This window comes from Eucalyptus grandis, chromosome 2, assembly GCF_016545825.1.
Source record: "Eucalyptus grandis isolate ANBG69807.140 chromosome 2, ASM1654582v1, whole genome shotgun sequence".
Lineage (NCBI taxonomy): Eukaryota > Viridiplantae > Streptophyta > Magnoliopsida > Myrtales > Myrtaceae > Eucalyptus > Eucalyptus grandis.
In genome coordinates, this window is record NC_052613.1 from 27,975,563 (window position 1) to 28,047,651 (window position 72,089).

Below are 72,089 nucleotides of genomic sequence, written 5' to 3' on the forward strand. Positions count from 1 at the left end.
CTGTACATTCGGCCTCATCCTCCACCACAACCACTTACTCACTTATCATTATCCACATTTATCATTATTTTGATCTCATTTAACATGGCATATGATTCTCACATGCATCACAATTCATTGTCATACATACACCAATGTCTTATCATACATGCAACAATGCATAATTATTTACTAATAAATTCAATGGAATTTATGGCCAATAAAATAATCCCTTTTATTTTATTACTATTATTTTATTATTATTTTTATTTATTTTTATTATCGTATTTATTTATTTCCATAAATAAATATTAAATTCAATATCTATGATTTTCCCAAAATCATAAAATTCAAGTAATCATTAATCAAACCAATAGAATGACAATTGCATGCAAAATTCATGGCCAACTTGAATTTCACACAATTTCACAATTTCCACTAAATAGCACATAATATTCGGATAATGACCAGAATGCACAGTTTCTGAATAAATTCGATTAAAATATCCATACGGCCTTCAAAAATTATGAAATTTTACAGAGTGATATCCAAGACATTTTCGTGCAACTTTCATGAAGAACTTCAAGCCAGATTCTTTCTATATTATTTTATACAACCTCACGAAGCTTCTGGATCCATTACCGCATCGTCCAATGAACACATCTCCGAAATATTGAGATTTCACCTAGCTATTCTCTTTATTTTCCTCTGAAATTTAGATATGTTATACATAAAGGTGTCCTTTACAAGTTTCATGAAGAGATCTAGGTCAAATAACCAGATTATAGTCATCATTCAAGTCCTTGAATTCTCGGGTATCTCGGAATACATCACCAAAAATCATCATCTTCAAGATCTAGTCGATTCACTAGGCTATACTTGTTCATTTCACTTCAAATTTGAGTATGTTTTAGTTTAAGATGTCTCCTACAACGTTCATGAAGACATCGAAGTGAGATTCTCATCAAAATCGAACATGCAACCACGAATCCAGCAAGTGGTCAGTAAAAACTCTCCAGATCTGAGGTCTCCGTATAACAAGACTTTAGCCCCTCAAATCTCCATAATTTTTCACGAAATTTCAGTATGTTATATTAAAAGATGTTAGCTACAACTTTCATGAAGACATCGAAGCCAAAATCGGACTCCAAACACACATGCAAGCTCAAACAAGTTACTGACTCACACAATCCGAGCAAGAACAGTCACACGACTTAAGAACAAACCAACCTTACCTCGGTTTTCTCACTTAAAACACCCAAAATCTAACAAGCAAACAATACACAAGCATGCAAGAGAAGCTAGAGGACTCCACTTGCCTCTAGGATGAACAAACGACGGCATACGGCGGACGGACACGGCGGACGAACGGCGGCTCCTCCTCGGCTCCGTCTCCTTCCTCTCTCGGCCTCTCCCTCTCTCTCGCACACCTCTCTCTCTCTTCCTCTCCTTTGGGCGAGCAAATGGCCGGCCACTCTCTCTCTCCTCCTTATTTCCCCAACTTCTCATGATTAGCAATCATGAGATTGCCTCACCAATGGCCAATGCATGCCATTCCTTCATGCCACTTGTCATTACACATGCAAGATGGGCCTTGGAGTTGGGCTTGGCCTCCCCTCCTTGGGCCGGCGACTACTCCTCTCTTGGGCCACTATTGGGCCGGCGACTTGGCCCATTAAAGGCTTAGGCCAAATGGGCTTAAGGCCCATTCGAATTTTAACCCCTTTTCCCCCTCTTTTTTTTTTTTTTTTTTTGAATTCCTTTCTATAATTATTTCCAAATTCAAATTTTATCTTGGCCAAAGTCTTGGGATATCTTGGTTATTGAAATTTAATTTATTAAGCACATGGCCAAGCATAAATTATTAATCTATCGAATTTAAATTTTCACAATCATAAGCACAAATCATCTAATTAAAAGACTAATGGCTAAAACATAAGCCATGGAAATTCTATCACCTAATTAAAGACTTTAACACACCTTATGGCTTGGTTTTGAATATTGGGATGCCACAAATTACCATGTATGCCTTATTCTTTGGAAATGGACTCAAGAGAACACTCTGGAACCTCTTGGATTATTTAATGATAGGGTGACTCATCACTTTAGGTAGCCTAGAGAAGATTTGGTAATCATTACCAAAGATTTGCCCTGGGGACTAAGTAAGGGACTCTTGGATAAATGTACTAATAAAAAAGAGATATAATGGACAATTATTACTATCCAAAAGTTTAGGTATGCCAAACCACCCCCTTAGGGTGCCACCTCTTTAAGAAGCCTTAATGGCCGATGATGATGCATGAGCTTAAGTGATCCAATGGGAGGGAAACAAGTAAGCCTTCAATTATTCCCATAGGCCATAAGATTGCCACACAACCAAGTTAGGCATGCCACCTCAACTATATAGCCGTGCCATTCCAAGAAAGATTATTGGGCCATTTGGACAAGTAATGATGAGATTTGAGCATATAAATAGAAGAACCACCAAATTCATTCTCACCCTTAGCTCACTTCCTCTTCTTCCTCTCTTCCCTCTGAGCCTTGCTCTCCTACTGCCTCACCGGATGGTCCTCTCTTTGTAAAACAACTTCTATTCATTGAAGATATGTAGAATCTCTACTTCTTGGTTAGGGTGATAGTTTATGTCATCAAGTTTAGTTGTTTACACACCCATGCTAAGTTTTATGCATGTTGATGATTGATTGCTCACGTGTTTATGTTTCTAAGTGGAATCGCACCTCGGGTCACAGACAAGTCTCGCTCAGTCTTAGATCGAATTGAGGTGTGTCGGTTTAAGCCACGAGTCACGTTGCTCAGACTTGGTTGCAATCTTATTTGGGCTTATATTATGTATATGTTGACGATCAGTTTCCTCATGCCTTTATATTTAAGTGAAATCTCTAACTCTTAACTAGGGCTAGCCTCAGTCATTAAGTTTAGTTATGTACACACTTATGCTTAGTTTTATGCATATTGATGATTGATTGCTCATGTGGATACATTCCTCAACTGAATCACACTCCAAGTTACGGATGAGTCTCGCTCGGCCTTAGACTTGCATTGAGGTGCGTCAGTTCAAGCTGTGAGTCATATTGCTCGAACTTGAATGCACTCTCGTTTGGGCTTATTTTGTGTACATGTTGACAATTAGTTTCCTCATGCATTTGTATGTAAGTAGAATCTCTAACTCTTGGCTAAGATAATAGCCTACATCATCGAGTTTAGTTGTGTACGCACCCATGCTTAATTTTTTGCATGTTGATGATTAATTGTTCATGTGTTTATACCGAATCATACTCTAAGTCACAAACGGGTCTTGCTTAGCCTTAGACGGGCATTGTGGTGTGTTAGTTCAAGCTGTCAGCCACATTGCTTGGACTTGGTTGCACTCTCATTTGGGCTTAGTTTCTATAAATGTTGACGATCAGTTTCCTCATGCCTTTGTATGTAAGTAGAATTTCTAACTCTTAATTAGGGTGATATGTTACGTCGTTGAGTTTAGTTATGTGCTTGCCTGTGTAGATCGCATATATGTTGTAATATTCCTTAATATGGTTTGCTCATGTTTGCACATTTCAGTGCGTTCACACACTAGGACGATGTTAAGATTCGCTTGACTTGGAATTGACATCAAGTCATGACAACCTAAGCCCATGAGGTCATGGATCGGCATTGAGGCATTCTGGTTCCAAGTCTTGTTTGGTATAGGGATAACTTAAGCCCATGAGTTCTTAGATCGGCATTGAGGCATACCGATTCCAAGTCATGCTTGGTATAGGGACCGGCCTAAGTATGCGATTTGAGCCATAAGCCAAGAATCATACCCGACATATTGTATAGTATGGTAATGAGGGCCAATGTCACACACACTTGAATAAGCACGCCCTTAGGGCTTGTTGTATACATTGGCTAAGAGGAAATAAAAAATCGACTTGTGTGATATATGACGTGTGTCACATAGAGAAAAGATAAATGCTGTAAACACATCTAGGTCATATCAAGGGCAAATCCTTAATGAGGATGGTCTAGGAGCACACCTCGAAGAGGATAATATCGGGTTGGAATGATGAATGGTCTAGGAGCATGAGCCTACCCTAAACGACGCATTATGTTACCTCATTCACGAGAATGAGATGCCTTAACTAAGCTAGGATGCTTGGGTTTTAGCTTAGAAGCCTTGGAAAGCTAGTCTCGAGAAGCCTTGGTTAAGTTGATATGCCCTGATCAAGCTAGGAAGCCTAACATAAAGCTGAAAATCTCGATCAAGCCGAAAGGGCCTGGTCAAATCAAGACAAAGTTAAATGAATCTTTTATATGTGTTGGCATACGCATAAGTATGATATGTTGATGTGTTTATTAATAAGCCGAAGTTAAGCATGTATTGAAGTATGCTATAATGGACACTACAGTCGAAGTGGAGTAGTAAGTTTGTTATTGATTTACAATCAACATTGTATTGTGAATGCTATACCAGCTAGATTTTGATGATATGATGTCCTTCTATAAGAGAATTATGGGTTTTACTTACCAAGTCCTCCAACTTACTCCCTTATCTTTCAAACTTGTAGGCATGGAAATCTCACGTTAGTTTTGGGAGCTATGTACATGCTAGAGAAGATAGGAATTCCCCTGATCAATGTGGATACTTGTAATGTGATGTAAAAAAGATAGATGGCTCGTAGAGAAATGGCTTGTAAATGTATTATTATAATACAAAGCAGTGTGTTCTGTGTTATGTATGTCTCGGTCTTTTAGTTACTATTTGTCTGTGGAGTTTGTTTGTTCAAGTTTCCGCATATACTTATTAACAAGATAATAAGAATCGAGATGGGAAACGAGTTTGGGATGTTTTGAAAATAACCCTTACTACTCGTGACCTTAAAAATGGTGTGGGGTTGTTACAATTGGCATAATTTTTCATGTAGCAACTACAAATAGATCATAAATCTTCTATATATAGTTTGTGGGCAAAGGAAGAATAAAAAACAATCTAATCTACAAAAAAAAAAAAATATTAACTATGATAAGACAAAATGGGAAGTCGATCTTTGATTGATGGTTAAAAACAAAAATCATACTCATAAGGTAACTATAACTCAAATTTTGAAAATCATAATTCTCTCTCTCTCTCTAATCCACCGAAACTTTAGCTAAGTGTAGCTTCAATTAGATTCGACCATGGGCCTAATTGTCCATGAACTTACCTAGGCCCAGTCTCTTAAGTTCTAAAGGCACTTTTAGGTTGGCAAAGGATCATATGGTTATTAAGTCCTAGCCAGGTCTACATAGTCTTCATAATATATATTCTTGATGGGCCAATGTAGGCAATATTTTGAAGCCTATTTGTGATCTAGTCGAACTCGTCCATTAATCACCTATAAATTGAGAAAGCATTCTTGAAGTGGTTTCGATGACTAATAAAATTTAGAGACTTTGTTTTTGATAAAAAGTATTTTCAAGTGGACAGTTAGATGTGATGTGATCAGACATTATTAGTCAGAACTAGAGTCGTGGCTTAATTACTTTTTTCCTTATACATTTTATCAAACGGCTTGGAATGAGTCACATATCCTCATGCAATGGCTAGTGGTGATTGGTTGGATTTTATGCCATACTTATAAAGAGTTTCAAAAGGAAATTCTTGTTAATATCTTTAGGAGATTCAACTTTCTTGGAATTTCTTTTGAAAGGCAAAACATTCTTTTTATTCGTAAACACTCGACTTTTTGGATACTTGAACTGTTGCGTGGGTGGTAGAAATTATGGGAAGCATCAACCTTGGCGATCCTGAAGCCATCAAATCTTCTCAATTAGATTCAGGTCAACAAGTAGATTGGCTAGATAAGTCCTCCTAGAGACATGTGCAATAGTCAACTTTGACTAAGAAGAGTATAATAAGAGATTTCAAAGCTGAAGGAATATAATTCACATTTATGAGATTTGAAATTTTTAATTCCGAGATCTAAAGAGTGTTTTTAGTGATTTAATATATTCTTTTTTGCTAAGCGATACTATGTAATCCTTTAGAGTTTAAGAGTGTGAGGAGTTGCTCACACACACTTGAGCACTTACAGTTTAGGACTTATAACCTCCGATCGATTCTTACTAGTGAATTTAAGCTAATAGGTTATAGCGTGAGAGAGTAGACGTAGGCTTAGAAAAGTCGAACCACTATAATTTTAAGTGTGCAATTCTCTATCCTTTATTCTTTTTATTAATTGTGATAGAATTATACACCGGTAATATCTGACCACTTCATTAGAAGTTGTTTTGCTACAATATTTATTTAAATTTCTTCATTTCCGCACAATCATCTATTTCCCCCTCTAGGTGATAGTTATAGTCATAACAATTGGTATCAGAGCCTAATTACTCTTTATTGAAGTGTTTTACTACTTTTAAGTTAAAGATCTATCTATGATTAGCAATATTGCACTAGCATTTATGGAAGGACAGAGTGACACAAGGGCTTCGTACTTCGATGGAAAAGACTACAATATCTGAAAAAATAAGATGAAAACATTCATTAGATATGAGGATCCCTTGGAGTGGGACGTTGTTCTAAAAGGCATAAGACCAGAGGCTTCTTCGATCAAGAAGAAGGCAAAAAGCCCAGAAACCTCCACTCTTTCTAATGTAGACATCACTAGAAGAGAAGCACTAGATGCTAAAGTTGTTTATTTTTATATTGAGCTTTATCTCCATATGAATATACTCGAATCTTTTCACGTGAATCAACAAAATAAATTTACGATAGATTACTAAGTAACTTATAAAGGAATTGATCAAATCAAGGAAACGAAGATAAACATTCTTCTCCAGCAATATGAAGCCTTTAAAATGAAACCTGAAGAATCCATAATCGACATATTTAGTAGATTTACTAACATTATCAATGGATTGGCATATCAAGTGTAACATGTATCAGATCCAATGAAAGTGAACAAGATTCTTCGAGGTTTGTCAAAGGAGTGGAACAACATCAAGACATCCATTTGAGAGACTCAAAGGATCTCACCTCTTTCTGTGGATGAACTCATGGGAACACTCAAATCCCATAAAGAAGAATGTTTGAGTGAGGAAGATACTGGAGGTAAGAAAGCAATAGAGCTAAAATCAAATCTTGACTATGATGGATGATTCGGATTTAGACAAAGATGACGAGGACGAGGAGGAGATAGCCCTTGTGGTGAAAAAGCTTAAAAAAAATGGCTAGAAAGGAAGGAAGTTCAAAGGAAAGAAATCCTTCAAATCATCTCAGCAAAAGAGAAACTTCTACAACAAAGAGGAAAATAAAGATGTTATCTACTTTGAATACAAGAAGCGAGGACACATCAAACCAAATTGTCCTCTTTTGAAGAAAAGAAAGAACAAGAATGAGAAGACAAAGAAAGCACTGAAGACCAAAACGTGAAATGACACCGAGTGCGAAGAAAGCGATGAAGAATATGTCAATATCTGTCTTATGGCAAAATTAGATCCTAAAGAAGAATTTGAGGTAAGAGATTTTGATATTTCTTTTGAAGTATCTAACTATATAGAAGAATTACTCATTAATTACAAGGTTGCGCTTAGAACATTTTCAGAATTGAAGAAGGAAAACTCAAGATTGAGACAACGGGATTCTTTCCAAAAAGAAAAGATTGAGTATTTTGAAAAGGATCTTCTTCAAACAAAAGAAAATCATGATTTTGGTTTAAAAGAAAACGATTCTTTGAAAAAGGAAATTTTAGAAGTTGTAAAAGATTTTCAATTGGCTCGAAGACTTTGGAACATATTTTGTCCATCCAAATCCCATATTACAACAAATCAGGACTTGGATGCAAAAACAAAACAAAAAAAACAAAAAATTAGAAAATGATTTTCCGACTATTAACTCAAACCGTAGTCACTATTATCTCACGGCATTGGTTGGTCTCGGGGATACGGAAGAAGGTAGACTCTACCTCCATATCCCACGGAATCCCGAATCGGACTGGACGGATCTCCATATTAAGGACCTAAAAAAGGTTAACCATGACGAGGTGAGATAAATCTCAGCGAGTCAACAACCTAAGCCCCGATTAGGACGTGAATTTGCCTCGAAGGCGGCCTAAGCACGCACCATACAAAACTCACCTCACCTCGGCACGTCCCTGTATATTAGCACATCACATATGACATTATAAGTACAACAAGCAAAATTAATAACCAAAACACATAATTCTTACCCCTCAAACATTCACATGGGTCCCGATTATAAGATAAAACGATTTTGGCACGTCCCATACCATGTCAAATAATTTTGCCCCATAATCAAGTGCAATAGCACAATCATACATACGTGTTCCGATTATTATGACCAATTAACCACGTCCAACTCAAAAGTCGGCGATCATCTGGCATAACCGGGCATCATCCCACCCCCATCGAATATGGCAACATCTAGCACATCTCGCCTAGACGGCATTCTATAAAGGAGCATCGGTTCGGTCTCAACCACGACTGGACATCTTGTTGACATGGGGGCATCCGAACTTAATCAGGTATTGTCCCACATAAACACATTAGGACGGGTTCCATTAAGTGACCAAGCATATATTTAGCCAAGAATACCATGATTTGCGTTCAAATGCCTTGTTTTCAAAGAATGTACTTGGCCAATTTTTCTTCTTATTAAAAATTACGGTAAAATAATTGTGCATGGTCACGTATTCAAAATCGAACTGTCAAACTTGGTACATTCCCATTTTAAAACTCCACAATTTTATATAGTACATAAAAGTTGGTGTCCAAACCCGACACCTAGCATTTTTCCATTTAATTTCCCATAAAACCAAGTTTTGTACTAAAAATCAATAACTACCATCAAGCAATCAATTGCACAACACAGCACATATAAACCATCAAAAGCATGCATAAATCCATCCAAGAAAACGAGCATAAAATTCTACGTAACGCCTAATCCGTCACTAATTACGCTAATTACGATTAATTAAATAAATTGTGATTAATTAAGCTAAACCCACTTAATTAACCTAACATAATTAATTATGCTAACCATGATTACTTAATCTAAACATGGTTAATTAACCTAACTAATGTTAACTAACCTAACCAAGTTTAGTTAACACTAATCAAGGATTAACTAAAACTAACCCTCATTAAGACTAATCTAACCAACTCTAAGCGTAATTAATGGCTTAATCAACGATTAGAGAGTTAACTCACGGGTTTTGATGGCGGTGGGCTCACGGTGACGAGAACACGAAACAACCACCGCTTACACGAAGGCTTGATAGTGGCTGTTGTGGACCTACGAACTCTTGGCTAAGGAAAATGGGACTTTGGCTTGGTGGGTGGCCATGGGGATGGTTGGATGGTGGGGGCTACAACTGTGTGGCGATGGTGACAAGGCTATTGAGGTGGCGTTCTTGGTGGCAGCAATGGTCACTAGGTGGCCGGGATGGTGGTTGGACGTGAGGAGACGTTGGACGGTTGAATGGTGGGCTACTGGCGTGAATAGTGCTGCTAGGGTGGATGTTGGATGGGGTGAAGATGAGATGCTGGAGCGGTGATGCTAGTGGTGGCAGGATGAAATCGCTGGTGTGAGGAGATGGATGGTGGGGGCGGATGATGGTAGTTGTGGAGTGGGATGAAGAAGTGAAGAAGAAACGTGAGGGAGAAAAAGGAAGGGAATGGCAGAAGAAGAAAGTTGGCTGGGAGGGGGTGGGAATGTGCGTGCATGAGAGAGTGAGGAATGGGAGACAGAGAGAGAGAGGAAGTCAAATAAACAACCAATGAGAGACCTAGCCAAATATCTAAACCATCATCACATGGCCTCCAAAGTCTTCATGCCTCAAAGTCTTATGCCCACCTAATCACAATTTAAACTCTAATTTCCCAATTTAGAGCTTTTTGGGGTAGAAAAATCCTAATTTCTCTACCCATCCGAATTTCATTTTTATTTTCTTTTCGTCCAAAAATAGTTTTTCCACAAAATTCCGGACTCGTCGAAAGATGAGACGACGTCCAATAAATGGACCGTGACATGTTCAAACGTCCAATTCTCGAAACCAAATTTAATTTCGTGGTTAAAATCAATCGAACGCGACTTTAATACAACATAATCTACCGGGTAGCTTTTAGGGGTTTTAGTGCATTTGACCCATAGTCGATAATTTTCGATCCGCGTTTGTGCATCTTAGAATCGTAGACGACCCTCGATTATCATATAATCACAAGGTTTCAACCACGTGTCTCGAATATAATATCGATAGAAAATCAGGTTATTATCGTTCGATGCAAATATCGAATCATACTGAACCACCCACAATTCGACTATGTACTTCCATCGAATCAACTCACATCTGTTCGCTAGTCAATTTATAACAGTGTCGTATTGACCCTTGCTGATTACTATGGTCAAGTGGTTGGTTTTTTTTATTGAATTCTCTAATTTGTTGTGTTTATATCCCTTAACAGCCTCATATAATAGATTAGTTAATTCGTGAGTAATCAGTTCCGAGTAAAAATAACCATAAGTGTGTCAACGAAACAACCATTTCATATATCCAAAACGGGGCTAAATTTCGAGATGTCACCAAAAGCTTCCAAGAGTTTTCTATGAAAATTATTTTAGAAAACAGTTTGTAAAACCTATTGGTCAAGACCTTCTTAAAAGTTCAATTTGTTGCAACCATGATCATTATGAAAATGATTGTTCCAAAGATTGGAAGTCAATTAGAAGAAACTTCTAAGTATGGTTGATCCTTCTAATCAAAGAGGACCCAAACAAATATGGGTACCAAAGAAGACTTAAATTTGTCTTAATCTTTGTAGGTACCAAAGCAAAAGAGAAACAAACGATACCTCGATAGTGATTGTTTAAGATATATGACTAGTGATCCAAGCAAGTTCATTGAACTTTCAAGATTCAATGGTGATAGTGTTTCCTTTGGAGAGAACAATAAAGTAAAGATCATCAACAAAGGACCAGTTGAGATTGGAAATCTAACTATAAGCGATGTATCTCTTGTCAAATGTTTGAACTATAATCTCATCAGCATTAGCCAGTTATGTGATGTTGGTTACAAAATCTACTTAAAAAAAATGCTCAGGCATGAGTAAAGATCTGAAACAATTGTTTACTGGAAGGAGATATGAAAATGTCTATTTACTAGATACAACTACTGATGACATTCAATGTCCGATCTCTATCAAGGATGAAGTAGATCTCTAGCACAAAAAGCTTGGACATATAAGCACCAAGCAAATATCGAAGCTCTTCTCAAAGAAATTGGTACAAGGATTACTAGATCATAAGTTTGAAATATCTGCACAAAAGGTTTCAATGTATATGACTTGAGGTTAAATTATTTGTTCAATCAAGAATAATGTATTTATTTATCAAAGAATTGAAGTCAAATTAAATTATATTTGCATTCGAGGTTTAAGTTGTATGGAAATTTAGGTCATTATAGTTTTTGGTATTAGAGCTAGGTTAATGGAGTGATAAGGTTAATTAGTGACTAAGAGCTTAAGTTAGAAAAGAAATAGTGGGACTATGCATATGGACTTAAGTTTTGAGAGTAACTTCATGAAATAAGGATTGCAAAAATGATAAGTTTTGATATAGAAAGTCATGGACTTGTTGATTTAGCAAACTAGGAAATAACTTTAGGAGACATAAGATGCTAATATTGGTTGATTAATGTCATGACAAGAATGGAATTTAGAAGTATTAAGTTTCACTATAAGTTCCTGTGGTGAGTGATGATCTTTTGGAAGTTTAGGATGTTATTCGTAGTTACAAGCTATTGATAATTGGCGTTTAGTATGCAAATCAATAGGCTTTGGTTATTGGTAATTAGATGGATTTGGATTACGAAGCTTAAGCGTGATCTATAGATAGTAGGATTGAGAGTTAAGTTATGATCAACTGAGACAGGTCAAGATTTTCTTATTCAAAAAGGAGAATTTATATTGGAAGTTTTCATACATTACATGGCAACGTTTGATATAACAAAAATTGGTTTTAGAACTAATGATTTAAATTGTAATGAGGAATATAAGATTATTTGTGTTTTATAGGTCCGCGTAATAGGTGTGATCTTCATTGTCAACTTATGACAGTAAGTTATAATCTTATTTAAAAAAAAAAAAGCCTCGTGGAATTAGTGGACATGGTCAATTTCAATTGTACTTTCCTCTCGAAGAAAGGCAAGTGCTTAAGTTGTTGATCTAAGAAATGATAAGTTTATGTGATGATCCTTTAGGTTGGCAACTAGAGAAATATAAAATAGAAACTAGATGAATTCTTATTTTAATGATTTAAGAAGTTAAATGCATCCAATCGTGTGATGATCATTTAAGTAGTGATATTAATAAGATTTGTAGATTAAAGACAAACTCTTATCTTGGTGATTTGGGATAACAACTATTCAAATTTAAGTGATGATCCTTTAAGTAGTGATATTCCTTATAAGAAATGTGGATTAAAGACAAGATCTTGTTTTGATGGTATTTATTCCTTAGAGAGAAATATAGTAAATTGCCTCGGGGGAGACAATAAGATGAAATTTGAAAAAGTTCATCTTTTTACAAGAATTATGATTGGAAGTATTCTAATCATTAATTCAGTACATTTATATTTTGAATTTTGTCTTGGATATATTGAAAGTTAATTATTTGGTGGCGCTAGAAAGGACCAATTTTGAAGTTATGTTATCGATAGCTCTATTCGAGGATTTAGTAAGATCATGAAAGGGTTTGATATAATAAGTAGAAGTAAGTTTACATAACTCTTCAAGTGGATAATGTGATATTTTTAGGGTACATCTCAATTGAGATGATGCCATTGATGGTCGGTAAAAGTTAAGTTGTGAATATGAAAGATGCAATATATCATATGATAGATATATTGCTTGGTTAGCTACTAAGTGTCGACAAATGGAAAGTGAGAAAAGTTTTGTAAAGGTATGACATTTTCGAGATCATAAAGACTATTTAAGTATTGGTAATTCTTTGAATTTTAGAAGAAAAGAAAAAGAAAAAGATTGCTAGAATGCTACAGTACTGTGATCTTGTGTGCATGATAGATCTTAAGTAATAATTCTTCTTGGATTTGTTTGAGGATTATATTGTAGAGATTGGAAGACGAAGCTTTTTTGAAATTAGATATTGTGCAATAGAAATAAGGAATTTCAGAATTTTGATGTAGAGGCCATTGAGGCTGTAGAAATAGTACTTTTGGGGATAAATATGTTGCAATAAAATTCAAGGAAAAGCTTTGGAAAGAAAATGGATTAGACTTTCAACTGGCTGATGATGACATTTTAAGATTTCATGGATATTTTATGTGCATGATGATGCCGATTGAGGAATGAAATATCTAAAGAAGCTTGTTATAGTTACTTAGTGTCCTTGTTGAGGAAATGCAAATTGGATCCTATACATTTACGAGATTTTGAAGCATTTGAGAAAGATGAGAGAGTGACTTATATATGGAGAGGTTAGTACAACTTTTGGATCTAAGGAAACTTCTCCTAAGAAAGAAGACTTCCTTCAGCCAAATTCTTATAGCAATATCTTGCTCAGAAAGAAGTGAAGTAGAAAGCAATGATGAAATGAAACGCAAAGTAACCTTAGTTCGTTTGGTTGATCAGGTGAATCTAAATTTCCAAGATGAAATTTTTTTTAAGAGGAGATGAATTGTGACATCTTAAATTTTCATTGTATTTATTATGGATGTTGTGTTATATAGAAATAAGATTTATATTTCTCTATACGGACATTAATAATTGTCACATGATTCTTTCTATCTCTTGTAATCATAATATTAGCCACTTATCACCAATTTGGTTGCCACATTCCTTAGTTTATCACCTAATTTCTTACTTACGAATTACATCATTTCTTATATCTCTTTTTTTAACTTTAGCCCGTTAATGCTCTTTAAGCTTGCAAGCCAAGAGTCTTCATTCATTATCTACATCTCCCTGATTTTCATACTTATAGATTTACATCATGTATGACCTCAACTTTTGCTTCAAAATTACAAATTGAATAACAATTCTTATTCATGCATCTACTTGGGCCATCTTATGCTATTTCCAATATCATATTCATTAGATACTCAAATTATGCCACTTGTTATATTTTAATTTGTATACATCTCTTTGTACTCTCCACCAATTGTTTTAACCCCAATAAACTCATGACTTTTAACTTTAGTTAACTAAAATGTATTGTTTTTAACTAATGAGAAACACAAGTCAATGTTTTCTCTATCTCTCATTAATGCTTGAAATGATTGCAATTCAAATAATGTTTCCTCATTCATTTATTTTACTTGGCAAATAATCTAAATAACTATTTTGGAACTGTAGAATTAAGCCATTTGTCACCTTTTGATTCAACCACATCACATTCAATCTCAACCTAGTGTTTTAAACCCAATGTTATCATTACTTTTTAATCTTGGTTAATGAATCTTATCCATTTTTAATTGTTGTAAAGTTCTAGTACATCTCCCTTCTTTGTTTGTAGGAGCTACTTCAAGTATTCAAGAAAACTTCTACTCATTCTTACAAAGAAAAAGAGAGCTCCATGTCTCTTTCTTTTATCTTTCATCTCACACACGTTTGAAGAAAAGATGAAGGTCTCACGTTTATATTTCTAAATTTTCTAATTTCACCATTTCTAGTGTTTACAAGATGAACTGTTGGGTTTCCTCTTCATTTTATCAAAATAGTTAGTTATTTAAAAAGATTAAGAGTTCTTAGTCTTTGTTCTTGTTTATCTTGTTTTGAAAGTGGTTAAAGCTTTGAGTTGTCCAAGTTTTATTCAAGGCAAGTGAAAACTATAGGAGGTGAGTTAGATTGATCTACTTGGTGCTCTTGACTTGATTGATCGATAGTTGTAATTTTAGTTTAAACTTGGATGTTAAGTGTGAAAAGATTATAATGATTGCATGATGAATTGTTGTGTTCATTTGACTTTAATCAATGAGTTTCCATGTATTGAAGTTCTAACTAATCAACCTCTAGGAGATTCAATAGTAGATTAAACTGAAAAGTGATATTTTCATGATTCGACTAAGTTACCATTTACTAGTTAAGCGTTGCTGATTATTGGGTTGTCAATGTTATATTGTTTGTTATTTGGGGTGTCGATATTATGCCGTTGATTTTTGAATTGTTGATATCATGTTGTTGATTATTTGAATGATTGATGTTCACGTGATCGATTCTCCAATAATGTTATCATTTGCTTGCATGAGAAATGACAAGATGTAAGCATATTTGCTTGCATGAGAAATGACAAGATGTAAGCATATTATCATCATCACTAACATATGTGATTATGAGAAAGGAGATGGGAGAAGTACACTAGAAGTGCTTTAACTTGCATACAGCACTCACTTTATTGCCATAAATTTTTGCCAGCTCACTTAAGTGCCAAAATTGGAGAAAAACGATCACTTAAATGCCCTTAGCAAAAAATTCCGACTAGAGAAATTATGTGGCTTTTATAATTAAAAATTGAGAAAAAGCCACCAAAAACCAACTTTGCATTGAGTGATAGATTTACTCTAAACTTTGTTTTGTGACGTGAAAAACCCCGAAATTTGCTAATTGTGACACATTTACTCCAAACTTTTATTTGTGACACAAAAAACCCTTAAACTTTCATTTGTGTGACACATTTACCCTAAATCATAAGGGCATTTTGGTATTTTTACTTTTAAAAACTTTTTCTTTTTTTTTTTCTTCTTCTTCTTCCTTCCCTCCGCCGGCCATGGTGGAGCGGCGGAGGGAAGCCGGCGTCCGGTGAGGGCCTCCTTGCCAGATCGGCGAGGGCACCCTCGCCACGCGCGGGCAAGGGTGGCCCTCGTCGGCATCGGGCGGGCCTCCCTCACCAAATCTGGTGAGGGCACCCTCGTCCAACGCTGGCGAGAGCACCCCTCACCAGATCTAGCGAGCACCCCTTCTTTGGCGTCGGGTGAGGGAGGCCCTCATCCGACCCAATCGAGGGCCTCCCTCGTCCCGGACACCGCGAGGCGGCCCTAACCCGGCCGGGCGGGCGACCCTCGCCCGACGCGGCGACGGGTAGCCCTCGCGGACGCCGGCTTCCCTCCGCCGGCTCCACCATGGCAGTGGAGGGAAGAGAAGAAGAAAAAAAATAAAAAATAAAAAATAAAAAGAAAAAACAGAAAGAATAAGACGAAAATACCCTTAATTGGGTAAATATGTCTGATTAGCAAACTTCGGGGTTTTTCACGTCACAAAATAAAGTTCGGGGTAAATCTATCACTCAAGGCAAAGTTTGGGGTTTTTGGTGGCTTTTTCCCTTCAAATTTTTATCTAAGTTGGCATTCTTTGGCACTGAAGTGATCATTTTCTATTAAGATTGGCACTAAAGTAATTATTTTTTTACATTGAAGTGATCATTTTTTTTTACAATGACTAGCATTGAAGTGATCGCTTCTTAACATGCTATACGACGTCGTTTAGTGTTTTTTAGCATTGAAGTGATGAATTTTTCCATTAAAATTGAGTGATCATTTTGTACAATGACAGGCACTGAAATGATCACTTCTTAATGTGCCATACGATGTCATTTGGGATTCTTTGGCATTGGAGTGATGACTTTTTCATTAAGATTGGCCCTGAAGTGGTCATTTTTTTAATAATGATTGGTACTGAAGTGACAATTTTTTTAACAATGACTAGTACTAAAGTGATCGTTTTTTTTTAACTCGCTACTCGATGTCATTTAGAGATTATGCTGATTAGACATGCTAGCAAGCTAGGTAATATTGAGAAATTAATAAAATATTGTCACCTCAGATTTCCGGTAAATTAGATTGGAGTTGGCACTTAAGTGATTTTTTTAATCAAAAAATGGCACTTAAGTGAGCTTGCAAAAAGTTGTGGCATTAAAGTGAACGCCATATACAAGTTAAGACACTTCTAATGTACTTCTCCTGAAAGGAGATGAAAAGATGTTGTGGATGAAGTGTTGATGTTATGAATGAGTGTTGAATGTGTGGCTGATGCATGGGAGATTATGTGATCCTAATGTTGTATGCATGACACCATATGAGTACATTTGTAAAGTATTATGATTTGCAAATTCCATCAACCATATAGTGGGAGTGACGATGCCCCTATGTGATTGAGATGCCCCAAGGAGTGTTCTCGAGAGTTGAGTGTTTTAGGATGCCTCGAGAGTGTTTAAGAGAAGAAGCAATAATGAATGTAATGCATGATCATGAGATGTATGCATTCACATGTTGTCTCCTTGGTGGTAACCATGTACCATAAAATATTATGCCATCTACTTACATCTAAATGGATATTTGTGCACAGTGATGAGATGCTAGCTACTACCGATGCTTCATGAAATAATATGCCATTCTCTTTTTCTTGAGTAAATGAACTTATGTATTGATGTCAACGCTTTTCATTGGCATATTACATTAGTAAAGAAAGAGCACTTGCTTTTGCGTATGTGAAACACGGTTATCTTGTATGACTTTAAACTCACGTTGCATTGCACCAGGTTGACTATTAAGGTGGCCTTTTACCTTAGACTTAGAGACTTCACTTACTAGGCTTCAACTTACCCTTTATTTTTTCAGATTTGTAGGATGGATCACCCTTCATTACTACAACTTGGAGTCCTTATATGTTTTGACTGTGATTTCCATGATGTGCTTGTATCAAAATCATCAATAGTATACACTAAGTATAATTCTATTTTATGAGTCATCTTGAGATTGTTAGATGATTTTCTCATCTGACTTATCGCTAGAACATCGGCGATGAGATAATTTATCATTGAGGGACTTCAATGGATCTTCTAATTTCAATGGCAATGGCTTGTTGATTGGTGAGGTTTGTCAATTTATAGTTTAGGAGCTTTTACATTAATGCTTCCGAAGACCATTTTGTAAGGCCTGGACTGGAGTGTGCTACAAAAGTGGAGACCATTTGAGTCTCTGTATAAAAGATTTCCATGTATATTAACTGAGGTTAAATTATTTGCTCAATTGAGAATAAAGAATTTATTTTTCGGAGGATTGAAGTGAAGTTAAATTATAATTTGCATTCGATGTTTAAATGGTTTGACAATTCAAGCTGTTACAAGACTATTAGTCCGGAGAGTGAATGTAGACTTACACTATGTTGAATCACTATAAAGCTCTAAGTACATCTTTCTCTATCACTCTGCGTATACTATTGATATAACTAGATCCTGCTTATATCAGCATTCGATTTTACATTTTCAACTTCTTCAATTTGTAGCAAGTGGGCCAAGAGCAATATGAACGGGAATTTATTGTAGTTAAATTTTAGGAAGGGTCTTTGATAGGTAAATATATGTTTGATGATAACTATTGGTTTAACTGTATTATGAGGTGTGCATATTCTTTTGTAAACTCTAATCCTGTACCCAACTTACTGTTTTATCGAATACATAGATTGATGTATATTTTGATAATGAGTTTGTGTTGGTTTGTGCTTGAAACTACGTACTTATGGTAGCCCCTATATTTGCAGGAGTCGGCGTGTGACAATTCTCATCCCCTATTCTGACATATTTTTCATTTCTTACTAATAAAATTGATCATTCAGCCAATCTATCATTTATCTTTTTCTGTCGTAACCCTACTAAATTTCTTGAATTAGTAATTGGTAGTAATTTTTTATCATTTGTTTGCGTGCATGTGATGATTGCCATCTCGGTGAGATGAAATATGTACAATTATAACCACTGTGCGACAAACGGAGGCGTGAATAAAACTTAAATGTCATTCAAGCTACCGTTAAAAGTGCACCTACATATTTGTATCGTGATCGATAAATTCAATAAGATCTAGTAACTGCAGCTCTTTAGTTAATAACTCGTACTATTGGATATTATGATTGCATATTTAGTAACATTTGTGATAAATATATATATACAAAACTGGCATGATCATAATGTCATGTGAATGTAGCCATGAAATATTAGATACATGTCGCACAATCTACTACTAAGGTCCTCATCAATATATACATGATTATCAACAACTATGCTGCACTTCGGCATCAACTTGTGTCTCCTCGAAAATCACTAGCATAGATTACTTCGTTTCGTGCAGATATATATAGTAAGTTCAGAACAATTGTACAAGTGACAAATATATATCCTCCTGCCCCCAGCAGAGAAGGAAGATACTTCAACCTAGTAGTGTTGTCTATAGACTTCTAGATGACGGGATCTCCATATCCATACTTTCGATTATAAAAACAAAATACTTTGACGCAACAAAAAAAATGATTTCATCATTGTCTGATCAGCCACAGCTAATCCTCGAGACATCTACATTCCAGCACACCCATCCATACAGCGTTTATCAAGCAAGAATGGGCTGTACCAATGTCAGTGACCCGGATCTGCTCAACTTAGATTCAAAACAATTTGTTTCACTGAAAATTTAGAAAAGATTTTTCATGAAAACCATTATCAGGAAAATAGTTAGTTTTTCTTTATTTGGTGATTTAGGAAAAGTGATTTCTTTCCCATCAAAAGAATAAATCATTTTCCTTCAATCTAAACTTATCGTTTTCAATTCAAGGAAAATGTTTTATCTAGAAGGATTAGTTTAAATCATTTTCCTTCAATCTAAACTTATCGTTTTCAAGGAAAATGTTTTATATAGAAGGATTAGTTTTGTGTCGGTAGAACACTGAAAAGTCGGAAAATAATTTATCGGAAACTTTGCGACCCCGGGCCTCTTTACTTCCTAGCCCCAATTACACCACCAACCCCAGATTTGAGTCTATCCTCACCATTAATTTCCTGACCTTGCCACTCCTAAATCCTCCTAATCAGCATGAAAATCCCAGCCCCTTCACACTGGTTTGCCTGCCATTTCAAGCGAGTCCAGAGAATGTCCAGAGAAGTGGAGTCAATCATATGAAAGCTCAATTCAGGCAACTCAATTGGCCATACCCATTTTTTAGACCACGGGCAATTAATGCCAAACCAATGGCCAGACCAGACCTACTAGTTCTGTGACATTCTCCACTACTATTTAAACGACCCTAAACCCTCTTGAGCAGCAAACACCCACAATCTCGACCATAGGTTTCCCTGTTTCATAAGCATTCTTCCCTTCTGTGTTTCTCTTGATTTCTTTCCCTAATCGTCTTGTGTTTTGTGCTCTTTTTTTTTTCAGCCATGACGAGAAGGAAGGTGAAGCTTGAGTACATAGCCAACGACTCCTCGAGAAGGGCGGCATTCAAGAAGAGAAAGAAGGGCCTCATGAAGAAGGTGGGCGAGCTGAGCACCCTGTGTGGCATCAATGCATGTGCTATCGTCTACGGTCCCTATGACCGTCAGCCAGATCTCTGGCCGCCTTCCCGAGTGGCCGTCCAGCGCATCATCTCAAGGTTTAAGGAGATGCCGGACATGGAGCAGAGCAAGAAGATGGTGAGCCAGGAGGCCTACCTGAGGCAGCGAATCACAAGGGCGAACGACCAGCTCAAGAAGCATAGCAAGGAAAACCGTGAGAGGGAGGTAACCAAAATGATGTTCAATATCTTGACTAGCACATTCACTGGCACTGCCCCGGTTTGGCCAAGCCTGAGGGTGATGGATCTCCATGACCTTGGGTGGGTGGTCGACCAATATTGTAAGGACGTCGTCAAAGGTCCGAAAACCTCAAAGAGGCCTTGGGGATCAGCGGCAGCGAAGTTGCGGCACCCCTGCCACCGCCGCCTCATGTGCCAGCGGAGGAATATCCTGAGACTGAAGGAGTGGGGCAAGTGGACACTGGCGTACAAAAGCGACCATGGTTCCTCAACTTGGCCAATCCCCAGAGCCCAATGTGCCAACATTCTCTGGGAACGAGCTGATGCTGCTTCCTTTGGTGGCAACCCCAACAACAACACCACCAACAATCCCCAAAATGTTGTTTGGCCAAACAGCAGCAGCAGCAGCAGCAGCGGCAATCCCCCAAATGTTGTCTGGCCAAACAACCAAAACGTGGTTTGGCCAAACAACCATCCCTTCTTTCCTTGAGAGGAGAGGGGGATAGGGTTTGTTGTCTTTGGATTGCTCGAGGGATTATCTGGACATCTAAATTTCATAAATATTTTATGTGTTTTTCAGCATTATCGCATGGTTATCTTTTCTGTTCATCGTTTAGCTTAATTCTGTACCCCCTTGAGTGATCCAATTGAATTGTCATTTGGGTTTTATTAATATGATATATGTGTTGCGAGCTTTCAAGAATTTCTCGGTCCTTATGGAGCAGTCATGGTTTCTTACTACTGCGGCAAAATGAAGCACATCGGATTACAACTTCCCATTAGAGAGATTTTTAGAGGGTCGATCTTCTGCATTTTCACAGAACAAACAATTATCGGTTCATAATCTAAAAGGACAAGCCTTTTCACGTAGATTTTCATAACTAAAGGTGGGTAGAATCGACCGTTCCATTGAGTCCGTGGATCTTTTAAGATAAAACAATTTCATAATCAATCTGACTCTAATATGTGTTTGTTTCACAAAAACTCAAGATTTGGAAAAATATTTTCTAAACAACGAAAAATGTTTTCATTCTTGACAATAATCTATGCCTAATTATTTTCACGATTGATGAACAAATTTTACACCCGTTCATTTTTATAAGTGATAAAAATGTCATTTTCAAAAAATATTTTCCAAATCTTGAGTTTTTGTTAAACAAAAGCACCCATAATGTCTAATCTATTTTTTGATCGACAAGGAATCAACCATACCCATGTTTGTGTGAATCAAACCCATGTTTGAATCTATTGAAAAATGGAAGAACCAGGTAAATTTGGGAAGCAAGTTGCAAAAAACCGATAATTCGTCGAACAAATGTAAAAGAAGAAAAAGGGGATAAGTACACTATCGGTATTAAAAAGTTGTGTACGGCGCTCACTTTTGGTGCCAAAAGTTTCTATTAGATCACTTAAGTGCCAAATCGGAGAAAAAAACAATCATTTTGGTGTCACCGACAAGAGATTCGGTCAAAATAATTACGTGACTTTTATATTTAAAAAAAAAATCGAAATAGCTTTTAAACAATGTCATTTTTAGTGCCTTAAAAACGACGTCATTTTCTGTCTTCCTTAAGAAAACGACATCGTTTTGCAGTTCTAAGTTGATGGCCTCACAAAAATGATGCCGCACAACTCATTTGGGGATTTTTTTTTTTGGGATTAAAATTAGGGTTTTTTTGTCCGATCCTCGCCCAACGCCAACCTAGCTCACTTGGCGACTATCACTCAGTCGCCGTCCCTCGGCCACTATTGCTCGGCCTCCATCGAAGTTGCTTGCCACAGCAAGACAAAAGAAAAAAAAAAGAATAGAAAATCCCGAGGGAGAGGGAGGTGTTGATGGCGAGGGCGGAGGAGGGGATGGCGGGGCCACGGCCGCCGTCGTCATCGCAGCTAGCTTCGTTGGCGACCTCCATTGTGTTCCGGATCTTCGCGGCTACCATTGGCTGGATCACTTGTGCTTCTAGAGATTCTTCAAGTTCGCGCTTCCTCTGCGCCCAGCCGATATTCCTTGGGAAAAGGCAATGGTGGGGCTGAAATTCAGGGATTTGAAAGGTCGACAAGGTGATTGAAAATGGAGGAAAACTTTTTGGGGGAGGGCGGAGGCGAGCAGGTGGTTTCTTTTCTGGAAAACTACTAGTGTTGTGTTAATGCGTTGCTGGTGTTGTTGGTGTTACTCTTCGAGGAAGAAGATAACGCCTTCTCTCTTTCAATTTAGGGATTTAGGGTTTTGAATTGGGGGGAAAGACACCAAACGGCGTCGTTTTGTTGTTTAAATGCTGACTATACTCTCTGGAGAACCACAATAGCTTCAAAAATTAATAAAAAAAAAAGTGTCACGTTGGATTTCCGGCCAATTTTATCAGCGTTGGCATTGAAATGATCATTTTTCAAACTATTAACACTTAAGTAATCCAAAATAAACTTTTGGCACCAAAGTGAGTACCATACACAACTTTTGGTACCAATAGTGTATTTACCCGAAAAAAAACCACTAACTCATGGTGTTTATTCGGCATAAGGAGGATGATGTTTGAATTACATTCTAATGCGACATGATATTTTAGGCATCGCTTGAGGTGAATTCACGAGCAATTGCAACGCTTATTCATTTTATTTATAGAAAAGGAAATGTATGCACGGATTGGTTAGCAAATTTGGCCTTACCAAATTTTGAAGCGAACAAAGATTTCTCCGACCATCGCGTGAGACCGACCACCGGTAGAAAGGAAAGAAAAAGCATAAAAGGAAAAAGAAAGAAAAAAGGGAAAAAAGAAAAATTTAAAACTTATCTACATCAACGTGGACCACACTATGTAGAATGGTGGTGCTGACTAGATCACAAATATTTTCCAATCAAAATTTGGCCGAAAGGACTACATTGATAATTAGTCAAAAAGTTTATAACTAAATTATTACAATTGAAAGATTTACAATTGAATTGACACAAGTATAACAGGTTTTTAACTTTTCTAATAATATTCCCATATTATTATGGCCAAGATGAAAAGTTAAAATGGCCAAGATGCAATTAAGGGCGACAATGAAAATTATTCATGTAGATTCATTCGATTCACAACATTGGTGGACAGTCTATAGGAACTGAGTATTCTCATGATGGACCTCAGCATATGGTTTCGTAATGAGTAATTAGCTTGTTGATATAGTAGAATAAAGCATCTTATGACATCTCGTTCTCGACAACTTGGGAAGGAAATTAATGTACGGTGGGAGGGAGTTGATTTGATGAGACTTAAGATTTTTTTTTTCTTTTTTGGTCTCTTTGATGGAATTAATCCCTTTTTCTATTCGAACTCACTCCAACATGCACAAATTTTCCCGAGACAGGAAGAATATTCAACACAACATGTACATGATTTGGAAATTTTTGTTTCAGGGATTTAATAATTGGGGATTCATAGATTTGGTATTGATTGTTATCATTTTTAAAACATACAGCATTTAAATTGCCATAGCTTATTTTATGATCGAGTTTTAGCACGATTTTCCTGGTATGTCTATGATTACCATCTCGAGCTTAGTCCTCTGTGCGGCCTTCATGATCATGTAACTACTCACTTGAACTCAAGATGCCCTTACATATACTGTAGTCACTTAATTTTAGGTGAGAGTTCAAAAAAGGTTTAAACTTATTGCATTAATATCAATTCAGTCGTAAATTTTTTAATTGAATCAATTTAATTTTAAATATTTTTCCATTTGTACCAATTCAATTTATCCGACCAATTTTGGCAAAAAAATCATTGATGTAAATGCTATAGACGCCAATCATCTTACGTGGCACCATCAATACTAAAGTTGACATTTTTTAATAATATTTTGACCATTTATTTTTTTATAATTTTTTTGGTTTTTTCTTTTTCCTTTTTTGTCTATTATTTACTTCTCTTTTTAGTCAAGGCATAAGCGACAACGTCCTCTTAATTCGCACAAATATAATAGGTTTGAGATCTTTTTTTTTAATAGTGTTCCCTTAACTTTAGTTTCTAACTTTAAAAAAAAAAAAAAAAACTTGTAGATAATGATCAATTTGTTCTATCAACCCAAGCAAAAACAATGGACAAACAGGTTGAATGAAGAAGCTAAAGAGAATAATTTCTACCATTTAGCACCAAAGAGCTTTCGCAATCGAAGTACTATGCAAAAGAAAATTTAAACAAGTCCAGATATTTGTGTTGATCGTGGTGCACTTTAGAATCAACTTAAGGACATGCGAATCTGAAAGTTGTTCCTCCCAAGAACTGCTTTTCATCAATGCCTGGCCACATCCCAAGAAAGATTTTTGTTTGATCGGTGGGACCTATGAATAAGATTTAATGAATGAACAATTTAAAAGTTGTCGAGATATATCTCAACCTGATAAATACAAAGTTGGATCTTTAAGAAATGTTGCTTCTACCTCACGGATTCAATTGAGATGAGAAAAAGATGCACACGATTGAAACCAAAGCTCTTTAAAGTACCGAGGGAAAGCCAAAGATAGCACCAGATGCTTGGTGGAGTTAAAAGAGAGGATTCTCGAAGATATAGGTGTCTTGAAGCACGTGGTACTCCAAGTGTCTTGTTAGTTTATCCGTTTATAATCCTAGAATTTAATCCGATGTTTAATGCCGCGTCTTTTTCCATTCGATTAGACCTCTGAACCCCTTCAAAGTTCTTCAATTGGTCCTTACTGTTTTTTATGATTAACACCCATTTTGATTTAAACCGAGCTAATATTGTACATCATTTCAATAACGCATAAGCTCAAAGAGGAAATGGCACCTCCAAAGCTTAAATGAAGTACGCTAACGACTCGTTTTAACTATATCTAATATGAGATTTCTTGTGTGTCTTGCGTTGCTACATAAAGTTCATTTTCCACAGAAAAATCATGTGGAGCCTATTAAAAAATATAATCCACACTTCACTCTCTAATCGCTTTATCTTTTGAAGTAAACAGTTCCACGTCCTATTTCAATCCCAATATCAAAATCAAGGATCTCGAGTTCGATTCGATACCCTCCTTTCACTCAATTATGGGTTTCCTTAACCGCTTAAACAAGCTAAGTATATGATTATTCACTCAACTTCAAGCGAGTCTCGTGTGTGCTGTTACATGCAATCAACCCGAGGGTTTCTTGCAGAATAATAACTTTGCTGTATTAAAACTAAAATAATTCAACTCTAGATAACATCGCTTGTTGTCTATGCACGATTGGATGGGGGCAAAATCATCAAATGGCACCACTTAAAAAAAATATATATGTAGAGGCCCGAGAATAAAGCAGAAGCGACAGTGACTTCAAAAGGTCTGGGTTGTGAACAGCTCTATCATATTCCTTCGCAAAGAAGGGGAAAACAATAGCACCAACCCCACTAAGCCATTTCAGGATTAGTCTATGAGTTTATGGGATTGGGAGTTATTCTCAGGATTTTTCAATTTCGCGTTCTAACGTTAATATAAACTGCACTTGAATGTGTTAGATAAATTACCACGCATCTAAAACAGTAAAGAAATTCAGCGACAAAAAAAAAAAAAAAAAAAAAAAAGAACACTTTGCGGCATCCACCTAGATTTGTTACTTGTGTCTTACCTGGTCCATGAAATAAGTAGGGTACTTCATGGACTCGGGATGACACATCTTAGACTCTCATGTTATTCGGCCCGTTGAAGTCTTGCTCGTGATACCGATTACCGTATGTGCTGTGTGATTCTCTAGAGTACTTAAATTTCAAGTTATGGCCTTGGATAGTTTGCAACAAATTGTAGAATCAACGAAGAAGAGTATGGTAAACTAACTCCACATCTCACTGTGCCAACTGAGTTAACATTATAATTCATGTCTATCCCCACTGAACTACAATTTCTCATCTGTCCATCCATACAAATGTAATACAAAAATAAGCACACGCGAAAAGTTCACAAACGCAGAAAGAAGCCATTTTCGCCTCAGCATCAGATCAGCGGAACAAGCCATGGTTTCATCTAAATAGCGGCGATTGCGGGTCGCTCGTACTCCGTGAAACGACTCTCGTGGAATTTCTCGATGAAAGCAGCAGCTTTTCGGTCGATCCCAGGCTCAGCCACATACCTCCCCTTGTCATAGTCGCTCGCCCATATCTTTCTTGGAGCCACAGGTTCGTCCCGCGCATTGTTCACTATTCTCGTCGTCGATTTTCTGGGCTTGAAGAAGTTTGAGAAAGAGAAGGCAGGTGAAGAGGTTTTGTTGCTGTAGCTCTTGCTCTGCTTGTTGTAGCCCGCCATATGCGAGTGAGAGTTCACAAAGGAGGGTTTTGATCACTATGCACTCTCGTTTTGAAAGTAGGAATTTGGTGATTCTAGGGAGTGTTTTTCTTTGGTGAAGTTTCTCTTGGGTTTCATCTGGGAAGCGGGGCTCTTGTACTTATAGTAGCAAAGGAGAATCTTTTGGCTAAGGAGAGAGTGGGAGAATTCGAGATAGCTCCGGCCAATGATGAAGATATTTAGGTCCATGTATCGACCGGAATAAAGTAATAAACAAGACTTGCCGAGTTTGGACCAGATATGTTTTAAGGCTGTTTCGTCTAAACTCTGTGACGTAAATATCGGAGTATTTCTTCATAGATGGAGAAGAAAAAATCACACTCAAGAATTGGGGGCCCTTCGAGTGGGGAGGGTAGACTCCACCACATCTCGTAAAGAATGTTTGAGAAACTGGCAAGTCGATATAGTAACTGCCCGTGTCGATGAAGGTGGAGGGATGGGTGAAATACCTATTGTAAGGTCGACTTGTATTTCGCACAATATCTCTCAACCGACTTATCGACCTTGTGCCCCGATAGAAGAAAAAAATTGTAGGGTTTTAAGAGCATTTATATTAGATCAATCTATGAAAGTTTGGTTATGCTTTACCCTATGACCTTTAGAGCTTTCGCATTGTAACTTATGTATATTTGCACTCATTCTTTATTCTAAAGAATAGCGCATAGAGTGCAAATTGAGAGCCATAGTTACTCAATGGAAGCATATTGACAAATTGTGAAATTAAGCCTTGTTCAGATCATCGAAATATTTATTTTTCTTTATCCTAATTTATACTTATGATATTTTGGTCAAAATTTGAAAGTAGAATTTATATCTCGGGTCTTAAAGAAACTACGGAAAACTATGTATGACTTCTAGAAGTTGATATTTGCTCCGCATGGGTTAATTCACTTGGTGAAAAGTTATTTGCTCAAAAGCATATTTCTTCTGCTCCGCTACTTTTCTCCCCTGGCCCTTATATTCCGTCTTGGGCACGATTCACTTTACGTGCAGAACACTATTATATTAATTATTTTAGCAACATATTATATCTGGAATGGACTGCTCTTGCTTCTTATCAAACCTATTTTGTCCTTTCCCAAATCTATTTTTTCATTTATTTTTCCATGGTTTATTCATCGATTAATCCCGAGTGTTCAATAATACTAGCTTGTGCTATTTCCTCTACTGATAGAGAATTAGGGGTCAAAAGCATTATTAGAAAATTAGACATAGAAGCAATTAAAATGAGTACTTTTGTAAGAATGAAATAATTATATCTTCCGTTTTATTAAAGAACTAACAAAAAATGCCGTACATGAAGTCTCCCTTTTCACTGTCTTTCAAAAGTTTGAACTTGCAAGATTCCAAAATAATGGAATAATCATGATAAGACAGGGAGATCAAGGGGAAAATGATAAGACATAAATAGATAAAGATAAAAGAAAGTAATCAAAGAAGTTGGCCAAGGTTTCATTTTCATAATATATAGGTATATATGTATTTACACACGCATAAAACATTCTTATTTCCTAAATTTTAGATATACTAAAATTGATTAACTAAATTTTTAATTAAGACTCCATTTTTTGATAAAAATAAATTATTTAGAAAATATTTTCCTAAAATGATCATTCACATAATTTAAAACAATTAGTAAATGGAAATTATTTTATTATTAACCATAATTTATGTCTAAATATTATAAACAATGGAAATTTTTCATTCATTCATTTTTAAGCAATTCAAGTGATTAATTTTAGGAAAATTCTTTAAATAATTTATTTTCCCTAAATAAATGCATCCTAAGTATTTGGTAGAACTTTTATCGAACATTTCATATTGTCTACCTATTAGAAAACCTATCTCTGATCTAGCATATCGCTCTGTATACTAATCTATTGAGTAATTTCTATATATAGATGTGCTTTCTTTCTTTAGGCAAAAACTTCTTTATGCTGAAATATTTTATTATCTTCTTCATTGTTCGTTAAGATATGTGCAAGTTCAAAGCGTTCTTTGAAAAGCTAATCATAAGAAGAGAATCTTTTGGTACATTTTATACATGTGTTTTTCACATCAATAAGTTAATGATTTCTTGCTGTAATCACATCGATTAAATAAATACTTCTTCTTTTTCTTTATTTAAGCAGAGAAGAAGAACGATTCCCTATTGCTCTTTATTGGAGTGTTACCCGAAAAAAGTCTAATAGCTTTTAATAATGTATACGCATCGATCAACGGTTAGGGTTTCGTTCATCGTGGCACGTTGTTAATTTTAATAAAGTAATCTTGTGATAATTTAGTTCATATTAAAGGAGGGTTAGGCAGGGATTGAGTGGAGAATGTATGAGATGCTTCCGGAATTTGTTGGCAAGATCATGTACTCAACAGATCTTGATTACTATATATGCATAAAAAGTACAATTATTCACACGTGTTTGAAACATGTGTGCCATGTAACCTTTTTTTTTTTTTTTGGGTTGGGGGTGGTCCGTGTGCCATCTATATTGGCCTCTCGTTATATCTTATGGCAAAAGTTAATAAATAAGGAAAATAATATAACACGATCATCTCGTCTGTATCCATCTCCTCATGGCTATAAAGGGTGTCTCCTTATACCCCACCATAAATATCGTATTTTTGAATATTAACATATAAATTGATTTTAAAAATAATTTTTAATGGGGCTTGCTTGTGGATCATCCAATCCATAGTTATATTTACTCCATCTATGATGGATATATGGATTGAATCTAAGTAGATATTGACCCAAAAAAAGATAAAAAACATAAAAGGTGGCTGGCTTCCGCTATTTCCACACCAAAAGTAGCTGCTTCCACAGCCTCGGAATTAGGCGATTATAATACTAATCAATTTGAAAATTGTCCTTTCTCTTTAGTGAATAAGTTTCATGTTCATTCCTAAGAGATTGTAAGTTTCTTCTCTTTTATCTCCTCTTGTTAGATTGCATCCAATTAATCAACTTAATTATTTTTTAGGGATATAGTAAAGGCTCGATTATGATCTATTTGATAACCATTCTATTAACATGAATAATTTTATACTTCGAAATGATTTTTTTATTCTATTTCATAAGCAAATTTCTGAGAATTTGAAAACATTTTGAAACTATCCAAAATTTATATTCCCAAAGTTAAAAATGTGTTTGGTAAATCTCAAATTCTTTTGTAATTAGAATTTCTTTTAATTCTTTAATAAATTTATTATATTTTCTCTTTTTTGCTTTTCTTCTCCTCATTCTTCCTCTTTGGCTAGTTACCAACCCAGTCGTCATTGGCGTTTGACTAAATGATGGCCAGCGACCTCGTCGAAGCGTTGTTGACCTTGAGCAAGGCCAAGCCTCGCCGGGCCGAGCCTCCTCAGCAACTAGGCGAGGCTCGATCGAGCCTTGGCTGAGCAAGCTTGGCCTCACCAAGCCACCGTGAGATCGACCTTGCCAAGGCCAAGCAACGCCACCCTTGCGGTGGCCCGACGAGGTGAGCCTCATCCAGCCATCAACGAGGCTCATCCTCGCAGGGCCACCATGAGGGTGGCGATATGGGTTTGGCCAAGCTCGCCTAGTCGTTAGGGAGGCTTGGCCGTGTCAAGGGCCGACAACGCTCCGACAAGGTCACTCGGCAAAGAGGAAGAAGGAAAAAGAAAAATAAAAGAAGAAAGAAAAGAAAAGAGGAGGAAAAAAAAAGAAAATGGACTTGATTATGGAATTGTTCTTAGGAATAAAGAAGTAACTTTTTTCTACTTCTTGATTATGTTTCAAATTTATTCCCGATAACATATTTGTTCCTAGAAACCAAAAAGTTACTAATGAATTTCTTCTTCTTTTTTGTTCTAAAGGGCAAAAAAATAGAATTAGACATTATTTGACCGGTTAACAAACGGACCTTTAAAGTAAAAATCTTCTCGTCGAAGATTAAAAAAAAAAAGTCACCATGTTAGGTTTTTCCAGTATATTTATTTGAAATTTTTGAAAATGCCGAGACTCTCCTTTTCATTTTATACCAGACATAAAAGTTTTGCAAGTTTATTATTTATTAACGAGACGAATATGAATCCGAATATTCATATGGGAGTCTATAAGAACATGTGGGACATGTACTTGAGAGAGTTGCGGTAAAAAATTTTAACCTGCAAAGAATTTTGCATTTTATTTTTTATTTTTTGCTTTAAATTAATAGCCAAGAAGTTGAATAGGTGGAAAGTCGAAATGAATAAAAATTTATTTAACTAATAATATGTAGTCACAAGTGGCCATTGAAGACCTCATGCACATTTTGCTATGGGAATGAATTATTCATTGCAAATAGACTTTAGGTGTAATGTAATTATTGAAAGTCAAAGTTTTTTTGCAAAAATACAAATTGCGTTTGGTAAAAACTCTTTACAAAGTGACTTTGAATTGAAGTAGTGTTTAGCAAAAACACTTTTGCAATTAGCTTTGGTTGCATTTTCTATTTTTTTAATTAAAAAACTCAAACGCCAGAGTCGACAAAGCCATTGGTGAGTCAAACTTGGCACTAGGGTACATCAATTGAGGTTGCTCGACCTTGAGCAACCTTTGGTGAGGGTCGTGCGACCCAAGCCACCATTGCTTGAGGTCGCGTGACCCAAGCAACCACCACCTAGGCTGTGAGAGTAGCACAAGACTTAGGCGAGGGTTGCCTAAGGTCACGTAATCGCCGAAGGTCGCAAGACCCAAGCCACAGTCGCTCAAGGTCATGCAACCTCTGGCGACGATCGCCTAGGTCGCGCAACCCTCATTGACCCTTCGCCGGCCAATTATGGCCTTGCCAACCCTTGCCAACCGCCCTTGTGTGAAGAAGATGAATAGTTGTAAGGAGGGGCAAAATCGAAAAACGAAAGAATTGGTAATGATAGTTTTGAAAGGAAAAAACATTTAATCCTAGTTTCAGTATTCCGTAAATGCTATTTTGGAAGGCAAGGCAAGAGTAGCGTTTAGCCAAAAAAACCTTTTGCAACATGCGTTGGTTTTATTTCTATTTTTTTACTAAAAAAACTCAAACACCAGAGCTAGTGAAGCCATTGGTGAAATAGAGCTGGTGTTGGCGTACATCGTTTGAGGTCACTCGACCTCAAGCTCTAGCGAGGGTCGTGCGACCAGGCAACCATTGCTTGGATTGTGAGGGTCACACGAGACCTAGTCGAGGGCTGTCTGAGGTCGCGTGATCACCGAAGGTCATGAGACCTAGGCCACAATCACTTAAAGTCCGGCAACCTCTGGCAACAATTATTTGGGTCACACAACCGTCACCGACCCTTCATTGGCCAAATCTAGCCTCGTTGGCCCTTGTCACCCGCCCGCATGTGAAGAGGATGAATAGTTACTGGAGGGGTAAAATCCAATGAAAGAATTGGTAAAGGTAGTTTTGAAAGGAAAAAGAAAAAACATTTAATCATAGTTTCTGTAAATGTTATTTTGAAAAGTTGGATAAGAATAACATTGGGCTTTTAACGTTTCTAGGGCTAGCATTTAGCTAAAAGTGCTTCAAAATGCATGCTAAACACCTCAGCATTTTTTTCAAGGGCCCTTACAAGCTGAAAGGCCATTGGAAAAATTAAACCAAAGGCACCCAACATCAACATTGGCTGACATTTCGACGGCCTCAGGTGTAGGTATTTGTTCAAACTACGTTTGGCAAAGTATTTTCGAGCAGCTTTGGGTTGGGCCTTAAACTAAAATTATGATGTTGTTTGGACAGGGGTTATCGAAGCATTGGTATTACTACATTTACCGATGTTGTTTGGACAGAGACAGAGAGACGATCATGGCTGGGAAGCTTGGCGTTCATAGTAATAGACAAGATATTTTAATTTTGCACTTCCTTTATTTCATGGAGTATGAATAATTTGAAAATATTTTTTAAGAAAAATCGTAAATATTACTTTAAAAATAAATGAGAAATAAATATTTTAATTATTCATGAAAATATTTGAATATGAATAATTATTAGTAGTAAAAAATATTTTATTATTAATTATTTTAAATGACATAAACGATTTTTATGAAATTACTTTAGAATTATTTATTTTTAACGAAATAAAATTAAAGCTTTAAAAGAGAGGGAGGGTTTGATGACATTATCCTAAAGTCCAGTCTTGAATCAAGAAATAGCCCAAACGTGTGAGCCAGTCTTCCTCCTTCCTTCAGCTCTTCTTTAGGGTTTCGAATCGGTTTTATTCCGCCCCTGAACTCACGTCTCCGGCCACCAAGATCGCCGGCGATCGCAGGCCGACGACCGATTACGGTAACCCTGCTCTTGTTCTGTCGCTGTATCTCTTCCTTAGGCTGCTCCATTTTGGTCCACAGGTTAGGTCAGGTTGAATTGAGTTCTTGTTCTGTCGCTTGCTAGGTTAGATGCGAGACTGCTCTGTTTTTCTTGCTCTTGCTTGTTGGGTCGCTCATTTTTTGGATGGGATTCGCGGGGACATGCTTGGTGGCCCGGATTCTTCGCGGGCTTTTCTGGGTTCTTTTTCTTGAAAGTTTCGTGATATTATTCTTGCTGAATCTTTCGTCTCGCGACTTGGCTCAGGTGACTGCCACAATGAACTATAGATGGCGCAATTCAGGCGCTCAGGACGCGGGCCCGGATGAGGGAGAGAAAGTAAGTGAGATGGTTTGCGAATGTTTTTAGTGCCTGTTGAGGAAGGAGTTGGTTCCACTTTCTTGAGCTTCTTGAAGTGGATTCGTGCTGGATGTATAGGCAGTTCATGTCTTGGGTGTGTGCTGATGATGTGGGTTACTTGCCAGGATGCTGTCGATGATGATTTTAGAGAGGACTTTCGGCTGCCGATCAATCACCGGCCGACTGAGAATGTCGATCTGGATGATGTGGAACAGGCATCCCTGGACACGCATCTCTCGTCATCTAATATTGGTTTTAGGCTTCTCCAGAAAATGGGGTGGAGTGGAAAAGGCCTTGGGAAGGATGAGCAAGGTACGTGCGTGCTGTGTGTGAAATGTAGTTTTTCAGCTTTTCTTTGTCCTTAATGTTCAGACTATTATTCTGTTGAATCGTCCGTATCTGGAGTTCCACTAGGGTGTGGTGTTTTGCAGTAATTTTCCGAGTCATTTTTATCTGGGGTTGCAGATCCAATTTTGGGAGTGAAAAAGTTAAATTCTCTGAACTCAACATTGGACCTTGGAATTGTTATGTCGTTTTTAAGCCACGAACATTTTTTATTGTAAACTTGAGTTCTAACCTGAGAGTGGGGAACAGGGATCACAAGATATTGCTCTTTCTCTGCTGCTTTTTGGCAATGCTTTTTTAATGTGTATGGCATGTTTGTTGGTGTCATATGCAGGAATAACTGAACCGATTAAGTCAGGAATGAGAGACCCAAAATTAGGCATTGGAAAGCAAGAAGAGGATGATTATTATACTTCGAAGAAAATATTCAGCGGAGAAAACTTGAGATTGAGATTGAGGAAACTGAGGAGCAATTGAAGAAGCGGAGGTATGCAACTGAAATCAATGTTCTCGTAGCATTTAGATATTAGTGAGCACTTAAATTGTTAAATTGTAGATATTAGAGAAGTTGATGCATTACTTTTGTGAACCCATACTCAATAACAGAAGGCAGCATATAGCACATGTGCATGCCTTTTGAGGGAATGATATATCATAGGGGAGCATCAACATTGGAAGATGTTGAGAATTTCCTGCAGTTTTTATTACCTGGTGGCTTCTACTGCCCCCTTCGTGCACCTTATGAACATCCAGGTCATGGCAGAACGTGAGCACAAAATCCAGAGTGAGGTCAAAGAAATACGCAAGGTTTTCTATTGTGATCTTTGCAACAAACAATACAAATTGGCGATGGAATTTGAAGCTCATTTAAGTTCATATGACCACAACCATAGAAAGGTGAATGAGCTTTCTTCTACTGATCTGTTTTGCTTTCTCGCATCTAGAATAATGGAACTTCATCAATTTTTCCAACACCTTGCCATTTTGCAGAGATTTAAAGAAATGAGAGAAATGCACGGTGCTAGCAGTCGTGATGATCGTCAAAAAAGAGAACAGCAGCGTCAGGAGAGGGAGATGGCGAAAATGTATCCGACAATTTTCTTTTGCTTCAGCCATTATTTTGAGTCAATGGATTGATAAACATTGATATCCAATTGCTATAGTAGAGATTGTTCCTTAAATGCCAAGCAGTGCAGATGCCCGTAAACAGAAACAACAGCAGGAGGAACCTGGGTCATCTCCAATTCCAGCTCCAACAATAAGTGCTACTGCACTTGCTGATCAGGATCAGCGGAAAACATTAAAATTTGGGTTTTCTTCGAAAAGCGGAACCTCCAAGGTATGTTTCATTAGGGAAAAAAAATCCTGATTTAAGATATGATTAAACTATTGTGGCTTTTAACTGGTTGGCGTGTCCTTTTTGTTGCTGTGCAGACCTCAGTCAAAAGTGCCCTGAAGAAGCCGAAAGTAGTTGCTTCAGTTTTTGGCAATGACAGCGATGAGGAATAGCATTAGTTGATGCTTAAAGCTGAGTAATTCCTTTTATTGTGGGCAAAAAGGTTTTTGCTGAGGAAGGATAACCAATTTTATTGTGCTCTTGTGGTCTTTAACTTTGTATCGTGTTGGCACTTTAGGGACAAATTGTAACATGCCCGTTTACTGATATTTGTATCCAAAGAAGTTACTTATATTCACTTAATTGAAGTGCACTATTTGAGATTTGTTGAGGTCAGATGATATAGTTGGCCTTCTCCCGGTTGAAATGTTTCAATGAATTCGTGCAGAAGTACTTATTAACTCTATAAACATGCATGCCATTACCAAGTTTCTGGATATCTTAAACAAAGCCTCCAATTTGGCAAATTTTGGAGTATGTGGTGAAAGAAGGCTATCCAAAGTGCCCTGCTATTTCTGGGCTAGTCTCAAATTTAGATATTTGCTCAACATTGATCTGCTAAACATGATTGGGTGCAAATATATTTTGATTGAAACTTTTAGAATGATCGATACCGTTATCTGCATAATTCTGAATAATGACCATTGATCATGAGTTTAGGTAATTGCCATTGAATATGACAGTCGATATGGCATCTATTCTGAGATCAGTAGTCAATCCGAGTCCCCAAAACAAAGAATAAAAGCTTGAGTTGGAGGATGCCAGCCGTTAAAATGTAATCAAATGGAGTACGCAGCACATTCAAATTCATATCGATGCAGCAAATTCCAATGGTCAAATTGGTAGATGTCTGGAAGTGCTGTAGAATGTCAAGTCACCAGTAGTCTCCGCATAAACAATGGCCATCAGCGAACGGAACTGATGAAACCAATTAAAATCCCTGACGACAATCTCTCTTTAGTAGATATCGGAAGCAAATTTCATCACCGTGTGACAGTCAGCGCAAGTCCTTAGGTTGCAACTCAAAAAGCCTATCTGCGACCTCTCTGCCCATTTCGAGATTTCCGCGATTTGCGCAAGCACCGACCAGAGCTCCCCATGCTCTCACGGCCACTTTGATAGGCATCGATACTATGAACTTCTTCGCTTCATCTAGCTGGCCAGTGCGACCAAGTAAATCGACCATGCTTCATCTAGCTGGCCAGTGCGACCAAGTAAATCGACCACGCAAGCATAGTGTTCGTGTCGAGGGCTTATACCAAAATCCTTACTCATGGAATTAAAATATAAGAAGCCTTCGTCAACACGCTCAGCATGGCTTCATGCCCAGAGAAGACAAACGAGGGTAATATAATCAGGTTTAGTTCCTTCCCCTAGCATATCCTCGAAGAATTCGATTGCTTGATCAGCTCACCCATGCTGCTGGAATGCAGTAATCATCGCACTCCAACATACCACGGTTCGACCCTCAATCTCTTGAAACGCCCGAGTGGCGTCAGCTAAACTGCCACATTTCGCATACATCATGATCAAAGCACTTCCAATGTAGCTGTTGTTAACACATCCACTTTTTATATCAGACTATGAATCGAGGTGCCCTGGCTCAATGCTGAGATAGAAGCAGCAGCATGAAGCACAATAGAGTACGAGACCTCGCTAGGAATGACACCTTGACTTCTCATGAACAACAAAAAGTAACGGCAAGCCTCTCCAAACTTATCATTACGGACAAACCCCGTCATCAGCGCAGTCCAAGAAAACTGCATTTCGAACTCCACTAGTCTGGAATTGCCTAAGAGCATCATCTAACGACCCGCATTAACAATACATGTCCGGTGGCGAATTCTCCACGGACCATAAAATCGTCAAATTCCGCTTGACAGCCAAACCACGTACCTGCCTTCTGAATTCCCAAGCCGCAATTTACTGGCACGAGCACTCAACGCGCCCAACACGATCACTTCATGCGGCGCAATAAAATCTCGCCGAAGAACCTCCCTGAACGCTAAAACGGTCCGCTCAAGAAAACCCGTTTTGCAGACGCCCCGAAACCATAGAACTCCAGGTAACAGGGTTTCTCTCGGACATTTCGTCAAACACCTTCTCCACGGCGTCCGCACGGAGCGCTTCGCGTACATGTCGACCAAGCACTCCCCACAAAGACGTCGCGTCCAAACCCATGTCTGATCACCTAGCAATGAACCTGTTCGCCGTGAGCCGACACCGCAGTCTCTGCGCAGGCAGGCAAAACGGCAGAGAAGGTGAACTGGTTGGGGCAAACGCCGGTGGTGATGATCCGGGCGGGTATCTGGGCGACGTGGCTGGCGTTCTTGGTCCGTGAGGCGGCGTTGAGGAGGCCGTTGAGTTGGGCTGGGGTGGGTCTGTGCAAGAACTTGGGGAATACAGAGGAGGAGGAGGATGGATGGATGGATGGATGGATGGATTGCTGTGCTGCTTTTGCTGGGGATCAATGGGTAAGGGAGTTTTCATGGGGACAGGGAGCAGTTCCTTAAACATCAAAGGCGACATGCTGTCTTCTTGTGTATTGAGTCACGTAAGGGAATAATCTCTTTGTTTCGAAAAACTATCCAAAATTTTCGATTTTAACTTAAGTTTTTTAATAATTTGCGAAATGTGTTGGCCAAAATTACTGATTCATCGTGCCAGGTGGCACGCATGTATAAACGATTTTGGTCATTTTAAAAAAAATAATGTCAATTTCTTGCTCCCCTCTAAGCAAAAGGAAAAAGAAACAAAAAAGATAAAAAAAAAAAAAAAAAGAAAAGAAAAAAAAAAGAAGAGAAAAAATCGCAAAACATCCATTTCAATTTTAGCCGTACTAGGTAGATGGTAATGTTGATTGGACCATCGAGTCAATTATTTCTATCAACATTCGCTAAAAGGATGACATCGACAAATCGTCAATAGATTTGTGATTAAATTGACTAATAGTTAAATGTTTATAATTAAATTAACAAAATTAAAAAGTTTTAAGATTGAACCGATCACCGTATAATAGATTTAGTTTTTTTTTAACGATTATCGCTCTCTTTTTTAGGTCATTTAATGTTCATCCAGCGTTATTATAGTTGAATGAGGACTCATTGATTGCATGCCGACTTTATTGTTGCGATAATATTGCAGCCTTGCAGTAGACTCAAAGAAAATTATAAAAATTCAAATAATTAAGACGACGACGACGATCATGACAATGACGATAATGACGATTTGAGTTCACCTCTAAATAGCTAACTCTTGATTTGGTTGATGACTCTTCGTGATTATTTTATAATGCGCTTACCATTCAATGGATTTGAGGTATCACTTGAACAATTTTGGTATTTCATTCAACAATTTTGAATTTCTTGTCAAGTGTGTCCATCCTTCTCCGACGTTCGGGTCGGGCTTAGAACATGTGGCGTGCATATCTGTAATTTCTTAGGAAGCTGCAATTTTGTTGAAGAAAACATCTAATGTGAATCTTGTGCAGTGAATCACTTTTTATATTTAAAACCAAAGGAGGGAATAGCCTTTGTCATTTCGTACAATTTCAACGTCATCATGGACGAAGATGTGACCAAAAAAAAAAATTAACATTAGGATGACACATCCTTTAAGGGATGACTCCGCTAAACTAGTGTAACTGATATTTGACCTAAAGACGGCAGCCCAAATGGAATTGCGAATGTTGTACCAGCCAACATTATCGCAATCAGATTAATAATTTGATGATTACTCGGAATTGCATTACAACTGGATCGCGATAATGTTCACCTACAACATTCGCAACGTATTCGATTTTAATTTTGTTGTCTTTGGTAAAAATCAATTACATTGGTTTGGCAAATATCCTTATAGGATGTTTCATCCTTATGTTAATTATTATTTCTTGGTCACATCTTACGTCCATGGATGATGATGAAATTGTACACAAAATGACAAAGGCTACAAAACTATTTCTCCTTTGGTTCAAATATAAAAGTGATTTGACCTCATGACAAGAATCATATTATATGTTTTCTTCAGCAAAATTGCAGCTTTACAGAAAATTGTAGATCAATACATGCCACATGTTATGTTTGACGAACGTCGGGAAAGCTAAATGTGCACACACTTGACAAGAAATTCAAAATCGTTGAATGATACCTCAAACGCATGAATGGTAAGCGATTTTCAGGCCAATCACGGAGAGTCATCAACCAAATCAAGAGCAACTATTTAGAGGTGAACTCAAATACAAGAGGTCAATGACGTCAAAAGGATATTTTAATAAATAAAGGAACTCCTATACCCTGCAGATTCGAACTTTAAGAGCTAAAGCTCCTAGAACAGCAATGTTGTCCCTCACTTCCATAAAGAACTCAAAAAGCATATAAATGTTGCCCACGACACCCATGATATATCTTCCAAGTAGATCCTTGCCTATTAGTTCTATGCTTACGCAAGGTATATACTACACAATTTTACGTTCACCCATCGCGCCTGAAAAATGTCCAAATGAACGGAACAAGTAAAAAGATTGTCACATCGGATAGTAACAGAGATGTTGGCGTTTCCTTGCATTCTCTTTTCCTCATCACCCTCCTCCTACTAAGATTCCACTATTTTCTCTTGACATAGACACACGTCCGCACAAAGCATTATCAAATGGCTAATTCCCTTCTCTACCAAAAAAAAATATTTTAATTGAGGAACCATTTTGGAATTTATCTCCGTGAGTCTCATACCAAACGTAGCACCACTACAAGCAAATCTCAAGTTCATTGCATAGTACACATGTTATAATGTGAAGAGGGTTATTCTTGTTTCTTTTCTTGATCAACCTAATGCAATTTGTCCGACCTTTTCCTCTCATCGAGAGCCAAGAGAAACATAGATCAATCTACACGCTCGCTCCTTTTCATTGACTCCCATTATACCAGCATGGTATCGATGACAAGAGCCTTTTCCCAAGCAAATAACCGCAGTGGAAATGTGAATCAAACAACAAACAAAGCACCCAAATTTTCAAAAGCGTGATGAAAACCAAACCTTTAGCTTAATGACCACTCTATTCTAAATCCGTAATCACTATAACCGTGTCACGCCTTAGTTAATTCGGCCAAATATGACAAGAAATTTTTGTACTGTTTTTCCAGAAAAACAGTGCACAAATATTGTAACAGTGGAAAGATGAGAATGATAAACACAAGAAAAGACAAAGGAGGAAATGGCTCGGGATTTAATTACTATTAGCAAAGTTGTCCCTGGGTAAACAAGATTGAGATTGGCAAAATCTAGATGGATTATGGAGTAAGTCCCTAAAAGGACCGTGATCTCAATCATATTGATTTCTGGCATACCGAGAAGCCAGCCAAGACCATCATGGCTTTGGCAGTATCATGATGGGAAGAGAAGCAATTTCCTCGAATTCAATAATATGGTCAATAGGAAATGAAGAAAATGTTCAAATCAGAATATATAAGTGGTTCCAAGAGGGGCATCGTTGAGGTCCAAAGAATAGAAACGATCCACAATTTTTTTTTTTAGAGTTAATGAACTTTGAAATGGGAAGTTGGAATGAGCGATTTCTAAATAACTTGTTTGATGAACAAACCACACAGAGATCTTAGCTATTCCAATCAAGTGTCGACTCAAATGATGAACTAGTGTGGACGGGCACCAAGTGTGAAATATCTCGCAAAATGGATATGATGATCGACAAGAATCGGTAAAAAGGCACAACAAGTACAACTATCAACATCTTACCAAATCCCAAAATTTTATGGATTGCATTTTGAAACTTATGCACAAACGTAGCATCTTTCTATGGAGTTTATGTCAAAATACCATTCCATCCAAGGAAAATCTATGGAAGAGAAATATCTTAACCGATCCTATATGTGACTCAGGTAGAAGCTAAGTGAAAATGATTGAACATATATTCTTATGTTGCCATTGACGTAGAGCTCGATATCATAAGCAGCGTATCCTTAAGAAGGCACATGTGCACCATGTTTATCATGTTGGCTCTAATTGTTTTTGTAAAATTCTTGAATGCTTGGGCTTTTGTCCTGACCAATTGCTCGCTATGTTTCAATGTTAATTTATAGGGCTCCGACTCCAATTGCTTCCTCTCTCTTCCGCGCTTGTGTTTCCCAACAATGCCCATTTCTTCCTTCTATGATATGGTTCATTTGCTCACCCCCTTGTAGGTTGCACATATTTTTCTTCCCACAACAAAGAATACCCACAATGTCACACTAACTATTCTCTCTCCTCCTTGCTTATTTCCCAACACCGCCAATTTCTATTTGCCTCAGCTTGGTTGCATATATTTTTCTTCCCACAGAAAGAATACTAATGATTTCACGCTAACTGTTTTTCTCTACTCTCCGCTCGTTTCCGAACAAAGCTCATTTCTTCCCTTGAATATGGTCCATTTTTCAAAATACAGCAACCTATCTCCACTCGTTTCCAACGCTCATTTCCTCCTTCTAGAATACAGCTCATTTCCTAAGCGATTAAACCTACCTTGGCTTGTTTTAAAAATACAGCTCCTTCCTCCAAGAAATGCAATTAAAAAAAAACCAGAACAATGAACCGATCATCTAGGTGGTGTATCTCAAGCCGATTTGTGCCGTTGGTCGTCATCAATCTTGAGTCTAATTAGTCTTGGATCATTGGAAGGATGTAGGCTTGTACCAAGGCTCGAGTCCTTATGGTTCAATCTTAGCTAGAGTTGATGTGAGGATGTTTGCATGTTTAACAATAAGATAATCATGCATGGATTGTGTGTTTAAGATATCGTGTAACGAAAACCATCGTATGGAGCTTAGACAATACCTTATGGACTCGAAAGGAAATTCGAGATGCCCAAGGAGAGCCGCACTTCTAAAACCTAGGAAAGCATATTCTAAATGCCCCGGAGATTAGGATGCCATGGTTATTGGACCATGAAGCCCACGCGGGCCAAAAAGCAGACCAAGATACACCATGGCGAACCAAATAGCATACTAGCGTTTTTTGATGCTGAGAACCTTTTTGGCCAACAGCCACGTAAACCTTCCGAGGTGACGCTAGCCCATGACCCTCCACTGGGAAAGCACGCGTAATCACCTAATGGCTCACAGCCTTCCCGCAACTTGCGTCAAAATTTTCGAGCTCCCGACCTTCGCTCAAAGGTCGAGCCTATCCATGTGAGCCACCACGCCGGTGATTGTGAATGTCGTCTTGATACATACACAACTAGAGATTTCAAACTCGGGACTTCATTATACTAATTATACAACCAATGCCCTTTGAAATAAATTTGATTAAGTATTAATTAAAGTATCGGTAGCTTGGGCTTCCATATCTTAAAGTTTTCTGACCATTCTAAAAATGAAAAGAACAATTAATATATGAGAAAATGTGCAATCAAGTATAATTGTAATAACAAATGCAAACAACAACCTAGCGTATCTCTAAAAAAAAAAATGGCATCCAAGAAATCCTATGATAAAGCTCCTGTTGATTATTCAATTAGGTTTCACTTTTTTATTAAAGGATTTCTACAATTGCTTTAAAAAAATTAAAAATCTAATTCTTAAGCTAGTTTCTTAAATTTCTGAATTTTGGAATCTCCAAAACTAATTATGGATTTCTTGAATTTTCTAAAATTTTTACGAAGTTTTTAATTTTTCAGGATTTTTTACTTTTTTTATTATTTTTAAAGATATTATTTTATATGGGGAAAGGGACTTTATGGGTTAGAGAACCCAATCCGGATATGTTTTGACCGAGAACCTTAATGGTCTAGGTAGAGCTTGAATTCGGTCAGCCCAAACATATCAAATGCGCCCATTCGCGTTTAAAACCATGCGCCTCCATTTATCTCATTTCTATTATACACGGCCCAACCACTAAGCCTCTCTGCGATTCACTAGGCCAACTAGATCCGACCCATTGGCTGGATTTGACCCCTTTTCTAGTACAACCGATTTTTATTCTTTATCTTTTATTTTTATTTTTTAAAATTTCTTTCTTTTTTTTTTTCTATATTTTTTTTTCTGCATCATTTTCATCCCGACCTTGCTCATGCCCACTTTCTCTGTGAATCGACCCGAACCACCTTCCTCCTCCGACGACATCTCTTGCCTCGGGTTCAGGGCCACCACCCTTCACCGGTCGTCCACACCGACCGGGCGCCAAAAACTAATTGGCTGGTGATTGCTAACACCGCCGGACTAGCTCCGGCCATGGGATTTTCGCGACTATAAAGGCATGTATGACAGAAACCCAATAAAACTAGCATAAAAATCACTCAAATGTATATTAAGTGAAGAGGAATTGACCGACTATGGCAGCCCCTAACCGCAGGCTTCACCGGCGTGAGAACAGATTTTCCGACGAGGAGGCGTTCGTCCATGGCTGACTTGGTAACGCATATATGCCATAAAAACGAAACGCAACATTACCTTCATTTAGTCGATGGATGAAGTGAGCATAAACCAAAATCGGATCAAAACAATATCACACCAGCGAATCACACAAAATCCATTACGGAATCTCAGTTCGGACATGTGACCTGCGACTTAAAACATGACTCCAAATCATCATCACAAGATTCACCCAAACATAAATTTTATGCTAGAAAAAAAGCAGGGCGTTCTTCAGGCCTACCTGGTTCAAGAGCTTCTTGCTGTGACGAACGACAATGGGCGAGTTGGCTTCCTCAGATGGACGAGGGTGACGGGCGAACCACCGGCGAATGGAGAGAAATTCACTCTCGGTCTTCTCTCTTCTCTCTTTTCTCCTTCAGTCGTCGCCCCCCTCACAGACGTGCTCGCTCAAAGCCCGAGCGTGCAAAGGATGAGAAGAACTGCAAACTGGCCACGCCTCGGCTGCTTCGGATGGGCCAATATTGACAAAATAAAATAAAATGAAATGAAGGGAATGGACTGGGTTCGAGGGAAAAGAAAAGGATTGGGTAACTGTTCAAATCGAAATCAGGACACCAAGGGATCTCCGGCAACTCGGTCAACTGTTTTCCCACGTCGAGGGACCCGGACGACACGTGGCGCCACATGTCGTCCATTAAATGGGTCGTCCCCACGTCGTGGAGGCCTCCTAACCTGAGATTCTCTCGTAAAACAATCAAAAAACCTTTCTAGGAAACCACGTTCCAAATTAGTGGCATTTTCTTTTGTTCACGTGATATTCAAACATTTGACTTGTCAACCGCCGAATAGCCCCTCGCGCCGAAAATTAAAGCAATTTAAATGCAACTAAGCTTGTTAGATAACTCTAATTAGTTTAGACTTAAAAGATTTAATTAAACTTATTTAATACATATAATGTCAAAAAAAGGGGGTCACTTAATTTATTTAGTAGAAAAAAAGTAATTGACGATAATTAAAATCTTATCACTAATCATGGTCGCGGTTATATATTCTGAAAGATTATAGATACTTAGTTATTGTGAAATAACTATTGCTTTCCTTTTAACACTTGAAGATTATTAACACTTAAAAATGAGTTCTTTAGACTCTTAGCATTGATTTCTCAATATTGCCAAATGGGCCAAAATACATATAAATTAATATATTCATGTATATCAAATAACGCCCTAAAAGTGGTCAGCGTGGCCTCACGATTTGAGATTACTTAGAACCAGCTAAGTAATATAATAAAGTATTTATCCATGCAGCCTCTTGATTTTTATTTTTCATTTAGCCATGAAACAATATAAACTGATTGTGATCAAAACAAACATGCCTACAGTCACCCTAGTGCAATAGGTAATATAGCTTAATTATGTTATAATCATAATAGCTATTACATCATAGCCTAATTTGTTTACAAGGAGGAATAGAGAAGTAGGCTGAGGGAAAGTAGTAAACTTGCATCTCAAGATTACTACAGAACCTCCATGAACTCAAAACATGTGGATCAAAGTAACAGCGAGTCTGATAGTAGCTTATTTCGTGATGAACAGTCTCCACATAACGAGGGATAAAAATAGGATAGGCAAAATAGAAAGGAGTTTAGGAAAAGAATTAAAATGATGGAGCTGATTGCGTCCCGGTCGTTCCTTACGCTCGCAGCCTGGGCGCGCGAAAGGCAGAAGAAACCGCAAAGTGGCCACGCCCCTGCTGCTTGGATGGGTCAATAATGAAAAAATAAAATGAAGGGAATGGGCTGGGTTTGAGGGAAAAGAAACGATTGGGTCCAAAAGAAATTAAAAGAATGGGCTAGACAAACCGATCCATCTGATTCTTATAAAAATCTTTTATTAACTTTTTTTACTATATTTTTGTTTTTTTTTTTCATCATTTTCATTTCCTATATTTTTGCAAAAAAATGGACACCTGAATGACAAAAATTTCAAGCGTCCATGTCTGAAAATGCTAATGAGTTGAGGCAATGACACAGGGATATGTTTCTCAACTTGGGGAGAAAGTAGGTACTTTGTATAGAAGTATCTTCACACCTAACTAAATTTAAGACAAAGAGCTGGTCTACGACTTCAAGCTTTTCTACACTGTCAAGTTTTCTAGTAGGCGAGGTGTGAATATGATAAAGACAAACATTTAAAATGAGACAAACATCCTTGATGCAATGGTGGCCTCATAAATGCACCTCAAACTCTTCATATGACATATGTAGAGATACCTTTAGTGATCCCAGAAACCACCCGTCATTCTCCTATATTTTCAATTTTATTTATGTGAGTTCCATCAAGAATAACCCGAATCTAATTACACTCCCGATTATATAGCATTTAATTGCTCCATGTCTCAATCTCAAAAATTAAATAGCTCAGTGATGTTCGTATGGCAGTCTAAGAAAAATGCAGTAGTATGCAGAAGCAACTTTTGATATTAGTAGAGACATCCACACCATTTACATATTTCAAGGATCTATCCCAATGTTCTAACACAAATTCGACATCATCCAGGAGATGAATCGCGATGCATTCATCACCATCGCTGACCATGAATTTGAAATGTGACAACGATCTAGGTGCCTTTGATGTAACGAACCCGTATGAGTTTCCTTAGAAGTTCTACTATGTGGAAGTACAAATTAAGAGCATCCAGCCTCCTAAAGCCATAAACATCGTAAATAACAACTTCCCCAATACTCCTTCACCTCTCATTCTCCAAACTTACTAAGCTCTTCTAATCGAGTGAGCACAGAAATAGTGCCCAAGGAATCAATGCATACACTTTCGCGTGTTTGGGGCACCATTTATGCGTTGGCAAAAATATACCTCTAGGAAAGTGTGTTTCATTAGCTTCGCGACCTCCTTTAGCAGATTTGTGATCATAGTCCTATCAAAATCAAGAGCCTCAAGCTGCTGAAGTTATCCAATTTGAGGGGACAATTCCGTCGATAGATCACGATGAGTTAAGGATAGTCTTTTAGGCGGGTTAACCAGAACCGAGACTCTGCAAGGAGTTGATCCGAGTTCGGGACAAATTCAGGATTTCGAGGGCTGGCATGTAATCAAAGAAAGACGGACTAATGGTTCTGAGCTTGTAATTCCTATTCAAAAACAATACCAAGAGATCAGGACACCGAGGATCTTCTGGCAACTCGGTCAACTGATTTTCCATCAAGGAATCTTTGTGAACTCTGCCATTGCGCGACCTCCGGAGGCTACATGAGTCCTAAACCCCGCACATGGAGACTGGTCTTCAATATTCATCAAAGCAAGTACCTAACGAGTTAAAAGATTCATTGATTCTTATTCTCCGTGATGATGAACGAAGCCAAACAACAGATAAATTTCCAACCCAAACTCCCCAAAATCAAGAAAGGGCAAGAGATTTTGGAATTGAATGCTCAAACCAACCTGAAGCAGAATCTAAATTGAAGGTATGTGTCCGAAAAGTTGCTGCCTCAGCATCTCCAACATTGGCTGCTTCTGATATTCCCCATGATGAGGAAGAAGGAGCAAACTGCGTGGAGCTCTCGTCATGGCCGCTCCGGCGAGATGCCTTGAATCCTTGCCAGCGGAGTCTCAAGAGCCGAACCAACTGCCAATCGCCACCTCGACGCAGCGATCGGGGGTTCGCAAGATGCCGGGCAAACTAATCGTCGGGTTGGTCTCCCTCGCAAGCGCAGATTGAGAGAGAATTTGAGAGTGCGATCAAGAAGAAGAAACTGATTTGAGATGGAATGGAAAGCATAAATAATAATTTTTCAAACTTTAGCGCAAAAACACAATATTATTGCAATTTCAATCCCGTGGTTTAGACTAAATTGCGTGAGCGGCCGGTTATTTCGAATTTGGTTTTTGGATGAAATTGGTCGAAGATTTGGGTCAAGATTGGTCCAAATCAATTTGAATTCAAGATTGATTTAAGATTAGTTCATTATTTTTCAAACATAATCAAAACCGTATATAAGATCTAGTGTAAAGTTTGAAAAGAGAAGAGATGGACCGAGTCAAATTAGAGATGAAGCGATTGAGGATGGGATGGCTTTACGTAGTCTTTCAAGGGATTTAATTTTGTATTCGAGACAAAGAAAACCTAAAAATACTAGGCAGCGTGCCCCCAATGCACTTACAATTTGCTCATGATCGGTTAACTCCAATACGGTATTAAAGAAATATTGTACGACGTGTATTATCTAATAATTACAAAAAGATACAAGAAATATACTTAAATAGAGTCAACTAAATAAGAAAAGAAGAGCCACTGCAGGTGTGATATCACCTTTTCGATCAAAAATTATCCAAACAATTGTAAATATATCGCATTTTTTTTTTATTCAGTCTCAAATCTTTTGATTTTATTAATTGAGTCTCAAATATTTTTTCCGCCAAATTTGGCCGAAAATCATTAACATAAACACGGACCATTCTACATGGTACAACAAGGTGCCGCATCGAACAATTTTAATAATATTTAAGTATTTTCTAATCATTTTACTTTTATTGAAATTCGTGTCTTCTCACCGCATGCTTTCACCTAATTACTAAATTGGTGTTGCTTAACAATGAGATATTTGAGGAAATTTACTATCTGTTTTTTGCTTGCTTGTCGCAAAGTGAAATGATTCTTATCAATGCCTTTATTATTAGATGGCGAGATGATGGATTGCAAAGGCATCAATTGGTCAAGCGTTTCAATGTAGATCTCACAATTTAAGATGATGATGTTTAACCTTGCCATCCACATGACCTCCTTCCATCTTAGATAAATTTGGGGGCTAATCAATTTGTACTCGATTGAGATTGGTTCCTAAAGTACCTGATGGTTATGGAGAAAAATCAATGTAGAAAGGCTCGATTTAGAACCAACTCCTAAAGCATACAACGCCTACTTGAAAAATCAAAAGTATGAGGTCTCGTTAACATGGAAAGAAAAGTTCGGGGCTACATGGAAAATTTCCTCAACATAAGGAATTTATATTCTAATTTAGACCCAAGTGTTGCATGATCATACCAAAGGTATCATCGTGTGCACATATAGTGTTCGGAGTTTCATAATTGGCCTAACACTATATCGATGTATATTGATGAAGTGGTTCCAAAGAAGCTTTCAATAGTCCATGATAAGAAGGTGCTCCTCTTACTCCCAATTGAAGTGATCTGCAGACCTCGCTTATTAGAGCTTCCACAAGATCAGCACAGTCAGGTTCAAATAGCAAAAAATCACAGATCTCTATCTTCGCTTGAAGCTACAAGTTGGAACGTTTTCCAGGACGCCATAATTGCAAATGCTAGTTATGGCGCCATCCCCGCGGAATCTTGGTCTGCGACGGAATGAAAGTGGCTTCTTTCCTTGTTCATGATGCGAGAGTTCCATTTCGTATAATTTGCTTGCCACTGTCTCTCGAGCATCCAGAGACTTGCCTCGAAACACAAAGTAATTGTGGGATATTCATTGGTTGAATGTTTGCTTTGGCTTTGTTGTGTGTTTCTTTCCCAATCAAAAGCTGTAACTTCTTTTCAGGCACAATAAAAATTATGATTTGAAAATGACAAGAGACCCCTCACCTTTTGACAACATTGTTTTGTGACCCCAAATTGGACCGAAGGATTAAAAGGGTCATTTCCCTACACAATAAAAACTATCATTTTCTCCAAAAGTTCTCAATAATCAATAAATTGAAAAGTAATTAATATTGTTTCTCTCTCCGTCTCTTGGATGTAAAAGCTGACATGTTGGGAGTCTGCTACTTTTAGGAAGGAATCACCTTTGATCATTGACTTAAAATAAGTATAGACAATTCATGTATTATTCTCTGATTTTCACTATTTTTTTTATACTAAAACACTTTCATATCAGCAACCAAACAAAAACCTTAGTTGACAAGGAAATTTTGGAGTCGTTTATTCTTTTGCATAATAATTGTAACATTATAATGTCAAATTACTCTTTAATCTATATAAATGTTATGGCTATTTATAAAGGTTGTGACTACATTTTAACAAAAAAAAAATGTTATGACTAAACAAAAACATCCAAACCGAATATTCTCATGTTCTCATTCTTTAACAGCATTCTTCCAAGTTTAGGAATTACATAATTTTTTTAAGATAAAACCATGGAATTTTATTAACCAGACGATATGCTGGCTCAAATGTCATGCAAATATTTCTAGTCATTGCGGAATGGATTAATGTGGTTTTTCATAAGATCCTCCTAGCATGCATGCCAAGCCTCAGCCCATTTCGATGAAAGTCGTCCAAAGGCCCTTTGATAGTCCGGCCTATTCCTCCTTCCAACTCGTAATGGCATGGAAATCATACTATTCTCGGGCGTTATTGTTTGCCACTTTCGGATCACCCTAAGCAAAAGTTTGAATCAAGGCATTTGAGGAAGATGGTGACAAGTTTCATACGAATTGAAGAAGGCAAAGAATGAATCCAACAACAAATAGATGGAGCTTGATCATGACTGACGGGGCCTACTACATGATTGAAACTTGACAGAATGCATGCGACCTCATTTGCAATCTGGCCTAACTTGATTCATGATCGGAACTTTCTTTACTCGGCATTCCTCTTCATTAATTGTTACCACCCTTTTTTTGTTCCTCGTATTTCAATTATGTTTTGGCATATTGCTACTCAATTGGTCCATATTGCTATGTTTTTAAAATACTAAAATGCCCTAGCAAGGAGTGAAATTGAATGATGGGGTGCCATAATTTTGCAACTCCGTGAGGTCTAGGCTAATCTAATTCAATAAAACGCATTGAGTAGCCTTTAGAATGTACACAATTTTAACTAAATTTTATGCTTAGTTTGAATTAGCAATTGCATTTTGGTGCGGTTGTCCGCCATCATAATATCTTTGAAGCACTTTGATTGAACAATATTAGGCAAAAGAGGAGTCTCTTTATATTCAAAAACCATGAGATGGATATGACCAATGGAGTAGGGCTCCGTGATTTCCGCCACCCTTTGAATAACGAAATGATGTCGTCATTACGTATTTTTAGTTCTATAGTCTAGATCGAACCACCTCAAACATTGAGAAGCAATTTGCTCGAGAGACTCTTTCCACATCTTCTTAATAGACTTCCTAGAATTAGCTCTCTATCATTAAAAGAAATAATAATAATAATAATAATAATAATAAAGGTACGAGTCCATGACAATAACTCGGCATACTCAAATTGCAAGTGCAAAATAGCAATGTCCAAAGTATGCTCTAGAAGTGGAAACCATGGCAAAGTTCACTTCATCTCCATTGGCTCAAGACAGCCGAACCGCTCCGGCGATCGAGGCAAAGATACTTGGACAAAGGCTCAGCTTTTGATGATTGTATCGCTAATAATCTGAAAGCACAAAGTTGAAATCGCTAATAATTAACATAAAAGTTTGAAAGATGAGGAATGTCATGTGTATCGCGACCAAATTTTTCAGGGTTGAACCACCTAGGGTTTGGCTAATGGATTGTTAAGCCCAGACTTAACTCGGGCTCTCCCAAGCCCATACCAATTCGTGACTTAGGTTCGAATTTTAACATGCAAATTGATTTTATTTAGGAGTCGCCATTCTAATCAGTTTATGGTAGGTCGATTAGACACCTAAGTAAAATAATGGGAGAATTAATTTACTCCTACGAACCGTAGACTAAGGGTACAGGACTTGATTACATTAGATTTCTCTAATGCCCTTTCGGTACCATTCTTTTTATTTTCAAAATGCTTGGCAATTGAATTAATTTTAAATAAACTTCCTAACATGTGAGGTGACTACATGTGCGCATACCACCAATTTAACACTCAAGAAAGCAAATGAATAAATGATGCAGTAACTTACTCAAAGCAACGAGCATCCGCAATGTTAATTTAGAATTCACATCAGCAATCCTAAATATGATTTCTAATTAACACGCAATTTTTTGTTTTTGTTTTCACTTAATTAATGAAAATCATGCAAATATGCAATGCATGCCACTAATTTAACATAAATGATATGACATGTCAACATGACTTAGCTATATGACCTAAGCAATATAACATAACTAAACATGTAGTCTATCCTAAGCATGAGATGATTTATTCTAAATAACATTTTTTGTATTTTTTATGAGATTCGAAATTAAAGAAATGCAACATTTAAATATGCAATCTAAATTAATCTAATGACTTAATTCTAATGACGGCAATTTCTAATTAAATGCACCTAACAAAAATCACTAAATGACATGCATTGTATGAAACTAATTTATATGACGTGCACATGATTTTTATTTTCCTAATAAGCATGCAATCTATTTAGAGAAATTATCTAAACCTATAATATGCAATCTTTAGTATGCAATGACGTGCAAAGAATGCCTTAATTCTACATGACATATGCATATGACATTTTTTTTTAAAAAATGCACTATCCTAGAAATTGCAAACTAATTTATCCTAAGACAAATTTTATGAAATTTCAAATGATCTAGCTAAATTAAGATTCTATCTAATTTAAATTAGGATTAAGTCATATTAAATCCTAATTTAAACTAAGACATTATCTAAATCTAAAATGCCATTTATCTTAAAAAAAGATGATCTAAATTTAAAATGAAGCATGCAATTCTAATCTAATATGCAGACAATGATTTTGTGGTTTTAATTACCTTCTGAAATTAAAACTAACACATAATTAACATGCAATTCAAATAAAAACTAACATCCTAAATGGTTGCACTTTTCTTTTTTTGGATTTTTTAATTTAAAAACTCATAATAAGATTGCAATCCTAAATATGCAAGATGACAACAAACCTAATCCTAATTAAGATTTTTTTATTTTTTATTTTTACGAAAATAAGATTTGACTCAACCAACTTGACGACGGCAAATCAAATAAAAGATAAGATTGATATCCAAAAATTGGCGAACCATATCTCGCGCATGAGATCGGGTAGACCACTTCTTAATTTTAAACGCGAATCAAATCTCTGGCTTGAGATTGATTGTCGATTTTTATAAAGGATTACGAGTCGATGGCGCGAAAATCGGATCGTCAATCCCTAGTTTTGATAGTGCTTGATAGACTATTTATATTGGGATATCAATAATATATCAAGGAACAATTCCACTAAAACAGAATATTTAAAAATAAAATAAAAAGAAAAGAAAACCACCTAATCGATTTTTCTTTTTCTTTTTTCTTCGTTTTTCTTTTTCCGCACACCGCCGTGGATTTCAAGGGGAGAGGATCGATAATCCGGCGAAGGAAGATTCCGGCAAAGAAAGTGCTGGCAGAGCACGGGAATGGAAATCAAGGCAAGATCGCAACCGGACGTGCAACGGCAATAGCTTTCAAGGCGGAGCAAAGATAGTGGGTCCGCCGGCTTCGATCCGGGCCACGATCGGAGGCGGAGCAAACCGCTGCAACGGGCGGTGCTCGGGCTACAAGGAGAGACGGATGCGCGGCGCCGGATGGCGGAGGGCTGCAGACGCGCGGTGCGCCGCCGCCGGGACTTGTCAGCGCCGCTTGCTCGCGAGGAGGTGGGCTGGGGCGACGCCGGACCGTCGTGGGTCGGTGGCGGGCTGCTGCAGCGACCACACGGCTAAGGCGTGGGCTGGGCGTTGTCGCCGGAGGCCGGGCGTTGGATCCGGCTCGCTGTCGCTGTGGGCCGCGAGCAACAGCGAGGAAGGCCGGGTCGCGAGCTCTGGGCTGCAAAATGAGTAGAGGGTTGTTCGGCCGCCTGCTCGGATCGGCAGCAGCCTTCTGTCGCTGCTCGCGCGAGCTGCAGGAGACAAGTGGCTGGCGATGTCGCTGGCTCTGTGGTGACCGCGGCAGACGACGCAGCCGCGCGGCAGTGGACTGAGGTGGAGCGACGAGGGCAGCGCCGGTGCACGGCTACCGGCGGAACGGCGGTGGAGCAGCAGGTGAACGGAGCAGAGAGGCAGAGTGGGCCGGGTGGGTGCCTTGCGTGATGGCGAGCGCAGAGACCCGCAGGCCGTGGGCTTCGAGGTGCGGCGGAGGTGGGGTGTCCGGGCGGGCTTCTTGGCTGCGGGTGGAAGGCAAAAAAGTCGGTGAGCGTGAGGGAGACGGCGAACAAGAAACGCCCCTCACCTTTGCCTTTTTACTTTTACCTTTTCCCCTCTCTCTCTCTCTCTCTCTCTCTCTCTCTTCTTTTTCTGAATTTTTTTTCTAAAAGAAGCTTCCCTTAAACCCTCGCACGCACGGCCTTTTATAGGTGAGGGAATTGGATTTTCAAATTCTTCATCGAATCAACCTTCGCAAATCTTTTTAACAAAATTCATCTCATATTGATAAGAATTCGAGATCAAGATGAAATTTTTCTAAATCCAAATCTTTTAAAGACAAATCGCAATATTTTTTACCCATCCGCCCTATCCAAAAAAAAAAAGATTCATATTCTCGGAAAATATTCCCACAAGATAATTTTTTAATTATTAAAAAGCACGGGCTTGAGCGCCAACCCGCCAAGTTTCACTGCCCGATCCATCTAATTTGAATATATCCGCCACCGGGTCCAATAAAATGCAAAAAATGCAAATAACAAAATAAATGCAACTTAAATCTATATGCTATGCAATTAATAAAATTAACCCCTAATTTCCTATGTAATAAATAAATAAACTAAATCACAAAATTTATGTGGTGTCAACAGCCACTCTCTTGAAGGTGAGTCAGTAGAGGTGATCTTCAAAGATAAATTGAAATCCAAATTTGATCATGCACATGTAATGAATGATATTTTTGTTGGAACATGAATTCCATTTTTAATGCAACTTATATGATGCATGGAAATGCTAATGCAATGATAGATGAACCTACCTGAAATAACTTACCTTCGAGGAGGATAGGAGTAATCCGAGGTAGTGGGTGTTACTTGTCCAGACCCGTACCATTCTACTACGCGCTAGAATAGTAACATGACTTTTGTGAAGATGCTGTTTTCCCAGACCCGTACCATTCTACGGCCGCCCGCATGCGTAAAGAAGCTGCTTTCTTAGACCCGTATCATTCTACGGTACGCCCGCACGCAGTAAATGTTTTGTAAGGAAATGCTTTCCAGACCCGTACCATTCTACTGGCCGCCCAAGCACGGCATAAATTTTTTGTAAGGGAACTGTTTTCCCAGACCCGTACTCATTCTACGGCCGCCTAGTATGACAAAGGTTTGGCTTGTGTCTAGGACCCCGCTCTATTCTACTTGCCGCCGCCGGGGATTTACCTTCCCAGACCTGCATCATTCTACTGCCGCCCAAGCACGCATAAATTTTTTGTAAGGAACTGTTTCCCCAGACCCGTACTCATTCTACGGTCAGCCTAGTATGACAAAGCAGCTTGGTTGTGTCTAGACCCGCTCTATTCTACGGTCGTCAAACGGGATTTACCCTTCAGACCCGTACCATTCTACGGTCGCCGAATAGGAAATAGGTTTTGTCTTAGGACCCGTTCTATTCTACGGTCACCCAGACCGAGGTTTTGCTTGGCTAGGACTCGAACCATTCTTCGGTCGCCCAACCTTGCGATAGAAATCATCCGACTGTGACCCGAACCATTCTTCGTGTCGTCCTTAATCAGATTGAATCTAGAGAGAAATTTTTGGGACAACTCAATCGAGTGTTGGTATATTTTAAAAGGAATACCCGACAACATGACAAGTATTTAAGGGTATGGATAGAGATATACTTACCCGGCATTATCTCTCGTCTCGGGGAAATTTCTTTTCGCAAAACATGGTCACAAAGAGAAGCAATATGCATTTGTGATCATAAACATGCATCAATTTAATGGAGGTTCATGATAATTTCCATTAATCTTGCATCACCTAATTTCCATTCTCGAGCACATGAGTGTCATGAATGTGTCAAATGAGGGACCTCTTGGTCCGAAAGGACTTTTCACTCATCCTCATTAAAATGGGTTGTTTTATCATGACCTTTGATGCAGGATTTTTGATCAGCTCTATCTCACCGTCATCATGCCAAACAAGGGTCCGAGTAATCTCGAAGTGGTACGAACTTACCAACTCGAGAGGTCTTTAACAGTGGCCTGTAATGCGGGCTTGGTCAACGGCTTAGTAAAGGGAGAGACTATTTGAGTCAAGGCTATTGGAAAAATGAGTATATTTCACAATCATCTTGGGGTTACAAGCCAAGAAACATCTTACTCGCACTTCTTCCAAGCGATGCTTTCAAACATATGAACTTTTACGTTAATTCAAGTGCTCTTTAATCAAGAGACTTTGTAAGGGGACATAACGTAGGTTGGGTTCATGGGTTGAGAAACGAAAGGATCATCTCGGCTCAAAAAGTGTTTACAGTGGTTAAAGTTGGTGATCATCTTGATATTTCCAACAATTTTCCTCCTTATCGTCGAAGATTTTTCACATCACGACTCCACCGATTGCAACATCTCAATATTTGAGCCTTTTTTTTAGTACCACTTTGTTGGGGATACGGCTCACTTCATCAAGTGTTTGATTTTTTCTTTGGGCATTGGCCTTTGCTTTTACCGTGCACACGTTTTTTCATGCCCCATTTTGTGCACTTTTTTTTTTTTTGGGACAAAGTCTTTATTTTTATCGCATTTTAAATCATGCTACTTGTGGCCTTTTCCTTGCCCCAAGCAGTGGGGATGATCACCAACGGGTTTAATGTGAAATGAATTATTTGGCTCAATGGGGCGAAGTGCAATGGATAAAGTGTGTAGGATAGAGAAAGAACCGCTCTTCGTCTCTGTCCTAAGGCACTTTAAATTATCGTACAAGTCATACGTAAAAGCAATACTCGAAGATTGATGCAAGTACGAGCAAGAAATTCCTATTATTCATTTCAAATCTTGTCCCAATATAAGACGATTCCTGACTGTGATAATTTTAAAAAGCTCTTCATGTGTGTGGGCTCAAAGGGCTGAACAATGGATATACCGTAGTGTTTTGGGCAGCGTAAGAAACGCCTCCTCATCACCTTAGTTGGCGTACCCTATGAGATCACCCTTTTCCTCATAGGCATGAAATTTTTCCACACAACTCACTAGGGTTAGTGTATGAAACAAAGGTATGGAATAGGGTTTGCCTTTCATCATTCCAAAAGTATCCCATTTCACACATTCAATCCATCTCACATAATTCATCAAGGAAGAAAATGCAAGATTTGCAACAAGTTTAGACAATTGAATTTGCAACTCAATGAGGCAATTTATTCATCATAAAATGCTTGCAATTCAAAACATGACATGGCAAATTCTATCATGGGTAATACTTGACAGCATCTGGAATTAACCGGAGTAGAAAACACACGACCATCCATTTCGCCCAAGATCAAAGCGCCCAGAAGTACCTTCTTACCACATATGGCCACTATAGTTTGGAGCAAACTTTCCTCCGTGATCTGGAAAAATTGGCAACAACTTCCTTAGAACAAGGTCATTTACTCAAACGCCTCGGCCGCACCTTCTCGGTTGAAAGATCCGGCTACTGCTGATATGCTTGGCCATGGCGAGAGCTTTCGCCTTTTCTCATCGATCAAGTTCAACTGCTCAAGTCTTTGTTGCACCATTCTGCCTTCAGATAATTCCACTTGGGATAATACTCAGTGAAGGAATCTTTCCACTTCCACAGCAAAAACCGCTCCATGCCGTATACCATAGCAAAAGGAGTTGCCCCAAGAGAAGTACGAATCGATGTCCGATATGCCATCAGCAAGGCAAGGCAAAAACTGCCGCCTTCGACAATTTCACTGCCTTAGCCAAGATCTTCTTAATATTCTTATTGGCCACTTCAACAGACTCTATTCATTTGAGGGCAATAAGGGATGAATTCGTATGCTTGATCTTGAGCTCGCCGAACAACTCATCAATGAGCTTGTTGTTCAAATTTGTCCCGTTGTCATTGATAATCGTTTCAGTGGACACCATAGCGAGCAATTATGTCACGTTTGATGAACTTCACAACATTGCGAAGCAAGGTGACACTTACAAAGGATGTAGCCGATCCATTTTGAAAAATAGTCTATGGCCACTAAAATGAATCTATGCCCATTGGAGGCCTTTGGGTTTATTGGGCCAATCACATCAATCCCCACATTGAGAAAGGCCATGGCTCGAAAAAACCGGTACAACACAGCTTGGAGGAACATTTATCTTATCACCATGGACCCGGCGATGACAACTCCGAACATGCCGTATACAAATACTCTTTCTAGCGTGAGCCAATAATAGCCTAATCTCATGATCTTCTTAGCCATCATGTGTCCATTCATATGAGGGCCACATACTCCTTCGTGAATTTCTTGCATGATTTGAGTGGCTTCAGCTGCACCCACACACCTCAACAAGATTGAATCATAAGATCTCTTATATAAATTCTCACCACTAACGAAGAACTTTGAGGCCATCTTTCATGATGTACTTCCTATCACCGAGTACTTCCTCAGTGGAATCCTTTTGCTTTTGGATGTAGTTCATGATATCGTAATACCATGGTTTTCGTCAGGATTTTCTTTGTCACTACCATACAATAAGCCGGCCTGCGTAACCTCTATCTTCAATGGCTCGACTTAACTCCTACGCTGACTTGCAACATAGATGATAAAGTCATGCTAAAGGCATCTGCAAATTGATTATGAGACCTCGATAAGTATTCGAATGAAACTTCATCGAATTCCTTGATCAAATCTTCTAGGTAATTGTGATATGGGAGCAATTTAGCATCCTTAGTCTTCCATTCACCTACAAAATATAGTGCATGATCAACGCGGAATCCCCGAACACTTTTAATTTGGCTACACCCATCTCGACCGCAGCTTGAAGCCCAAGGGATGCAAAGCTTCATACTCCTGGCTATATTGTTAGTGCATTGGAATATCAATTTCGCAGCTACCGGGTGATGTCACTGCCCTAGGATATCCAAATTGCCCCAAAGATTCGAACTGCATAAGTTCACAGCTCCATCAAAGAACATTGTCCATGAATCTTCATTTACACTCAAGATGCAATATCCAAAGAACGATCGTCATTATTTGAAGCTCCTGGATTCTCGCCCAATAGATCGGCAATTACTCGACTCCTTAACCGACTTTTGTGACATGAATTGCACATCAAATTCGAGATCAAAATTTGCCATTTAGCCAACTTACCCACCAAAGCTGGCCGGTTCAATAAATACTTGATAGGATCATTCTCGGCCACGAGGGAATGTCGGTAATGCGTGTGTCTTGTCTCAACCTATGCAATACCCACACTAATGCAGACAAGTCTTTTCCACATTAGAATATTTTAGCTCGACACAAAGGAATTTTTTTACTCAAGTAATAAATGGCTCTTTCTTTTTTATCGACGGGACTTTCCCGAGCCAACATCGTCTCCTAATGACTCACTATGAATGGTGAGGTAAAGAATCAAAGGATATCCGCGATGGCGGGACAAGAACGGGTGGATTCATCAAGTATTGTTTCAACTTGTCGAATGCTTTTCGACACTCATCATCCTGGGCTTGACTCATGCATTCTTCTTTAAGAAGAGCTTGAAGAATGGCTTGGCGGTTTCAGAAAGTTAGAAATGAATCGAGCAATGTAATTCAACCTCCCCAAAAGACTCCCGACTTCTTTCACCGTTGACGGAGGCCCCAACTCACATATGGCCTTAGCTTTAGCCGGTCGATCCGAATCCCGCTGCGCTTCACAATGAACCCAAGTAATTTACCGATGTTGCTCCAAACACGCATTTAGTGGGGTTTAGACGAAGCTTTGAACTCACGGAGTCGATCAAACAATTTCTTCAAGGTTTCGACGTGACTTTCCCGGAGTCGAGTCTTAGTGATCATATCATCAACATAGACCTCGATCTCTTGATGCATCATGTCATGAAATAGTGCTACCATAGCTCACAGGTGCTGCCCCGCATTCTTGAGTCCAAAGGGCATGACCTTATAGTGAAAGGTTCCCCACGAAAGTGATAAATGCAGTTTTCTCTGCCTTCCTCCTTCATCCTTATTTGATTGCATTCGGAAAAACCATCCATGAAGGAGAATAGTTCAAATCCAGCAAGTATTTATCTACAAGGACATCTATATGTGGCAACGGAAATCATCTTTCGGGCTAGCCTTGTTCAAATCTCGATAATCAACACAAACTCGAACCCGACCATCCTTCTTCATTACCGGCACGATGTTTGCTACCCATTCAGTGGTATTGCGAGACTTCAATGAATCCGACTTTAGAAGCTTCATCACCTCTTTCCTCTATCTTCTTCGAGAGCTCAGGGCTTAGTTCTCCGTAGCCTTTGCTTCTTAGGAGGCACGTCCGGAGTTAGTAGGCAAACAATGCTCCACGATTGACGGGTCTAACCTGCATGTCGACATAGGTCCATGCGAAGATGTCCTTATATTCCTTTAGTAACTGAACTAGGCGCTTAGCCTCGTCTTTGGGGAGATTCGCCCTATTTTCACCCTCCTGGCTTCTTCGGTGTCACTTAAATTAATAGTGACGGTCTGCTCTGAGGTGAGAACCTTGGCTTTTTCATGTTGTCTCAAACTTCTCGCACCTCAATGGAATCTTCAATGGAATCCGGGATCGAATCTTCTAGATTATCATTATCAACACTTGTTGCATTGGATTGGACCTTTTCACACATTTGCATGTTATATGATCGTCCCCGAAAACATGAAATAGAAAGGTCAAAAAGACAAAGTGGGTAAATCATATTTTATTTTATTTGTGAATTTTTTAAAACTCTTTTTGCAAAAGCATTTTTCAAACATTTTGACATGAGGAAGCATGATGAAGCCCGTGCCTCGCAGTCCTCTCTTGGATTTTGATTTTGTTTTATCGGCTGATATCATCACGGGCTGGTTCCTGTACCTCATCATGCCCTCAAAATAAAACTTGCAATTTCATTGAAATTCATCAATCAATTACAATTTATTGAATGGAAAATGCAATTCAAGTCCTAAGAAGAAAATGAAAAAATAAGAAGCGATAATAACTCCTAAAAAGCAATACAAAATTCCTAGAAATACAAAATTCCTGTCATAGGAATGTGCAAAAGTGATAAACGGGTTACTCTTTTGTGGGCGAGGGCCCGGGCTTCTTCCGTGAGGTTCCCCATCAATGGCTCCAATGGAGAGATCATCGAACAAACTTGAAATTCCTTCCAAGGTGTCATCGAGTTTTCCGTCCTTGAAGGCGCGGATCATCCATGCCATCCCATCCACTTGGAACTATATTCGGGAATCAAAGTAAAAGCCGGGAGGAGCCGAATACTTCACCATATAGTCGAACTTCCCACATGGCTGTCCGAGAGTATCCATTACTTCAGCTTCATGTTGCATCACAATTGGAGGACCGAGGAACGTCTCATGAATGTTTGGAGGTGGTAAATTTTGCCTCCCTCGCCCTTGCTCAGGTGGCGAGATTATGCCTTCCCCGTCTCGTCTTCCGAAACTTCTTCCACCTCTTCCATGGTACCCTAAACCGACAGACGGACCTCGAGGGGCTTCAATGGGGCTTTGAATACCCTCGACCATTTCTTCCCAAACCATTGCCGGACAAAACCATTTCCAACCATTACTCTTCCTACCATGAGGGCAGCATCCGAAACCTCGGAGTGGGTGGCGATGAGCCTCGAAGCGTGTATGGTAGACACTAACTCAAATGAGTGGTAACTTGATTCGAAGCTCGTAATCCGGCCTACATAGGGATAGCCGTCTCGTGATAAATATGGTGGTCTTGCTCACCATACACGGCATCAACTTCCTTTCGATCACAAATTTCACAACTTGATAGAGTTGAAGGGATTGAAGTGTATCCATGGACGACCTAGCAGAAAATTGAATGCGAGGGATATCCAAAGACCGGAAGGAATGTTGAAGACGACCGGCCCTATTTGCACGTCGAGATGGATTTCCGATTACCTCCTTTTCGTTCCATCAAAAGCTCTCACGAAGTCTTTGCAGCATGTACCTTGGACAGGTCTACCTTGAGGCGGTGAAGAGTGGCCAATGGACATATGTTTGGCGGACCCATTATCAATGAGCACTCGGGACACATGAGAAACCTTTGTGCTTGAGATATGTAGAGTGCTTTATTATGCCCCTACTCCTCGAGAGGGAATTCCTCATCGTAAAAGCAATCATGTCTCTTGAGAAGGACTGATCCCACAAAATCCTCCGCCTATCTCGCTTAAATCAAGCTTTCCGGTACATGAATTTCGCTTAGCACCTTCATCATCGACTTTGGTGCACGGGAGGTTTGGATGAGCTCGAGCAAAGAGATCCGGGCGAGCATCTTTCGCACTGATCGACGATATTATACTCACTTGCTTTAATCACAGCTTTAAATTCTTAGCCTCTTCGTCGGTGATAGGCTTTGCGGGTTGAGTATTATTTGGAGCATAAATTGATAAGTCCTTGTAACAAGGTCAACATCTAGGTCATAAGACCAGGCACCGCTTTTATTATTGACATACTCATGGCTGAGGTATTTCAATCACAACCCTTCACGCCTGCATCTTCTAGCGGCATATCTCGCAAGTGACGGATCTACTTCTTCCTTACCATTATCGAGAGCAAACTGCCTCCTCCTCCCAATCAATGATGATGTGGGAAATGCATGGAAACCACGCAGCATGGGTCAGCATACACGATGATGCCGTCATCCACCATTTTGGCAATTCTTCCTCATCAACAATAAAGGAACATCCTCTGATCAGATAATAACCAAATTTCTCACCGGCCCCTTGTAGGCATCTCGACACATTCACCTTCGAGTTCTTGATCCGTCTAACTTCAGGTTCTAGCAGATAGCATTCACCGTACCCTCATGCCCTAGCGGATTCTTCGGGACATTTGGCCGAGCAGCTTGAAATGAGAAGGACTCCTCAGGTCTGTGAGATTTTGGATCTTGTGCTTGAGGGTGAAACATTCGCGCCTGAATGCCCCATTCACCGTTATGGTAGTCACACTCACGGCTGTCATAACCGCGAATGCTTTCGCGATTGGGACGCTTTGCTCATTAGTAAGCAAACCTTCTCGGAGGATCGTCAAGACTTGGGATGGAGACCTGTGGAGAGGAGAAAATTGCCTTCTATTATTTGCTTGGGCAAATGATTGGCGCGCGGTTTGCGGTTGTCTTGGATTCATTTGATGGCTTGGCACGTTTGACATTTTCTTGGCTATAAGCCACATTCACATCCACGGCCATTTCCTTCTCCTTCTTGGCAGTGAATCTTTACTAGATGACCAAGAAAAACCATCCTTCTCTTTATCCCCATCTCAATTTGCTCTCCTAGGTGAATAAGCCGATTGAAGCTTTGACGCATGTAACGTTTGCCATTCTCAAACTGGAAACCTGGGAAGGTTTTCACGAACAACTTCATCAGCTCCTTGTTGGTAGGCTCAGAGTAATTTGAGCCGCCAAATTCCTCCATCTCACAAAGATATTCTTTTAAATGATTCGGCTCCTTTTCTTTTCCATCCGCTCCAGGTCTTCTCTAGAAGGTGCGATGTCCATGTTGAACTTGTATTGTTTGAGAATGCGCGCCTACTTCGCTCCAAGTGTCGAGCAAGTTCACATTTTTCATCACGTACCGCTTAATGCGGGTCCGGGCCAAACTCGCATGGAATGATTGATCATGAGGGCTGCTTTTTGACGTGCCGGGCCATGCGACGTGGTACATCTCCAAGAGATGAGATTTTGGGCAAGATGTGCCATCATACTTCTCAAACTCGGCATTTTGAACTTGCTCGGCATTTTGACCTCTCATAGACCGAGAGGTCGAACTGGGGAGGGACTTTGTGACTTCGCAAACATCCTATTTTCTCTTCCAAACTTTCGTAACACGCTCATCTTGATCCGTCTTGGGAACGCCCTTCATTGCTTGGCCTTTTCCAACAACGACCGGGTCATCCTCCACCGGGCATTTCATCGTCAATCGTTTGAACCTTGTTTGCTTGTCTCTGGATAACTATCAGAAGAGCAGGTGCAATTGTTGGATTAGCTTGGAGGAATTGGAGTTGATCCGTCACAAAGCTGTAAAGAGGCGAGTACTTGTTGGAGTTGAGTCTCCACAAAGTGGGAGACACGATCACGCATTTCGGTTTGTTCGGCCATTCTAGCTCTTAATCGCGTGATGATGGGCAAACGTGATGGATCCGTTATAACCTAATATAAGAAATGAACAAAAATAAGCATTCTCATATGAAAATACGTCGATCCATGGCAATATTCTAGAACTTTATTCATCAATGGAGCTTTTGACAAAACCTATCGAAATAGAAATTCAAACGTCCTAAACAAATGAACTAGGAAAAGTAAATGACTCAAACTTCCTAATCTAAAACTAAAAATAGCAAGATTGGATTCAAGCATTTCCATTTGGCTTGATCAATATACACTGACACCATTGGGCGCAATCGTTTATTCTCCTCCTCTTGAGCTTTTTCAGCAACTCTTTGAGGCGTTTATTCTCAGCCTTCCGATTGGTGATCTTCAACGGTGCTCCGGTATCTTTGGAAGCAGCTCTCAGAATCTTGTGCTTTGATATACTTAATCGAGGCATAGTACTTCATTTCCTGCCTTTCACCTCCGGCCATTTGAGTTTTTTTTGGATCACACATGTCCTACACGATTTGATGGTGAGAATGGAATTCATGGCCTCGCCCATCAACGAAGCTAACTTGAGCGGATCCGCTTGTAACGCCGGGGGAAGCTCTTGTACGACTTGATACTCGACGAAGTCACTCTAGTCTGATAGTACTCCAATGCTCCAGTTGAATCCTTAATAGAGGATTGGGCCCACTCTTCCACACGAGTCTCGCTACCCGAACTTCTGGAACCATTTACATGCCATAGGAAACCCTTGGGAGTTGGTTTTTCATGAAAGCTATCCACCTAGAATAATGGTAATCTGGCGCATAAGTGTTTTTGATTGTTCTCAAATCTCATAATGGGGTGATTAACATTACTAACATCATGTATAGTCATGGAACCACCAAATTCTTTTTATATGAGAAAGGAAAACCAGATTTTGTAAAAGTTCGAGAGGAATGGAGAGTCTTATCACCACCTCTTTTGAAACGAGTGAGAGAAAGAAAAGTTTCAGCTTAAAAACAAAGGTTTACAAAATTTTTCCTTCCAACACTTGCCTAACAAATTGAGCAATCAAAGGGTTAATAGCATTCTTGCAGTAAGGAAATACTATAAACCCAAAGAAAGCTAAGAGGAAAATCCTACGCATTTGAAATGAGGTGCCTTTTTTTCAAAACATTCTTTCAGAAAAGATAAAGGACATGCATTACGATGGGCCTTTAAAACTTTTCTTATGTCATCTTCTAATTCGTAAAATCAGATAAAGCCATAACATGATCTATTCCATAGGCGGACTAATCAATTCAGCTTTTAAGTGACTTCCCTATGGCGATGCTATATTCTTTTCCAAGGTGGGAGTGAGTTCATGCTACCGCCGAAGATGAAGGTAGAGGTTTCGGGCACTAACAAAGGGGCGACCGCTGGACAAGGCCGCCATGGATGTTGATACGCAGCTGGAAGCAATCGACCAATATGACTCCTATGAATTGACAAGCTATTCGGGATCTAACTTGTCCCACCAAGTGCTAAGTTCTTCCTTTTGAGGGAGAATGATCCGAATGTTCGGTGTCCCCATTGTATATTAATCAAAGTTCGGGACAATCCTAATGCCATGGACCAACAAAAATAATGTGACAAAGTAAGTAAATTGCAAAAAGCAAAAATTAGAGAACTTACTTCTTACCAATGATTGACAATCACATAGACATGCGCATGGTAAGTGGCTCAATTTCTACTTTATAAGGCTTATCAAGGTGAAGCCACAAGGATGATCAGATTAGCCACGGCTTGGTGGACTATGTCGTCCTCATGACCCGGCTTGGTCAAAGAGCCGACCCGGTCGCGAGCATGCGGACCGAAGTGGGTACTCTGACACCATGAGAGAAACTGGATTGAGATGGGCGACTCGTATCGCGAGAATGCGGTCGGAGTGGTATCCATCTCAACACCATCCTAAATGATCCCGTGCGGCCTGTGTCTAGCGGCAGTGTGTGTGTGTGCAAAGTGTAGCATTTATGCAAAGCATGCACATCAATTTAAATCAAACAAGCACTTCAAAAAAAAAAATGAAATAAACCATACATCCCTAATTCCATCCGCAAGGCAAAGGTTAGCAATCACTTCCTTATACCTCCCAACCGCAAAAACATTTAACACCTTAAACGCGGGGACATACTGGATCCTCACGCCAAAACAAAAACATTTTTCAAAAGAAAAGAAAATTGGCCTAAGTCCACTAAGAGTTTTAACTCAGCTTCCCAAATGTGAGTCGCCTAAGCTGTCGCGACCAAATTTTTCAGGCTGAACCACCTAGGGTTTGGCTAATGGATTGTTGCCTCAGATTTAACTCGGGCTCTCCCAAGCCCATACTCAATTCCGTGACTTAGGTTCTAATTCTTAATATGCAAATTGATTTTATTTAGGAGTCGCCACTAATCAGTTTATGGTAGGTCGAATAGACACCTAAGTAAAATAATGGGAGAATTACTTTACTCCTACGAACTGCAGACTAAGGGTACGTGGGACTTGATTACATTAGATTTCTCTAATGCCCTTTCGGTACCATTCTTTTTATTTTCAAAATGCCAAGTATTGAATTAATTTTAAATAAACTTCCTAACATGAGGTGATCATACATGTGCGCATACCACCAATTTAACACCAAGAAAGCAAAATGAATAAATGATGCAGAACTTACCTCAAAGCAACGAAAGCATCTCGCAATGTTATTAATTTAGAATTCACATCAGCAATCCTAAATATGATTTCTAATTAACACGCAATTTTTGTTTTTGTTTTCACTTAATTAATGAAAATCATGCACATGCAATGCATGCCACTAATTTAACATAAAATGATATGACATGTCAACATGACTTAGCTATATGACCTACAATATAACATAACTAAACATGTAGTCTATCCTAAGCATGAGATGATTTATTCTAAATAACATTTTTTGTATTTTTTATGAGATTCGAAATTAAAGAAATGCAACATTTAAATATGCAATCTAAATTAATCTAATGACTTACTCCTAATGACGGGCAATTTCTAAATTAAATGCACCTAACAAAATCACTAAATGACATGCATTGTATGAAACTAATTCTATATGACGTGCACATGATTTTTATTTTCCTAATAAGCATGCAATCTATTTAGAGAGAAATTATCTAAACCTATAATATGCAATCTTAGTATGCAATGACGCAAAAGAATGCCTTAATTCTACATGACATATGCATATGACATTTTTTTATTAAAAATGCACTATCCTAGAAATTGCAACTAATTTATCCTAAGACAAATTTTATGAAATTTCAAATGATCTAGCTAAATTAAGATTCTATCTAATTTAAATTAGGATTAAGTCAAGTATTAAATCCAATTTAAACTAAGACATTGTCTAAATCTAAATGCCATTTATCTTTTAAAAAGATGATCTAAATTTAAAATGAAGCATGCAATTTAATCTAATATGCAATAATGATTTTTATGGTTTTTTTAATTAATCTCGAAATTAAAACTAACACATAATTAACATGCAATTCAAATAAAAAACTAACATCCTAAATGGTTGCACTTTCTTTTTTGGATTTTTTAATTTAAAAATTCATAATAAGATTGCAATCCTAAATATGCAAGATGACAACAAGCCTAATCCTAATTAAGATTTTTTTTTTTTTTTTTAAAATAAGATTTGACTCAACCAACTTGACGACGACAAATCAAATAAAAGATAAGATTGATATCCAAAATTGGCGAACCATATCTCGCGCAGAGATCGGGTAGACCACTTTAATTTTAAATCGCGAATCAAATCTCGGGCTTGAGATTGGATTGTCGATTTTATATAAGGATTGCGAGTCGGATTTCGGGCGTAAAATCGGACTGTCAATCCCTAGCTTGATAGTGCTTGATAGACTATTTTATATTGGGATATCAATAATATATCAAGGAACAATTCCACTAAAACAGAATATTTAAAAATAAAATAAAAGAAAAGAAAACCACCTAATCAGATTTTCTTTTTCTTTTTCTGTTTCTTCTTTCAGTACACCGCTCGTGGATTTCAAGGGAGAGGATCGATCAATCCGGCGAAGATTCAAAGTTGAAGAAGGCGGAGCACGGGAATGGAACCGAGGGCAAGACTGCAACTGGATCGGCACCGGCAATGGCTTGAAGGCGGAGCAAAGATAGCGGGTCCGCCCGGCCGATGGGTCACGACGGAGGCGAGTGCCCGGCCGCAACGGGCGGTGCTCGCTTGGCTACAAGGAGAGACGGATGCGCGGCGTCGGATGGCGGAGGGTTGCGGGACGCGGCGGTGCAGCCGCCGCCGGGACTCGCCGGGCGTCGCGGTTTGCTCGCGGAGGAGGTGGCGGCGCGAGCGCTCGGACCGTCGTGGGTCGGGCAAGTAGCCGCAGCGACCACCGGCTAAGGCGTGGCTGCGTTGCCGCCGAGGCCGGGCGTTCGGACTGGGCTGCTGGCCGTCGTGGGCGCGAGCGCGAGCGAGAAGGCGGGTCGCGAGTTTGGCCGCAAATGCAGCGGAGGGCTGTTCGGTCGGCCAAGCTCGGATCGCGCAGCTTCGTGTCGTCGTTCGCGTAGCTGCAGGAGACAAGGCACGGGCGATGTCGCGGTGCTCTGCGTGGTGAACTCGCGGCGAGACGCAGCGGCGCGCTTGCTGCAGTGGACGGAGGTGGAGCGACGAGGCAGCAGCTGGTGCACGGCTACCGGCGAACGGCGGTGGCGTGAGAGAGCGAACTGAGCAGAGCAGCGTCGGGTGGTGCTCGGTGATGGCGAGCGAGAGACCGTTGGGTTGCGGGCTTCGGAGGTGCGGCGGAGGTGGGGTGTCCCGGGCTTGGTCGGGTGGAAGGCAAAACGAGCCGGCGAGCGTGAGGGAGACGATGAATAGTAAACGTCCCTCACCTCTCGCCTTTTACTTTTTACCTTTTCCCTCTCTCTCTCTCTCTCTCTCTCTCTCTCTCTCTCTCTCTTTTCTTTTCTGAATTTTTTTTTTCTAAAAGAAGCTCCCTTAAACCCCTCGCACACACGGCCTTTTATAGGGGAGGGAATTGGATTTTCAAATTCTTCATCGAATCAACCTTCACAAATCTTTTAACAAAATTCATCTCATATTGATAAGAATTCGAGATCAAGATGAATTTTTTCTAAATCCAAATCTTTTAAAGACAAATCGCAATATTTTTTACCCATCCGCCCTATCCAAAAGATTCATATCTCGGAAAAATATAAAATATTATATTCCCACAAGATAATTTTTAATTATTAAAAAGCACGGGCTTGGGCCAATTGTTTCGCTTCACGGGCTCCGATCCATCTAATTTGAATAGATCCGCCATGGTCCAATAAATGCAAAAATGCAAATAACAAAATAAATGCAACTTAAATCTATATGCTATGCAATTAATAAAATTAACCCCTAATTTCCTATGTAATAAATAAATAAACTAAATCGTCAAGATTTAGGTGTCAACAATGTGTAAGGCTGAAGTAAATTAAATTGTGACCAAAATTCAACATGGCCTTTTAATTTTATTTTATGACAATTGAGATTGATGAAGTTTTAACTATATGTTTACTTTGTGCCTATAATAACTAAAATAATATGGAATTTGCGGAGGGGTCTAGTTGCCCCCTCCTTACTTTGACACTGAGTGTGCCCAAACAAAGTTATGTGGTTTAGTGCATCCGCTTAGGGAACCAATTAATTTGATTTGCAAACATAGCGCATTTAAATTTACGTTGTGCAAGCATATATTTCATGGATGAATTTGAAAATTAAATCTATTTATGCCATTTAATTGTGGGTATATCTGAATAGTATGATTTGTGTCCAACATAACATAACTCATTGTAATAGTCACTGTAAAATTAATTTTTTTAAATGCTCAAATATTAGTTAATTTTATAGCTAAGTAACGAAGGAGTACATGCAAGTAAAGTACACAGGAGACCTTCTCCATTAGATTAGATTTTTTAGCCACGTCATATCCAGACTTCTCAGCGGGATTAAAGGCAACAAAAATGGTTAGGAGGGAAAACCGACGTCCGAATGATCGTTCAGGGATCGTGTGTTGTTTTTCGAGAAAATCTTGGGTAGGCCTCCACGTCACCGTGGGAATGGCCCACTTAATGGACAACAGATGGCGCCACGTGTCATCCGGGTCCCACCACTCCCTCCCCCTCCTCCCCCTCCTTCCTTCCTGTAATCTCTCTCCTCTGTGCTTGCGTTTCTTCTTTTTTTCCTTGTGGCCGCCATGGCCGTGGAGCTCGACCGCTCTGCTCTCTCTCTCTCTTCCTTTTTCTCAACAGTGCCATACTTGCCGTTCTTCTTTTCTTTTTTTTCCGAGGCTAGGCTTGTGGTAGCCATGGCAGGTCAAGTTACGATCACACAGACATGGCCGTTTTCTTGTGCGCGAGCTCGAGGTCAAAGCAGCCATGGTCGAGGTCGAGGTCGACCTGCAGTCTCGCATTTGCTATGGCTGTGGAGCTGAGGCTTGAACCTAAAGCTCGAGGTCAAAGTAGCCATGGTCACTTGAGAACAAGCTCGCGACAATTGCCGTAGCTCAAGGTCGCGACCAAGATCACTCGAGCTCGAGCTCCATCGCCATGGCGCCCACAAGAATAAAAGAAGAAACGCAAGCGCAGTGGAGAGAGGAGGAGATAGATCACAGCAGGGAGATAGTGGTGGGACCCGGAGGACACGTGGCGCCACGCGTCGTCCATTAAATGGGCTGTCCCCACGACGTGCAGGCCAACCTGAGATTTTCTCGTAAAACAACACATGCTACCTTCTTTAGAAAACCCCGTATCAAATTAGTGGCATTTTCTTTTTATTTATTTTCAAGAACACGTGATACTCAAACGTTTGACTTGTCAACCGCTGGATAGTCCACCGCGCCGAAAATTAAAGCAATTAATACAATTAAGTTTGTTAGACAACTCTAATTAGTTTTGACTTAAAAGATTTAATTAATCTAGAAATTGACTAATAATACGTAAGAAAAAGGTTGGGGTTAATTCATTTAGTAGAAAAATAATTTATGATAATTAAAATTTTATCTATCAATCATGTGGTGATTCTATGTTTGGAAAGAAATTATAAATATGCAGTGATTTTCAAACAACGATTTTTTTTTTCGTTTTTAACACTTAAAATGAGTTCTTTAAGTTCCTAACACTAATTTCTCAACATTGTCGAATAGGCCAAGATGCGCATAATCAATACATTGATGTAAATAGAATAAGGCTCTAGCTCTACATGAGTGGTCAACAAGGCCTCCAATTCAAATTACTTTGAACTGAGACGTAATACATCGAGCATTTATCCATGCAACTCTATTTTTTTGTTGTTGTTGTCATTTACCCATAAAAAATATAAACATATTGTTGATTGGCTAAAAGGCAAGGAATGCATAAACGTTAACGCATTGGCTCTTTGCAAATGCATTTTATGGACTACCATCGATCGCATGTCATGGATTTGAGGCATTCATGTGTTTTGTTCCATTATTCGTTCATTGCGATGTGACTGGATTATGCTTACACCTCAAATTTTGTCAAGAACGAGGAACAACTTACAAAAATCATTGTATTGAGGTTTCCTAGAGATGTATATTTTTAAAAGTAGCAATGCATCTTTATGAGTATCTACAACGACAAATATATATATATAATCCGCCATAAGTTTAAAGTGTGTTTGAACTGGCTTTACTTATTATTAATTTTTTTTAGTCTGGTAGCACCTGCACTTTGACTGTTTTTAGTCTTAAGCATATGAAGCTTTCGTAATACATAAATGTCAACACATGGATTCACTGGATCTTTCTTATTGTCTCTTTCCACATCTTTTTCATTATGGATCATATATGAGTGCCTAGCAATGGGTCTTCTTGCTTAGTAGACAGTTCATCATTTTTCTTCCTTTCCTTTTAATTACCTAATGAAGAGCTAGTGTTGATTTTCTATTGAAATTGTTGCAGCTCTTTCAATATACGCAGAAACATGAGAATATTAGTGCTGCAAGTTATAGCAGTTATATAAAGTTCTCAAGGACAAGCCGCAACCTTTTGAATGCACTAGAAGTCTTCTGGACGCCTCAATGTGAATCAATGTCTTTATTAAGTAATGCTGTTCTTAGTTGCCTCGTTAGAAATGGTAAGTTCGGCATCGGCATGAAATATTTTCAACAAATGAAGCAAGATAGGTTGAAACTAGATATTGTTACAAATAGTTCGGCACGGCTCTTGCCTCATATTGGTTAACTTTCTTTAAGTAATCAAATTAGCAATTTGTGTAAAATGGATTTATGACCAATAGAGAGCTAAATTTAAT

General features: G+C 38.7%; 1 protein-coding gene and 1 pseudogene across 1 annotated transcript; both read left to right on the plus strand.

Moving 5' to 3' along the window:
* Positions 1-20,193: 20,193 nt before the first annotated feature.
* On the plus strand, positions 20,194-21,036 carry LOC104435028 (agamous-like MADS-box protein AGL80). The gene has a single exon (XM_010047859.2). It carries the CDS (start codon positions 20,194-20,196, stop codon positions 21,034-21,036), a length of 843 nt encoding a protein of 280 aa, XP_010046161.2.
* An 11,934-nt stretch (positions 21,037-32,970) lies between these two features.
* Positions 32,971-35,560, plus strand: LOC104431586 (annotated as a pseudogene).
* The last annotated feature ends 36,529 nt before the right edge of the window (positions 35,561-72,089 follow it).

What these genes read in the sequence shown, in the direction of transcription:
- LOC104435028 (XM_010047859.2), top strand. Translation starts at nt 20,194, where the DNA reads ATGACGAGAAGGAAGGTGAAGCTTGAGTACATAGCCAACGACTCCTCG.